General features: G+C 49.5%; 4 protein-coding genes and 2 long non-coding RNA genes across 11 annotated transcripts; 4 read left to right on the top strand and 2 right to left on the bottom strand.

Annotated features, from left to right (window-relative positions):
• Positions 1-11,705: 11,705 nt before the first annotated feature.
• Positions 11,706-27,550, bottom strand: LOC129406795 (uncharacterized). 4 transcript variants are annotated; one of them, XR_008631254.1, is made up of 4 exons: positions 26,236-27,550; positions 24,383-24,508; positions 12,924-13,103; positions 11,706-12,836 (listed from the first exon to the last, which is right to left on the bottom strand). It is a non-coding gene; the product is annotated as an uncharacterized LOC129406795 (long non-coding RNA). The 4 variants fall into 4 exon arrangements; XR_008631253.1 differs by lacking the exon at positions 26,236-27,550 and adding an exon at positions 24,837-25,165; XR_008631255.1 differs by lacking the exon at positions 26,236-27,550 and adding an exon at positions 24,837-25,165 and having other exon boundaries at positions 24,383-24,489.
• Positions 27,430-32,766, top strand: LOC129406796 (uncharacterized). 2 transcript variants are annotated; one of them, XR_008631257.1, is made up of 4 exons: positions 27,430-27,531; positions 27,998-28,425; positions 29,379-29,556; positions 31,416-32,766. It is a non-coding gene; the product is annotated as an uncharacterized LOC129406796 (long non-coding RNA). The 2 variants fall into 2 exon arrangements; XR_008631256.1 differs by lacking the exon at positions 27,430-27,531 and having other exon boundaries at positions 27,732-28,425.
• Positions 32,767-37,629: 4,863 nt separating this feature from the next.
• MZF1 (myeloid zinc finger 1) lies at positions 37,630-40,582 on the top strand. Its single transcript, XM_055146496.1, is given in 10 exon segments — positions 37,630-37,657; positions 37,770-37,845; positions 37,847-37,948; positions 37,950-38,255; positions 38,257-38,375; positions 38,378-38,587; positions 38,590-38,687; positions 38,689-38,888; positions 38,890-38,936; positions 38,939-40,582. Coding segments are annotated over 10 exon segments (1,467 nt in total). The 3' UTR covers positions 39,220-40,582.
• A 3,624-nt stretch (positions 40,583-44,206) lies between these two features.
• On the top strand, positions 44,207-47,521 carry UBE2M (ubiquitin conjugating enzyme E2 M). Its single transcript, XM_004616921.2, has 6 exons — positions 44,207-44,888; positions 46,090-46,184; positions 46,287-46,325; positions 46,435-46,538; positions 46,849-46,912; positions 46,995-47,521. The coding sequence occupies exons 1-6, from the start codon at positions 44,780-44,782 to the stop codon at positions 47,133-47,135; spliced, it is 552 nt and encodes a 183-aa protein (XP_004616978.1). The 5' UTR covers positions 44,207-44,779; the 3' UTR covers positions 47,136-47,521.
• A 151-nt stretch (positions 47,522-47,672) lies between these two features.
• CHMP2A (charged multivesicular body protein 2A) lies at positions 47,673-51,443 on the top strand. Of its 2 annotated transcripts, none has more exons than XM_004616922.2 (6): positions 47,673-48,442; positions 49,017-49,208; positions 50,623-50,802; positions 50,881-51,011; positions 51,100-51,161; positions 51,252-51,443. In XM_004616922.2, the coding sequence occupies exons 2-6, from the start codon at positions 49,041-49,043 to the stop codon at positions 51,377-51,379; spliced, it is 669 nt and encodes a 222-aa protein (XP_004616979.1). In that variant the 5' UTR covers positions 47,673-48,442; positions 49,017-49,040; the 3' UTR covers positions 51,380-51,443. The 2 variants fall into 2 exon arrangements, with proteins under 2 accessions (XP_004616979.1, XP_055001384.1); XM_055145409.1 differs by having other exon boundaries at positions 48,988-49,208.
• A 645-nt stretch (positions 51,444-52,088) lies between these two features.
• TRIM28 (tripartite motif containing 28) lies at positions 52,089-59,519 on the bottom strand. The gene is made up of 17 exons (XM_055145408.1): positions 58,866-59,519; positions 58,537-58,649; positions 58,205-58,337; positions 56,371-56,506; positions 56,177-56,293; positions 55,944-56,058; positions 54,940-55,086; positions 54,719-54,833; positions 54,531-54,637; positions 54,400-54,436; positions 54,259-54,304; positions 53,917-54,187; positions 53,517-53,836; positions 53,317-53,440; positions 52,778-52,864; positions 52,543-52,680; positions 52,089-52,446 (listed from the first exon to the last, which is right to left on the bottom strand). The coding sequence occupies exons 1-17, from the start codon at positions 59,230-59,232 to the stop codon at positions 52,270-52,272; spliced, it is 2,550 nt and encodes an 849-aa protein (XP_055001383.1). The 5' UTR covers positions 59,233-59,519; the 3' UTR covers positions 52,089-52,269.
• Between the last annotated feature and the right edge of the window lie 9,903 nt (positions 59,520-69,422).

Here is a 69,422-nt window from a genome sequence, read left to right as displayed (position 1 = left end):
CTGTGAAAACTATTCACAGAGCGGTGTAAACTCCTTCACTCGGGGATTACACATTAACAGATGTTCACGGGCTCTCCGGGCAGTTCTCTCTCACTGCCCGCGTTTGGTGCTCTCGAGCCGCTTCCCCACCCCAGGCCAGCTGTTGCCTTGGACTGACGAAGGAAGAACAAGGGCCAAGCTGGTTGCTGATTAGTTGCCATTTATTCAATCTCTTGTCTCTCCCAGCTCTCTCCAACCCTCTCTCTAACTCACTCTACAACACTCCCTGACTCCTGTCTCCTCTAACTCTGTCTTTCCTCAATCTCCTGTCCTCTTTCTGTCTGTCTCTCTATCTCCCTCAATCTACTCCTCCAATCTACTTATTTCTCTCCCCGCTATAACCATCTCCTCTCTTTCTTGTCCCTCTGTCACCGTCTCTCCTCTATCTCTGTCTCTGTCTCACTCCTCTGTCCTCTCCCCAGACGCTCTTTTTTTTTTTCTTTTTTTTTTTTTTTCTTTTTGGGTCACACCTGGCGATGCACAGGGGTTACTCCTGGCTATGCACTCAGGAATCACCCCTGGCCGTGCTCAGGGGACCATATGGGATGCTGGGATTTGAACCCGGGTCGGCCGCGTGCAAGGCAAATGCCCTACCCGCTGTGCTATCTCTCCAGCCCCCCCAGACGCTCTTTTTCTTCTCTCACCACACCTCCCCAAACACGCCTCCTCATGGGAAATGCAATCAACATGTTTTTCCAGTCTTCCCGATCACCTGCAACCCAAAAGGGCAAAACAGCCATTAAGGTGTGTTTCTCCTCTCCTTAGACCTGCAAGTTGATTAACATCTTTAATTCTACTTCCTAATATTTACCATTCTGTATGGACACAGTAATAGACACTTAGGTTTGTAGGGTAACGCTCCTGGGAACATCTCACCACAGACTCAGACTACAGTGCTCAGGCCGGATTAATCATTCTAACCCCAGCAGGGTCTAAATCTAGTTATTACTTTTGGATCATGACAGAATTTGTCCATGACTGAGCTCTTAACTTATAGTTAAGCATTATGGCACTTCGGCCAGGCCCATTTTGATGCCAGGGTAGCTAGCTCACCGCTTGCCCTGGGTCCATCCAGTCCCTCATCAGGATCCTGCTTTTGGGGATCTAGGAAGTAAGGGCAACCGAGGCTTAAGTCAAGAGAGCAGATGTCCGGGAGGTAATATTATCTGGAGTCAATCAACTCCCAAGCCACAGTCTTGTCTTTTTAACTGTCTTCCTGTATCCATACAAAAAGCAATTGCTCTAAAATAATTAACCATGCAAAGGACAGTAAGGAGAAGAGAAAGACAATATTTACAAGTCAGTCTGATCAAGAGACATAGGTAATTGACAGGTGGGGGGAGGGGTTGGCAATCAACAAACAAGCTCCCAGCGACCAGGGAGGAAGGGCAAACCAATGTTATCATACACAACAAAAAAAGCAGAAAATGACTGGACATGGCAGGGAAGTGATACACACACGAGACTCAACATAGCCTCATCTTGGCTGCACTTGTATTTGGGATGCAAGCCCACCCTCATTGTGACCTGCTTATCCAAAGACCGAGGAGGTTGCTGATGCCCCAGAAAATGTCAGAGGAAGTATCCTATACCAGCACTAGTTATGGAATCATAAGATCCAGCCAGTGAGCATTTTGGAGGAGTTGAGGAACTGGGTAAGGACTCTCCCTTTCAGCTCCAAGTGGGGAATCCCAGTGAGGGGCTGAGGAGGGGTTTGGGGGCATAGGACAAGCCATGCGTGCATGAGGCGCTAGTGCCTATGCCTTCAATGGGTGGGAACTAGGCTTCTGGAGAGAAATCAATCCCCCTTTTCAGCAATGACCCAGGTGGGAGCTCTCCTGCTCTGGCTGGTCTCCCCCCTCTCTGTACCCCACAAGACCCTTTCCCAAGGGAGGCTTCTATCCCTCCTACAGAGGGACACTTCAGTACCGCTTATGGTCCCAGCTAGCTCAGATTCTGCATGCCAGCTCTCTACTCATTTGGGAAATAAAGTCTCCATAGAGCCATTAACAGTTGGGCAGGACAACAGGTTTTATTTTGTTTTGTTTTGTTTTGTTTGTTTGTTTGTTTTTTGCAGAGCTGGGGTGGGAGTGAGGGGCTCCCTCAACTGCTGCCTCCAGCCTGGAGCAGCGGGAATGAGGGGGTAGCCAGCCAGCATCCCCCACCCCCTATATCTCAACATCCCAAAGCAAAGAGCAGTGAGGACATTCATTTTTTTTTTTTAAGAATTTTATTTTATTTGGGGCCGGAGCGATAGCACAGCGGGTAGGGCGTTTGCCTTGCACACGGCCGACCTGGATTCGGTCCCCGGCATCCCATATGGTCCCTCAAGCACTGCCAGGAGTAATTCCTAAGTGCAAAGCCAGGAGTAACCCCTGAGCATCTCTGGGTGTGACCCAAAAAGAAAAAAAAAAAAAAAAGAATTTTATTTTATTGAATCATTGTAATTTATGTGGAAAATTACAATGCTTTCAGGCTTAATTCTCAGTTATACAATGCTGAAACAACCATCCCTTCACCAGTGCCCATCTCCCACCACCAAAAAAAAAAAAAAAAGAAACACAGTACACCTCCCATCCCGCCCCCCGCACCCCCTCCCCTCCTTGTAACTGATAAATTTCACTTTACTTTCTATTTACTTTGGTTACATTCAATATTTCAACACAAACCTCACTATTATTGTTAGGAGTACCCCACTAGAGACAGACCTGTTGTGAAGAGATATGAGGTCTTGGATTTCTGTACTTTAGCAACTAAGTCCAGGGAGATTTCTTCCAGATATTGGATAATTGCAAGCTTGTAAACCCCATCTGTGGTCGTCACCACGCCCTTCACCCCCAGCAAGGAAGAGGCAAGAGAGAGAAATATCTTTCCCCTCCTGGGCGGGCATGGGGCCATGGCTTAGTTCTCAGTTTGGAGACATTCTGCGAGGAGCTGCCCATGCCGAAAAATTTAGCTGGCGTCTGGAGTCACACTCGTGCAGCTTTGGAGAGGCCGCACACACGTGCGGCCCCCGGGATCACATCTTGGCAGCAGGCAGGGCTGGTTCCACCCAAGTGAGGACATTCTTAAAGTCAGGGTGAGGAAGGCTCTTGTCCCCTCTTTGCACAGACACGGGAAGGAAATGGATGCAAACATTCTTCCAGTTGCTACCTTCTCTGATAGGGAGTCTCAGAAGAGAAGGGGATGTGGAACAGTGAGGGTAGGGGAGCCCCATGGGAAGAAACAAGAAAGGCAGGAGGAGGCTGAAGGGCCTTTGGGTGGGCTCCATTATTGGTGTTTCCTAGTGGAGCAGGTTAGAGCGAATCCTGCCACCAGAACCACAAGCAGGAGAAGCATGTCTCCTGGTCTGCTTTAGAAGCTGGTCCCTGCAACCCTCACTTGAAATCTGTAAGAACCTGGGGGAATAATGAGAGTCTGGCAGGGAGGGCACTTGCCTTGCAAGCGGGCAATCTGTGTTCAATCCCCAGCCTCCCATAAGGTACCCTGAACACCTCCAGGAGTGATCCCTGAGCACAGAGCCAGGAATAAGCTCTGAGTATTGCCAAGTGGGCCCTAAAACAAAACAAAAAAGCTGAAAGAGCCTGAGTCACTTTTATTTGTCCCCAGTGTTCTGACCCAAAGCAGTCTACACTCGAGCTCCAGGACGCTAAGGAATAGACAGGCCCAAACCCAAGGTGAATATTTAGGTTTGTGTTTTGTTTGAGGGGCAACACCTGGCAGTATTCTCGACTTACTCCTGGCTCTGTACTCAGGGATCATGCCCGGTGGGCTCAGGAGACCCTGTGGTTCATATGTTCCAGCCCTAAGTGTGATATCTGGATCACTCAAAGCATGAATGAGGGCTCAGAGCGATAGCACATTTGGCAGGGTGCATGCCTAGCACGTGGCTGACCTGGGATCAATCTCCAGCATCCTATAGGGTCCCTCAAGCCCTGCCAGGAGTGATCACTGAGCACAGAGCCAGGAGTCAGCCCTGAGAACAACTGGGTGTGCTCTACTCCCTCCAAAGCAAAATGAACAGCACAGGGAGATGGCTTAGCAGGCTGAGTTCAGGCTTAGCATACACAACCCCTGGTTCCAGCCCCAGCACCGCATGTACCCTGAGCACTACCAGCAGTGACCATCAAACACAGAGCAAGGAATAGTCATCTCCCCAGGCACCACAGGGGGTAGTCCCCAAAGCAAAACAAACAAAAAGGCTTAGAAGGTACAGAAAAGGACACTCCCTGGAAGATTTTACAGAAGCTTTGCAGACCAACCCTGGCTCTGTGTTGTGATAAACAATGTGTTAATAAACACATTGTTTGAAGTAAAGAAGAGTGGAAAATATTTTCCAGTATGTCCAGGTATTAACTGTGAAGAAAAGTGCAGTGTTTACTGGTTACTACTAATCCTGCTTAATGCAGTGAAAACTGCTGTGCAAATTGCTGTAAGCCAGGCTACCTTGAACCCAGTAAAATGTGCACTGAACAAGACCTACTTGTGAAAGCATAAGCTATCAGTGCACCCCACAAATAAAATGCAGTACTGAGAATCAAAGTCAAGCATTGACAAAATTAAGGATAAAGCAAATTTGCACACCCAATTGAGGAGTAAAGTTACTAATGCAAGCAAGTGCATATATGTTAGTATACCTGTGTGCGCGTTCCCCCGAAATTTCTCTCTGGCCCACGGAGAGACAACATGGAAAGTGCTCCTAATTGGGTGGGTTCTATGAGCGGTCCCGACCTGAAAATAAAACTGGTGAGGTTAGGAAGAAAGGGCTCAAGACAACACGTGCTGATCAAGAGCATCTTTATTATCAGTCATGCTGGTTTTATGCCTTTCTTAGCAGGGGGTTGGTACATGAGCTGTCAATCATCAGGGAAGTGTCTTCTCAGACCAAATAAGGAAAGGTTCGGGGTGTACTTTGGTGGACTTACAATATTCTCTAAGAGTCGGTTGAGAAATAGTGGGGAGGGGAAGACAAGGGTTTATCTGGCAGGAACATCTGTCAGGAGGAATGTACAAGGCTTTTAGTGTAAAGGAAGGTATTCTATTTTAGGGGCTCTTGGGGTCTCGTGGTTAACTGCCCTGGGCTACTTTTACTTCTAGAGGTTAGCTATTTCCTTTGTCACAAGGGCACCTGTGCCTCAGGTTATGCAAACGCTGGTAATGGAATTTTCCGGTTTGTCCAGAGTAAAGGTTGGGGGGGGGGGGGGGCCTCTTTTGTTCAGGGTCCTGAACAGTCCCCAACACCTATGCATGATTAGTTGAGCAATAAAATTTTTATGTTTAATGGACTGGTATATGCCTAAGACTGTGCATGTGTGTGTCTGAGTTTATTTGTGCACATGTCTGTGTATGAGACTGGCAGAGAGAAAGAAAAAGGAAGGAAAGAAGTGGGGGAGGAAAAGGAGAGAGCAAAAGGGAATGCCCTGCCACAGAGGCAGGGTGGGGTGGGGAGAAGACAGGGTGGGGTGGTGGGAGGGACACTGGGACCATTGGTGGTGGAAAATGGGCATTGGTGGAGGGATGGACACTCGACCACTGTATGACTGAAATGTAAGCACGAAAGTTTGTAAGTCTATAACTGTATCTCACCGTGATTCACTAAAAAAAAATTTTTTAATAAAGGCAGGGAGGGAAAGAAATTTGTCATAACGTCAGCATGCATGTTAAACTTGGGAAGACACTGTGTAAAAAGAAGACATTTAGTGGATGAGAACACACATGCACACACATTATACACACAGAGATGTGTCTGCCTACAGCAAGTATCATAAAATAAATGAAGCAGCAGCAACAGCACATGTCTGCTTAACAAACAAGAAAAAAAGCAGTTGCATGCTGGGATGGTGCAATAGACAAATGCATGCATATGACTATTGAGAAATGAAGCAACTTAATGTTCTGAGCAATGAGGAAATAATTGTGCTCAACACAAATATTACAGGAATACACACATGGGTGCATAAAAGTAGTCAAGGAAAGTATCTCTAAAGAAGGTACATACATTAGGGGCTGGAGCGATAGCACAGCGGGTAGGGCGTTTGCCTTGCACACGGCCGAGCCGGGTTCGATTCCCAGCATCCCATATGGTCTCCCAGCACCGCCTGGAGTAATTCCTGAGTGCAGAGCCAGGAGTAACCCCTGTGCACTGCTGGGTGTGACCCAAAAAGCAAAAGAAAAAAAAAAGAAGGTACATACATTAAATTGCACCAACCAAAACATCATGACCTTAATTTTAGAACTGGTTGAGAAACACTAGTTGAAATGTGCATGCTTTAACTGTTTGGCTGACTAATATTAATGCTGTACATCTGTGATCAAAAAACAAAGTCTTTGGGGCTGGAGCAACAGCACAGCGGGTAGGGCATTTGCCTTGTACTCGGCCAACCTGTGTTCTAATTCCAGCATCCCATATGGTCCCCTGAGCACCGCCAGGGGTCATTCCTGAGTGAAGAGCCAGGAGTAACCCCTGTGCATCGCCAGGTGTGACCCAAAACCAAAAAAAAAAAAAAAAGTCTTTATAACTTTGACATTCATGCTACAAAACAATGCCAACCTCAAAATATGGATGTTTGATAACAGAAAGCATGATTCCTGTTACAGTCTGTCCAGTGTCACATCAGAAGTACATAGCAGTATCAACACAGAAAGTAGTTCAAAGTGCTGCAGGTCAGACTATGGTCAAACCAATAAAATGTTCATGGAAACAAAAACCTGTTTTTGAGGGCTTAAGTATCAGTGCACTCCAAAAATTCCGTACCAAGAATCAAATGCAAGTATGTGATAAACTGAAGGGTAAATCAAATTTGCACACCCAAGTGAGAAGTAAAGAAACGCAAGCAGGTGTACGTCTTAGTATGCCTGTGCATGATTAGCTGAACAATAAAATTTAATTTGTAAAAAATAAACTGCCATGGTTTGAACATGTATATCCATGTGCGTGTGTGTGTGTGTATCTATGTATGTGTGACCTGGGCATGTGTAGACTGTGTCTGTGCACATGCAAAAGAGAGAAAAATAGGGAAAGATTTGGTTGACTGAATTTTGCATCTGTCAGTAACTTCCAAAGAATATGCACGATTAAACATTCAGTGAATGTGCACACACATGGATGGGATTATACAAGCGTGTGAATGACCACACATGCCCGAATCTTTATTTCCTGATTGAAGGACACTTCAATCAGGAAATAAAGCAATGACAACCATACATAGGTAATGCTATGCAGCTTACTTGCCAGCTTATACATGCAAGTAACTAATGCATGAAATAAAACTCCGTATCTTTGTGTGTTCATGTGTGATTAGTAAATCTTGATTAGTAAATCATGTGTGACACACAAAAACGTGGTTGACAAATGTACATACAAGAACACAGCACTAGACAAAAAATGAACTAACAGTACCTGAGACAGGGATGCAAGCACATCTCTGATCCTGCTAGAATGTCCAGACTCTATGTATAGAAGTGGGCTGTGTAACTGCAGTGAGAAAAGCACTAAAACTATACATCATATAGTAGTAATGTTCCATATGTGTCTGTCAGAAATCAAGCCATTAAAACTTTTGCATGTGGGCCACAAAAATCTAAATGGCACAGACAGCAAAACAATTCTAAACAGTAACAAGGCATATGGTTGCAGATATCCAACCAAGAGCCACCAAAGGGACACAGTTCCACAAACATGCAAAGTGTAACATGTAACTGAGAAGACCAGCTATGTGGAAATGAGGTAAAAAAAAGTTTGAGACAAGGTTAGAATAAAACAAACTGCTGCATGCATGATTATGTGATCTACAAAACAACTGGTGTAAGAACAGTAAAATCTGATATAAGGAGGATATAAGAAAATAGTTAGTATAAGTCTAAGCCAGAGCCTTTTAGGTAATGTATTTGTGAAAAATGCAGCATATGCAAGAATGAGTAATAACTTGAACTTGTTTTCAACAGTCTGCTAGATAAAAGGTGATTTCTGCAAATGCATTTTACTATGTGAGAATGAATTATTGAAAGCATCTGTTTTCACATGTACCCTATGATCCCAGTTTTAGCAAGTTTTTTTTGTTTGTTTTTTTTTTTTTTTTGCTTTTTTTGGGTCACACCCAGCAATGCTCAGGGGTTACTCCTGGCTTTGCACTCAGGAATTACTCCTGGCAGTGCTTGGGGGACCATATGGGATGCCGGGGATCGAACCCGGGTCGGCCGCGTGCAAGGCAAACGCCCTACCCGCTGTGCTATCGCTCCGGCCCCTTTAGCAAGTTTTTTAAGTAATTAAAACAAAAATCTTAACAGCAACACAATTAACAATACAGAATTAACAAGAGTGGAAACACAACTTTAATCTAATCATACCAATGTTCAGAAATTAATCAGTGACTAAAAACATAGCAGTAAAAGAATTAGCATCATGAAGCATAAATAAACACAGATGGTGCGTATCAGGAAACTCCCTATGGGAAAAGATGAACAATTTTCATAGCTGATAATTAGGTCAAATGCAGCTGTGTAACATATAGGAAACAGTCTCAATCCCTAAAACATCTTGTACCTACACCAAGTAAGTTCCCTACATACTGCACAGTGACTCTAGGCCACAAAGTAGGAAATATAAAAATAACTGAATTCTGGAGATAGCAATGTGGACCCAGCATTAGTATGAGTAGGAAACAAGTAGTATTAGCACCATAGTCTTTTTTTCTTTCTGGGTCACACCCATAATGCACAGGGGGTACTCCTGGCTCTGCACTCAAAATTACTCCTCGCGGTGCTCAGGGGACCATATGGGATGCTGGGAATCGAACCCGGGTCAGCCACGTGCAAGGCAAATGCCCTACCCGCTGTGCTATCACTCCAGCCCCAATACCATAGTCTTACAGGGTAAAATGTGCAAGTGTGTTTGAGAGCAGAAAGAAAGGGAGGGAAGATTAAGGAGCAAGAAAATGCCGGATGTGGGGCTGGAGTAATTCCTGAGTGCAGAGCCAGGAGTAACTCCTGTGCATCACTAGGTGCGACCCAAAAAGCAAAAGAAAAAAGAAAAAAAAAAAAGAAAATGCTGGATGTGACTAAAGTACAAAACTTTTACTCAATGAAAGAACAGGCTGAGGCACACCCTTTTTTTCAAATCTAGTCACAATTCCAAGTTAAAAAACATACTGTGTTAAGTAAAGAACAGTGGGCACATATGTGCCAGTATATTCCTAGCATTAATCCAGAAGAAAACTGCAGTGCTTACTAGCTGGAAAATGAACATGCCTAATTCTGTGCATATGTATGTGTATTAGTGTGTGTGCATAATCACACACTCCAGGATGTTGCAACCAATGAAATGTGAATTGAAGCCAAGACCTGTTTGTAAAAGCTTAAGCTATCAGTGCACCCCAAAAATCACAGTACTAAGAATCAAATGCAAACATGTGACAAGCTTACGAGTAAAGCAAGTTTGCACACCCAGGTGAGGAGTAAAGTAACACAGGCAGGTGCAATACCTGTTAGTATGCCAGTGCATGACTACTTGAGCTATAAAATACTCATAGGTTTAATGAGTGAAGAATAAACTGCCATGGTCTGAACATGTGTGTACCTGTGTACTGCTGTGCCTCTGATCAGACCCCAACAACTCAGGACCAAGGACCAAGTTTCCCAAGAAATGAAACTGCCAAAAATTAGATATGTGGGAGTTACGCCCACAAACCACCTCTGGCTCAGCTATACAAGCTCTACTATCAGCCTCCTTCAGAAACCCATAAATACATCTTGAGAGAGATCAAAAGCCGCAGATAATCTAAAACCAGCACAAGACTGAACAGATCAGGGTAAATCGAAGAGGGGCTGGTTAGCCTGGTGCCTGCCCAAGCAAAGCCCCTGGCAGCCTCTTGCTCCCACAGTTCAAAATCACCACCATGCCCCTGGATGGACTCCACCCTCTCAGGAGATCTTAGCCCTCACCAAGATCTGAGCCTGTTGAAAATTCTGATATACGGGTTTTGTGACTGAAATCTCCAGGCTTTTTCAGAGTTGGAATGGGCTAACTCCCCCACTTTCCTATAATCCTGGATGCATTGGCAGTGACCCCCACGATTCAATTCCAGTGCCACCATGTAAAGCTCTTTTACCAGCCTCTGTTCAGAGATCCATAATTAAATCTCAAAAGATATCAAAAGTGGCAAGTAGGGGCTGGAGAAATAGCACAGCAGGTAGGGCCTTGCACACGGCCGACCAGGTTCGATTCCCAACATCCCATATGGTCCCCTGAGCACCGCCAGGGGGTTATTCCTGAGTTCAGAGCCAGGAGTAACCCCTGTATATCGCCAGGTGTGACAAAATAAATAAATAAATAAAACCACCATGATGACCTCTTACTACTGTACTGCAAACCATAATACACAAAAGGAAAAAGAATGAGAGAGAAAGAAGAAAAGTTCCTCCCTTAGAGGCAGGCTAAGGGTCAGGGTTGGAGTGTTGGGGGGGTTGTGGGAGGGAAATTGGGACATTGGTGGTGGAAAATGTACACTGGTGGAGGGATGGATCATTGTATGACTGAAACCCAATCATGAACAGTTTTGTAATGGTGTATCTCACAGATATTCAATTTTTTAAAAAAAATTTTACAGTAATGTAAAGTTCAAACCTGCTTCAGTCAGCTTAATCAGTGACTGAATAAACAGTAGTATTCCTACATTCAAAAAAAAAAAGCATGAGCATTATTTCAGGGGTTTATAAATCCAAACAAGTGAAGTGAGTGTAGCACCTGACCACTTAGGAGATCCAAAGTAATCTGTAGGGAATGATTAAAGATGTATGTACATTTCTAGAGCAGGAACCAAAAAGACCAGGCTCTGAATATCAATGTAAACAGTTCCTACTAATTACAAAGAGCACATACTCCCCTCCCCACCCCATCCCCCAAAAAAGCCATCCTGTAATACAACTAAGGGGATACTGAATGACAAGTCGGCTTTTGAATCTAGTAGATAGATTCAAAATCTATTTTTAATCTAGTAAACAGCTCCAAAATAACAAAAGGAACCACCATGATATGCAAGCCTCCGCAAGAAATCTAAAAGTGAACCAACGCAAATATCCTTACTTTTTATCAGCAGTGCAAAAGAGACTCCCAGCATCGCTTAGGTGATACTCCTGGTTTTGTCAAGTTCTATCATACCCGGCAAAAATACTTGAAGTAAGATCTTATGGCAACAGGGGCCGGAGCGATAGCACAGCGGATAGGGCGTTTGCCTTGTACTCGGCCAACCTGGGTTCGATCCCCGGCATCCCATATGGTCCCCCAAGCACTGCCAGGAGTAATTCCTGAGTGCAAAGCCAGGAGTAACCCCTGAGCATCATTGGGTGTGACCCAAAAAGCAAAATAAATAAGTAAATAAATAAATAAATAAATAAATAAAATAAACTGGGACTAGTTTAAAAAAAAAACTAGTTGGCAATGTTGCTTAAGGAAATGTAGACAGACCCTAGACCTGCAATCATTTCACTGAGTCTCAAGAGCTCCACATTGTGAAGAATCAAACAGTGAGCAAAGAACTGTATGTGGTTATTCACAACATCAATGCTCAAAAGTGAGTAAATACAAAACAATGTGCATGTGGAGAAAGTGGGATCTAGGATTTGGAATCTACAACTCAGCAACATGAGAAGTAAACTGAAGTACTGCAGTACACGGTGGGAAATAGCCTTTAATAAAATTAAAAGGAAAAGAAATTTATTTTACTTCAGCTGGTTTTTAAACTAAAAACACACATACACACCTACCAGCACTCAGAGAAAACACCCGGATCTGAACTCAGGATCATGAAGTTAGCAATAGGAATGAAATCTGGACCTCCAGCAAGTTTCAGTGCCTCATTTATAATCAATGAACAGTAAAAGTACAAAGAAAACATTTCAGCCATGGGGATACAGTCCTTGCACACACAAGATCCAGAGCCAAGTAACTGGCACTTAGGTCCCAACTGAGGCAATGTAATGCGCAAGCCTGGTGGTCCCTGACCCAGCACCCTCTGTGCTCCCAGTGACCCAGTGATACAGCAAGCCAAGCATGCCCTGAGGGCTACCATGGGCTCATCTGCAGCATCTGAGGGGAAAAGAAATCCTATAATTATGCCTTAGGATGTATTTCTAGACCACACTCCAGGTGCTCAATGACTAGCTCTGTCTATATGCTCAGAATTGAAGCCCAATGCTGCTCAGAGGACATAGAGGATGAAACTGAATGAGATTTGGTGGCCTAAGAAACAAACATCAACCTTCTAATGTGTAGGCCTGATCCCATTGTATCAGGACTTTAAGAAAAAAATTAAGGGCCAGTAACTGGGACTCAACAACAATGCTGTTGCCTTGCTTATGTAAGGCCAGAGATCAATGATGTAGCAGCAGAAACTGTTTAGAAGACATGAAATACTCCTTAATGATGCAATGATGGATTTCTTAAAATCTAATCCCCTATCATATTTCATAGTCATGTAAATGAATACACCCAGGGAATAGCTGCAGGATATAAATGAACACACACAGAAAGTATGTAGCAAGGTTACTGTATGTTACATGTGTTACAACATATAAAAAGTGATAAGTTTAATTCATGAATCATAGAATTAGCCATTGAAAAACTGGTAAAGACTAAAAAACAGTTGAAGGGCTGGAGTGATAGCACAGTAATTAGGGCGTTTGCCTTGCACGTGGCCGACCCGGGTTCAATTCCCAGTGTCCCATATGGTCCCCTGAGCACCGCCAGGGGTAATTCCTGAGTGCAGAGCCAGGAGTGACCCCTGTGCATCGCCGGGTGTGACCTAAAAAAAAAAAAAAGTAAAAAACAGTTGAATGCAATGAAAACTTTTCCACATGATGTGAAAAAATGTGCATATGACATGACACACTTGCATTTATTGTGTGATCAGTGATGAATCACCTCTGCACAGCACCCCCACCTCAGTCACTCTGGAGCTGGAAATTAACAGTGTTGCAGCAGGAGTAGAAGCAGTCACCTGGGTCTCTGGTAGAACATGATGAGCACCAAGCCAATATGCATGTTGGGGTTCTGGACGCTGAAGTAAAACCTAGAAAACAGGCATGTAATGGTTGCTGAAAACCCATGAATATGGTCAGGGACACAATAAGAGTGAAAGAGCAGGTGATGTATGTAAGTGGTAACTGGCATGATGCCCAGCACACTCCATTTCTATGAATTTCTCTTTTATTTTTTTTTTGGGGGGTCACACCCGGCAATGCACAGAGGTTACTCCTGGCTCTGCACTCAGGAATTACCCCTGGCAGTGCTCAGGGGACCATATGGGATGCTGGGAATCGAACCCAGGTCAGCGTGTGCAAGGCAAACACCCTACTGCCCTGCTATTGCTCTAGCTCCCTGAATTTCTCTTTTAACCTTTCTGTCTGTGGTGGTCACCCAGTGCTCTCAATCTGTATGCTCCTATGACTTAGTCAATCACTGTGTGAAGGCAGAGTGGTGTGTGAGGACATGACACCCTCCTCTGACAATGAGCATTATTCATTGACTCATACAGGGGAAGCTAACCTGTAATACTATCCTAGCCTGTCACACTGGGCTCACAATGCTAAGCTTGTTACCTTCCCATGATCCTCATTGTAATGCTTTCTGGCACATGAGCAACTGTGAATTCTTGGCTCACTCAAAATGAATGCAGTCTTAGAAGCAGCGCTCCCTTCAAACACTACATGATCTCGGGGCTGGAGTGATAGCACAGAGGGTAGGGCGTTTGCCTTGCATGCGGCTAACCCGGGTTCAATTCCCAGCATCCCATATGGTCCCCTGAGCACCGCCAGGGGTAATTCCTGAGTACAGAGCCAGGAGTGACCCCTGTGCATCGTCGGGTGTGACCCAAAAAGCAAAAAAAACAAAAAAAACAAAAAACACTACATGATCTTTTAGAACTGTATAACTGAGACACTTATGCTACAAAAAGGCAGTAATGACCTACCTTATAGTAGCATTGGATACTACTCTAAAGGGGAAGAGCAGGCAAGCAAGGGCCCTGCCTCTAAAGCACTCTAAAGCACTCTAACATCTTCTAATGCCATCCACAACTCCAAAAAGAACCTAGCACAAAGAGAGTCAGGTAAGGGAAATTTCTAGTGTACATAGGGTACCCAGCACTGCATGGCATCCCTGGCCAGGACTGAGATGTCTCACACACATAGAAATCTGTATCCAAACTCTGGACTTCAGCCCCCTACCCAGCATGGATGCAACCCCGCTGTCTCCAAGTATCATGGGGCCTGAGTAGCATTCAGGCCACTGTCTGAACCAAGCACCACAACTCCCATCCAGTTTGGCAAATATCACATAGTGCAGCAGCCACTATGACCCCAAAGAACATTCAGAACACAAACAGTAAAACCAAAGACATAAAAACTCTGACACTGATCACAATTGGGAGGATCTGACAAGGCCCATTGCATGCTTTGCATATGATCACCAAATGTGACAAAAGGAAAGGCCCTTTATCCTGTACATACCAATACAAACATGACATTTGCCTGCTGCAAGCATCAGAGTACAATTCAACCCACAAGTACAAATCAAACCTCACCTCAGTAGAACGGGTGAGTATGTCCCAATACCAGCTGACCAAAGGAACATGACATGAATCACCAAGCCCAATCACTGAACTCCATAGGCATGTGAATAACCAGGAATGCCCGGCAAGTCCTAAGATCACCAGGTGAGAGAACAATATTAAAAGTGTAGTTTGGTCTGACCTCTGTCTAATGCCAGGCACAAAAGTCAGATCAAAGTGTTTGATTAAAGACCTCAATATCAGACATGAATCCATAAGGTACATGAAGGAAAATGTAGGCAGAACCCTCTACAACATTTAAGCTAAAAGCATCTTTGAGGATGAAACACCACTGACCAAGCAAGTGGAAACAAACATAAACAAATGGGACTACATTAAACTAAGAAGCTTCTGCACCTCAAAAGAAATGGTGACCAAAATACAGAGAGAGCCCACAGAATCCGAATGAATATTTACCCAATACCCATCTGAGAAGGGATTAATATCCAGGATATACAAGACCCTAATAGACTTGTACAAGAAAAAAATCTCCAACTCCATAAAAAAATGAGAAGAAATGAACAGAAGCTTCCTCAAAAACAAAATACAAATGGCCAAAAGGCACACAAAAAAATATTACACATTGCTAATCATCAGGGAGATGCAAGTTAAAACAATAATGAGATATCATCTCACACCATAGAGACTGGCACACATTCAAAAGAACAAAAGCAACCAGTGCTGGCACAGATGTGGGGAAAAAGGAACACTCTTTCACTATTGGTGGGAATGCCGACAGGTGCAGCCATTTTGGAAAACAATATGGACATTCCTTCAAAAACTAGGAATTGAGGGGGCTGGAGAGATAGCACAGCGGGTAGGGCATTTGCCTTGCACGCGGCCGACCCGGGTTCAAATCCCAGCATCCCATATGGTCCCCTGAGCTCGGCCAGGGGTAATTCCTGAGTGCAGAGCCAGGAATAACTCCTGTGCATTGCCAGGTGTGACCCAAAAAGAAAAAAAAAACAACTAGGAATTGAGCTTCCATATAACCTAGCAATACCACTTCTGGGAATATATCTTGAGGGTGCAAAAAAGCACAGTAGAGGGGCTGGAGTGATAGCACACTGGGTAGGGCATTTGCCTTGCACGCGGCCGACCCAGGTTCGATTCCCAGCATCCTATATGGTCCCGAGCACCACCAGGAGTAATTCTTGAGTGCAGAACCAGGAGTAACCCCTGTGCATTACTGCCGGGTGTGACCCAAAACGGAAAAAAAAAAAAAAGTAGAGGGCAGATAGCACAGCGGGCAGGGCGTTTGCCTTGCATGCAGCCAACCAGGGTTCAATTCCCAGCATCCCATTCGATACCCCAGCACCACCAGGAGTAATTCCTGAGTGCAGAGCCAGGAGTAACCCCTGTGCATCATTGGGTGTGACCTGAAAAGAAAAAAAAAAAAGCACAGTAGAAATGAAAATGACATCTGCACGTGCATATTCATTGCAGCACTATTCACAATAGCCAGATTCTGGAAACAACCTGAGTACCTGAGAACAGACGCTTGGGGATCACTCCTATCAGGGCTCAGGGAATGATACAGGGTGCTGGGATTGAACCTAGGTTGGCCACATGCAAGGTAAGCACCCTACCTACTGTAATATAGCTTCAGCCCTCATCCAGTATTTGGTTTTTTCCCTTGAAAAATATTTCTAATTTTCCATGATCAGTTACAATAGCAACTAAATTTCACCAAGTCCTAATAAGCAAACAGGATGGGGTGGAGGAAGATAAGTGAAAAAAACAAATCAACCTGTAAGCTGACACTCCCTAAATGATCTGCTCTGGGTTCCAACAGTGTCCTTCATCTCCCAAGTAATGGGGTTGCATTGGTGGTATAGTGGTGAGCATAGCTGCCTTCCAAGTAATGGGGTTAGCAGATCTTCAAACTTGAGCTTCACCTTTGTTCTTTTGGTTTTGTTTTTGGGCCTCACCAAGCAGTGCTCAGGGATTACTCCTGGCTCTGCACTCAGAGATCATTCCTGGCAGGCTCAGCAGGCTCAGAGAACAATTTTAGGAGGCTGACAATCGAACCCGGGTTGGTTGAGTTTAAGGCAAATACCCTCCTCTTTGTACTATCACTCTGGTCTACACTTCAACTTTGAACCCCACAGAACCACAAATTCAAAGCCCATTAGCTGGAAAGTGCCTCTAGGCTCTGCTGCTCTCTCCTGCCCCCTGGTGGCAGCTCTGTGCATGGTGCCAACTTTCCAGGTTTTAAGTGCCAGTGGCCTTTCCATGTCCAGCCCCAGGAAAACAGATTGCTTCGGAAAAATGGTGGGGTGCACACAGACCCCAAACCCAGGTGGTAGTCATGGGAAAGTGGTGTCCTTTGTTCTGTCCAGGGCTGCTCTGGACATCCTCCACTCTCCCGATCCATGGAGGTGCAGAGCCACATTCACCTCTTGGGTTTCCGGTCCTTCCCTGCCCAGCTGCATGGAGGAACAGACAAGACTCTGTTCCTGTTTCCTGTTGCTGCTGCTTTCAGCATGGCCCTGGATGCACCAGGTCCCTGTCATAAATGCTTCCCCTCTGGCACCACAAGAATGGCGGCTGGTGGTGCTCAGATGCCAGCTTGACTATGGCTTCCTGTTCTGCCCCATTCAAAACCAACCAGGGATAGATGTATGCCTTGCACCTGCAATTCCCTGAGCTCGATCTCTGGCACTGCACATCCCCCAAGCATTAAGTGATGTGCTGAGCATCTGAGGAAGGGGATGGTGCTCCACTCCAGCACCCCTATAAAAACAACCAGTCTATAGAGATGTACTTCTCACTTCTGTCCTAATGTTTCTTCAAATAACTCTCAGGTTGGGGGCGGAAGCAATAGTATATAGAGTTAAAGTGCTTGCCTTGCATGGGGCTGATCTGAGTTCAATTCCTGGTACCGCATAAGGGTCTCCTAAGAGAACACAGAGCCAGGAGTAAGCACTGAGCACCACTGGGTATGGCTCAAAGACAAATAAAAAGTAAGCAAGTAACTCTCAGGTGGCGCTTCAGAAGTGCCCACCTATGGGGGGCTGGAGTAATAACACAGTGGGTAGGGCGTTTGCCTTGCATGCAGCAGACCCGGGTTCGATTCCCAGCATCCCATATGGTTCTCCTGAGCATTGCCAGGAATAATTCCTGAGTACAAAGCCAGGAGTAACCCCTGTGCATCACCAGGTGTGACCCAAAAAGAAAAAAAAAAAAAGAAGTGCCCACCTGTGGCCACACATGCTGGGGTGCCTCCTCTGTGTCCTCCCTTTGGGACTTTGGCATTAGCTCTTCTCTGTTTGGGCAGGAATCCAGTCCTGATGGTATGGGCACCCCTGCCTGGCTCTCACAACCACTAGAGGGTGCTCAGGGTCCTGCCAACCCAGATGGCCCAGAGGAGTCCATTTGGACCCCCTCTTCCTTGTCATTCTCCAGACAGGCATGCACATGCATTCACGTGTACCCTGAAGCCATAGCCCAGCACAGAGAATACGTGCCACAAGCCTGACCTCCCTCCTGGGAACTGATGGATTATGAAATTAGAGGGAGACCAAGAGGAAGGTCTGTGAATATACTCTCAGTCTCGCTATTCTTTTCCCTATCCAAGTCCATGCTGCCACGATAGCACAGCGAGTAGGGCGTTTGCCTTGTACACAGCCAACCTGGGTTCGATTCCTCCATCCCTCTCGGACTGCCCGGCAAGCTACTAAGAGTATCTCACCTGCACGGCGGAGCCTGGCAAGCTACCCATGGCATATTCAATATGCCAAAAACAGTAACAACAAGTCTCACAATGGAAATGTTACTGGTGCCCACTTGAGCAAATCTATGAACAATGGAATGACAGTGATACAGTGATACAGTGATCCAAGTCCAGATCAGCGCCTCCACCATGGAGCCCTCAGGGTTGCAATTCAAGCACTAGGTCTAACTTAATCTTCACAGCAAGCTCTACCAAGGGAGATCCCCTACCTACCACCACATTTTATACACTGGGAAGCAAAGGCTCAGTAATTCTAGTAATTCTTTTTCTCTCCCTCTCTCCCCCTCAATCTCCCTCTCCCCCTACACCTCTTTCTCTCTCTCTCTCCCTCTCTCTCTCCCTCCCTCCCTCCTCTCTCTCTCTCTCTCTCTCTCTCTCTCTCTCTCTCTCTCTATCTCTCTTTCTCTCTCTCTCACACTCCTCTCCCTCTCCCTTTTGGAATGCTATCGGAACAGGTAACACATGCTGAAATGAACATGAATTGAGTGAACACACACAGCCACTGCACACACTGCCATCTCCTGCCAGATGCAGCATGTGGGGATGGCCCAGGGATCCCCAGCAGCAGGTGCCTGGGCAGTGTGACACCTCAGGCCTCTGCATTGAACTGCCAGCCTAGTTGGCCAAGAATCATAGATGGAGCTACTGAACTATTTGGATATTAACCCAAAGTGTTTTAGGTTTCATCAGTGAATTTCCCCTTTTTTCCTCCTCCCAGAGAAGCTTATTATGCCATCACTAGCATCCCTAATTTAGTTAAAGTTTATCTTTAAACTTTCCTTTGTATTTTATGTCTCATTGTCAGTTCCCCAAGTCAGTCTTGATTACAAATAAGCCAAAACTTTCTGGTAATTCTGAACTTTGTATTTGTACTGCTTTGTATTTGAACTGCTGTGTATTTGTACCTGGCTTTCTATTTCCCTATAACCTTTTTATATTTTACAACATAAAATATAAATGCTCTTTGTAAATTTTACAATGTAAATAGCAATGCTCTTTGGTTAAACACAGAAAGACCATTAATGCTATGCTCCTAATATTTGGGAGTTGATCAACTCTGAAATAAATCTACTCCTGGGCATCCACTATAATTACTTGACTCAGGCTTCAGTTGCTGTAGTTCCTAACACATAGAGGTCCTGCCATGGGACTGAGATGGATCCGGGGAGAATAGCAAAGCTACCCCGGCATCGAAATGGGACAGTCTAGAAAGCATAAATGCATGATCTTGATGAAAGCTGTTATGACTTAAGAGACAGGACCCCCATGGAGAAGGACAAGCTGAACTGGCCTGATGACTTAGTCTGGGATTTACAGTAAAAGCCTTGCTTGTTCTCAGAGCCCAGAGAACTAAGTGTTGGGATCTTTACCTCTTACTCTGTTTATCCAAACAACTGCAAGTATTGATAACATATACAACTAGAGGGAAAGATAAAAGCAATGTAGATGTCCTAGAAGACAGTGTCTCCTTGAGTTAGTCTCCCCAAGAGATTAACTGCCAAATGTTTATCTATGTAAATGATCAATCACACCTATGTTATTACCTCAAGCCCCTCAGATATTCTATAAGTATACTAGCAGCTCTGCATTAAATGGGCCATTTTCACCATCAGTCTGTGGTTCCCCATCTCCCTGTCTCTATCTCTCTGCTGGGGAAGCCTGGGGAGGTAGGAAGGCAGTTCTGGGCCACCAAACACACACGTATTGCAGCAGCAGCCTCCACATTTTACTTTGTGAACTCACACCTAACATCAAGTCTCTGTGGTCAGCCCTACATGTGTCCTCAAGATCTATGTTTCAAACTGAAATAGTGTAGCAGAAGAACCAGAACCCTGGCTTTCCTGGAAGTATTGTCTATTCCCAGTCAAAAGGAGCTGAGACCAGGCAATCTCTTCTTGACCCCTACACCTGTTTCTGGCTGCAACCTCACTCCTGTGCTCTTTGAGTGGGACCTAGGGTCCTGAAAACTATGACCAATTGAACCTCACCCAAGAGGGTACCGGCAGAAAAACCCAGGTATGAGGGAACTCATGACTGGGATCTCCAAACCCACTCGAATTGGGACTGGGCCTCCTCCCCCCAGGCTCCCCAGTTTTCCAGCAGCTTGGCAGTCCACACCCACAAACTGCCCCTGGAGCCATGTGATCTCATCAACAGCCAAGACCCAGAGACTATAAACTAAAGCTCCCAGAAGAGAGCACCACAGAATGTCCTGACCCCATGCCAGGCTGTCTTCCCCATGGGTACCTCGGAGAGGGGCAGACTGAGTTTCCCTCCCCGTCCCTGGCAGAATCCTGGCAGCCAAAAAGCTACAAAACCCAACTGCCGCCATGCTTAAGGCCACTCTCCACACGCTCAGATGAGCCTCACCCAAGAGGGGATGAACCTCACTCAAGAGAGGACCAGCAGAAAAATCCAGGTATGCGGGAACCCGTGACTGGGATCTCCAAGCCCACTCAGATGGGGACTAGGCCTCCTCCCCCAGCTCCCCGGTAGTTTTCCAGTAGCGTGGCAGTCACACCCACAAACTGCCCCTGGTACCATGTAATCTCATCAATGGCCAACAATTTCCCGGAGTGACCTCTTACACTCTATCTCACTTACTTATCAAAAGTAGCACACAATTTTTGGTTTTAACATACTTGCTTGTATTCTCTTATCTTTGGGCTTAAATGGCTCCAGAATGAAATATAGCAACCTTCACACACTTCCCTTTTATTGTGATGGGATTGGTGTTTGAAAATTATCTGTAATGAATTATTGTGAACTACTTTTATATAAAAAAGAAAAAATATATATATAAAAGAAAACTATGACCAATTACTTGTTCCACTATTCGGTCGTTAAGAGTTGGGGAAGGTACTGCTACCATACCCAAGAGTTAAGGGCAGCTACAGGGCGGGACCCAAGATCAAGTTAAGGATGAGGCAAGGCAGAGGGAAGCTGGGACCAGCTGCTGAACATGCCTCACCAATAGCCTGGGCTGAGAACAGAGAAGAGGCAGACAGTAGGATGTGGCATTTCTGATTTTGGAGAGCTAACAGCTTATCCGGGCTCCATCTATGATGGGCTTAGTGGACTCAGCCAAATCTCCAGTCTGCTGGCCCTCAAAAGGGCCTTGGGCTGTGCTAAAGGGAGAAGGGAGTGTCCACATCCTCAGAGCCACCTGAGGAAAGACACAGTGGTCAACCACCTGCCAATGAGTCAGGCAGTGAACAATATAGCAATGTACTCCAGTTTTCTTTGCACCAGGAGGGATCATGAAGGTTATGTCCTTCACGATCGTGAAGGTTATGTCCCAATCCATGGGGTCCAAAAATGGTCCTCCTGCACACAATGAGCTATAAGGGGGGGAGGGAAAGAAAGAGGCCAAATGCACCCTGGGAGGAGGACATGTCACACCTACCTAAGCTCACACCACTGGGAAGCTAAGGGACTAGAAAAGTCTCTGAATGTCCCCAACTTTCTGAGTCCTTGTGCAAGTCATAAAGACAATAAGTGCTTTGGCGACTGGGCCTCAGGAGGAGAGGTCGTTTGTGCATCTCTATGGCAACTGTCTACGCCAGGAAGGGAAAGCCATGACCAGGTGACTGCCAGAGCAGCTGGGAAACAGATAAGAAGCCCTCTCCCTTCCTGCAAGACTGCAGATTTCCCTCATGAGTAGAAAATCCTTTTTCCCAAGTTCCTCCTTTCTCTCCATTGTTGCTAACTTTGCCAGGATGACTTGCACAGAAACCTGGTACTGGCACTTGCTGAGGGTCTCACATCAGTCTGTGCTGCTGGACCACTACTGTGCAGCTCAACAAGGTTTGCACTCCTTTCAGATTAGTGACATTTTGAAATCACCAATATTCTGCCAGCAATGTCCCCAAAAGTTGGGTCACCAGCTCCCCAGAGTCTTCCCTATCCTGTCCTGACGTTTTGTCAAACAGAACACATCAACCTCTAGACGAGAGTCCAGAAGTCAGTCACACCATCCTGATTTCCCTAACATCGAACAGGTTCCAAGTGCTCCTAACTTTTGCAATTAATGCATTTAATCATCAGCGGCCCGGGGCTGGAGCGATAGCACACCGGGTAGGGCGTTTGCCTTGCACGCGGCTGACCCGGGTTCTAATCCCAGCATTCCATATGGTCCCCTGAGCACTGCCAGGGGTAATTCCTGAGTGAAGAGCCAGGAGTAACCCCTGTGCATTGCCAGGTGTGACCCATAAACCAAAAAAAAAAAAAAAATCATCAGTGGCCTAAGAATTACTTCCCTTCTGTCACCCTCTCTTGCTTCTCTCTTCAGGAAAGCAAGTAATGACTTTATCTGACCTTTCTCTCACTAAGGCTGGGTACTCAAGTCCCTTCCTGGCCTCTACCAGTGACATTTTGACAGGCAAGCACTTGCAGGTGTTATCTGGGACAGTCAGAAAGAATTCTTTCCTCCATCTTTATTTCCTGGTACTCAAGAACACATGTACAAACACACACAGGTACCTGTGTTGAAAGAAGTCCAGCTGAAAGTACAGAATAGTTTCCCTCTTGCAACAAGCTGAAATGAGGGAAGACTGTCCAGGAAGATTACCCATCCATCACAATCAGAGCTTTAAGTCCATGTCAAACAGAAATTGCAGTTGAGTCAACAACACAGTGGAAGCTGACCTTGAGATAGTGACCAAGCCCTCAGGAGTGTATGTTACAGGAAAGCAAGAAGTTAGGGATGGAAAATGGTAGAGGCTCTTCCAGTAGGAAGCCTACTCTACGAGCTATGCTAGCCAACTGTTCTCCCACTGGACGTGATTCTGTCCTGGACCCCACAGTTCATCTGTCACACAGGAAACATTCTCCTATTCCTCACTGTACAAAGGCAATGGAGCATGAGGGAAAAGTAGCAGAATCTACCCTCCAGAAATGAAACGTCAGATAGGGGTCATCTAATATCAGAGACAAGTCACACATAAGTAGGGCATTTACAGAAGTCTGTGCTTCATAGGCTCTGAGCTCAGCCACTTGCCCACTCTAAGTAGGCCCCTCTTGGGACAAATGTCGGCCCCCTGTCAACTCCCTCACTGCCATGATCACATGCCTTCCTGAAGATGCTGCCACCTGAGACTGTTGCCTCCTTTTTCGATGTAACTCTCAGAGTCAGGCAAGGGCACAACTGACACTGCAGGATACACAGGCTGCGCTCTCAGTTAGGATCATTAGGATCATGCAGGCCAGTGGCAAAGTGAGACTGAGCCTCAGTAAGGTGCTCAGAGGTCAGTGTCACCAAACCAGGGCCCAGTCCCTAAAATCTTGGGCTCTGTGAAATCTGGCTCCAGTTTTCGAGAAGCAAAGCCTTTTCCTGCCTCTCTGGGTAGCCCAGAGCCACAGGGGTCCCCACCTTCCACGTCCTGTACAGTGCCATGGGGTGGGGGGTTCCCCATGGGCGGCAGCAGATGGGAAACATCAGACTCAGAAAAGCAGACATGACCGGTCAGCGTCACAATACTTTGGTGACTGGGGCACAACAATGGCTCCAGGGGCATCAGTGATCACACATTCCGGGCAGAGCTTCCTCTAGGCACCATGCATGGTAACAGGCTGCAGCTCTGCCCAGGCCTCAGCACTGTGTCCGCAGCCGTCATGAGAGTGTAACTGTGCCAGAACTCCCTCACAGAGGGTTGGTCTTCACTGTATTAAAGGCAGCTGGGCGTGACGGGTCCCCGAATCCCGAACCACTCACGCTCCCGTCCTCTCTTCGACACTCATGACTTCGTTTACACAATTTTAAATTAATTCGTCCACCCCTCCCTTCATCCCGTCACACCTCTCCACAGTCTGTCGCCAAACCAGCCGCAAGGGCTCGTCCCCGAAGACTACACTTCCCAGAAGGCCGCGGAAAGGACAAGCGCTTCGATTGGCCCCTTGGCGCGAGGCTGAACGCGCGGCGCCCTCATTCCGTTTATTTCTCCACGGGCTGTGTCGCGGCCCCCGTGCCAGGCGCCTGAACCCTCACGCGTGCTGCTATTCTCACCTCAACCGGCTGTGGCCGGTTGCTTTTGTTTCACGGTGGCACTTCGCCGGTCAAGTCCTTCCTGAAGACAGCCGACACCGGCCTCCATCTTGCCGGCGAGGCGGGAGCTACAAACAACGGGCATGACTGGGAGAGAGCCGGGGAGACTGCGGTGACGACCAGGATTGGAGGACTCAAAAGCCCCGCCCCCAACGTGCTCAAGGACTGCCGGGAAGCGTGGCTCCGAGACGAGTCCGAGGGTGCCTTCCCCCCCTCCAGTCTTTTTTTTTTTTTTCTTTCTGGGTACACCCGGCGATGCACAGGGGTTACTCCTGGCTCTGCACTCAGGAATTACTCCTGGCGGTGCTCGGGGGACCATATGGGATGCTGGGAATTGAACCCGGGTCAGCCGCGTGCAAGGCAAACGCCCTACCCGCTGTGCTATCTCTCCAGGCCCCCCCCCAGTCCTTTTTACCGCTTCCCGCTTGTTTTTATCTTTATCCTTCACCGTCCCGAAGAACCGAGTTTCTTCAGACTCTACAACATAATTCTCAAAAAAGTTAACAAAACCCGGCCAGAGGTTGCCTTGCCTCCCGCAGATTCCAATTCCTTCTTCGACTGTACCACTAGGGGTCAGACCTGAGCACAGAGGCATAACTCCTAAGCACCTAGAGGGGAGGCGCCGAAATAAAGTTAACAATTCGGTGCCCACTAGTCCAAGACTGTTCGTTCACCTTGGGGAAAATGACAGATGTTTCCCAGAAAGGAATGGGAGAAAAAGGTGGACCTACATACTAGAACAGCACAAAGTCGTATCAACTCTAATCTTTGGGATACTTTTCCTACTAGACAGAAAGCTTTTTTTGGTTTGTTTTTGGGACACACTCGGCGCTGCACTCAGGAATTACCCCGGCGATGCTCGGGGAACCATACTGGGATGCCAGGAATCAAACTCGGGTCTGCTACGTATAAGGCAAGTTGCTCTACCAGATGTAATATCCTTCCGGCCCAGGACAGAAAATATTTGTAATCTTTCTTCTCACAGAACAGCGTCTTGCGACAGTATTGGGACTTCGTACAAAGGAGGCTGAGTACGCTTTACAGGCAGAGTTCCAGATTATAAATCCGGATTGTACAGTCCTCTGACAACTTGGGGAAGCATTTGTGTCCCACCTGCTATGTGTAGGAACTCGAACAAGCTCAGAAAGCCTTGGTAGAGATGCTGCATAACGCAGAAAGGGCTCCTGCTCATCAGTTAGTCTTCCTGGCTGGTTTGGGATATTTTCCTAACAAGTGCCCTATCTCTCTGACCCTTTCCAGACTCCTCCTGGATACCAATTTGTCACTTTCTTGAATCGCGAGGTCTTGCACGTCTGGTTATGGATTCTTGCTCTCCCCTTTCACCTCCATCACTTCCTCCCTTCCTCGAACGGTTCTGAACATATCTGCTGGCCCCAACTTGCCGTTTTCAAAAATCACGCCATCTAAAATCACGACTTTGAGCCGCAGCGACAGCACAGCAGGTAGGGCGCTTGCCTGGCACGTGGCCAACTAGGGTTGGATCCCTGGCATTCCATATGGTCCTCCCCCTCGCCAGGCATGGGTTGGGCACACAGACCTAGAGTAAGCCACGGGCACCGCCGGGTGTGGCCCAAAAACGGGGAAGTAAAACAACAAAACACTCTGTCTTCACTCTTCGAGTAGAAATCCCTGTCGGTGTCTTTTTTTCGGCCTCGGGTGTCTGATCACCGCCTCTCGGCACCTGTGTGCTGTGCCCTGCCCCCCCCCCCCCCAGCCTCGTTCAGCAACTCCGCCTTTCCGTTGCCCAGGAGCCGCCCACTGCCCTGAGCCTCCCGCCACCCTCACGTCCTCACCGCCGCTCAAGCGCGCCAAGCCCGGCCCACGCCCCCTGCTCCTGGGCTCCAGGCTGCGTCTCTAGGAAGGTGGAGGAGGGCCCAGGCCGCTGAGAATTGCCCTGAAGACGCGGTAGCGGCGCCGGGCCAGCGAAAGCCGGGATTGGTGCAGAAACCTGCTCGTTTCCGGGGCCCGCGGGAGTAGCGGGCACTGTGTGGGAGGCATGCGCGCTCGGCAAAGTGGTGGTGCTTCCCGCAGCCCCATGAAAAGCTGGCACACGTCGACGGAATCCTGGATGCCTGGATCAGAGGCGGGGAGCGTGATAAGAGGCGGCGGGTAGTGTGACCTGATTCTTGGGACCGAGGCTACAGAAGGGAACGGGGGCAGTAGGGTGGAACCTGGGGCGAGGGTAGGGGAAGGGAGGGATGCGGAGCACTCAGGGAGAGCATTCTCTGCGGGGCGAAGACGGGCGGTTGTTACGCATGCTCAGAACGCGGTGGGGAAGCCCGGGAGGGCACGGGGCTAATTCGGGAGCTCCTTTACAGAATGCTCAGCTTTGTCGCGCAAGGTTGGTCCGTCCCAGTGCACTGCCTTGGCAGGAAGTTCTGGGAGCCCCGTCCCGGTTGCTGTGACGGTGCCGGGATGGCCGGGGCCCCGGGGCAGAACTTGCTGCCGGGACTTGTGGTAATTGGAGTTCTGTTGTGAGAGGAACCCTCGGCGGCTGGTCGTTGGTCTAGGGTTTGAACCCTAGGTATCAAGCCCATGACTTCCACGTGTAAGGTCATCTCTTCAACTCGGAGCCATCTCCCCAACCCTGACCTGAAATCTGACAGATCTGGCAGGCATGGAATTGAACCCACCCTCTCAATAAATTTAAGATGGACTGATGTCCCTATTTGCAGCTGGAGAAATGAAGGTTCCCAGAGGCACAATAACCTGCCAGAGTTACTTCACAAATAGTTAGAATCTGAATTTCTGACCTTGGAACCAGAGAGATAGTACAGCGGATAGGGTGTTTGCCAGCTGACCCAGGTTTGATCCCGGGCATCCCATATGGTCCCCAAGCACCACCAGGAGTGATTCCCGAGTGCAGAGCCAGTCCGGGGCAACCCAGAAGGGGGCGGTGCAGAGCCAGGAGTAAGCCCTGAGCAACACCTGGTGAGCCAGAAAATTAAAAAAAAAAAAAAAATTAAAATTTCAGTTCTTGCTTGCATGCTCCAGGTGCAGTGATCTCCAGTTCTCTGTGGCCCTTCGAAGCATTCACCAGCCTGTAGTCTCATCCAAATAAGGAAGCTGAGTTGATGGGGCTTTGTGATGTAAGAATTTGGGCCCAGAGGATAGTACTGAATGGGGGGGGGGGGGTTGGGGGACAGGTACTGGACCACATAGGTGAAGCTTCCTGTGGAACACAGCTGGGAGAGGAATTTGAGAGAGTGAACCTGCAGTGATGTGCTGGACACTGAGTCCCAGGAAACAGGTTGTATGTGTGTCATCCAGTGGTAGAGGAAGAGCCCAGGGTAGGAACAGGTGCTGCCGTAAGAAGGGCAGCATTTAGAGGAGAGAAGAGGTAGTTTGGACCTGAGAAACAGCCTTTGCTTGCATCAGGGTGATAGTAGAGACTGCAGACTCAGAGAAGACAAGTCATTAAGGTCCTGGCATGTTACTGTCAGTTTCACCTGCTTCCACGTGAAGCAAGGTTCAAGTTCAAACAGCATCACACACTCTGGGCACTCAAGAAATTGTCACTTTCATTACCTCAGCCTCATCCTATTCTTCCTACAGGGGCAAACATTGGCCTCACAGTTCAGTCTTCCCAGTGAGACCTGAACACTGGGTTCCCCAGGACATGCATCCTCAGAAGATGAGGGAATTGTCATGGTGAAGCTGGAGGACTCTGAGGAGGAGGGCGGGGGCTGCCCCATGGGATCCTGGCCCAGAGGCTGCATGCCAGCGCTTCTGACCCTTCTGCTACGATGAGACCTTAGGTCCTCAGAAGGCCCTAGCCCAACTCATAAAGCTGTGCCATGAGTGGCTGCAACCCGACGTGCACTCCAAGGACCAAATGCTGGAGCTGCTAGTGCTGGAGCAGTTTCTGGGCATGCTACTCTGAGATCCAGGCCCGTGTTCAGGCACAGTGGCCAGGCAGTCCTGAGGAAGCTGCTGCCCTAGTTGAGGGTCTTCACCAGGAACCAGGAAGACCCCAGAGATGGGTGAGTCGATGACCTACACCAGGTTTGAGCTGGAGCAATGTCTAGTTCTGCCATACCCTGTGGGTACAGTAGATTCTTGGTGAGGGTAAATGGGGTCCAGTGGCCAGAATAACTGGCCCACCCCCATAGCCTGTGAAGGGATGCAAGGTGAGAGAGAGGTGCTGGGCACCATGGGTATCAGCTGCATGTGGTCCCTTCCCTCCTGCTTAGGCTCCAGGAAAGTCCTAGGAGGACTTTGTCAGTTAGGAACTGTGGGCATCCATGATGGGGAGATGTCAGTGAATCTCCTGCTTATGCCTAGCCTGGTGGGGGGGGCGGTCCATAGGTCACAGTCCAAGTACAGAACCAAGAGATGCTATCAGAGAAGATGGAGCCCTCCCACTTCCAGTCCTGCCCCTGAAACCAAGCCTCAGACTCCAGAGCCTGGGCCTGAAACACCCTGAAGCCACACAAGAGTCACTGATGGGCTTGCGGGTGAAAGAGGACCATGAGGTTACAGAGGATCTAGCTGAGAGAGAGCAAGGCATGAGGGCCAGGGCCTGGCTGGAAGAGCCTGGATCTGCAAGGCAGTCTCCCCTGGATGGAATAATTCCTGCTCTTCAGCAGCCCTCACCTCTTGCCCAGCCAAGTTGATGTCACTTCCCCACACACATCAAGCCTGTCAGTTGTGTTTCCACACACTCCCTTGGGATAAAGAACCCAGTTGGGGTTCTATGTATAAATGTGATGCATTTAGGGTTCAGTCCCTCAAAGTAATCCACTGAGGGACATCTGCTGGAGAGCAGACAGCAGGCCAGAATACGTGTGGGCCTAGTTGAAGGAGGACTTCAAAGGGCCATGTCCACCTCTCATGCTGCCACAGCGTGTGTGGCACAAACCTTAGCTGGCCTTTCCCTTCAGGGTATCTGCTCCACCACTGAGCTTGAGCCTTACGGTGCCCTTCCCTGCCCCAGGCCTGCACCCAGATGTCATCCCACCTGACCCCATCACCTGGCATACCACCACATGAGGGAATCAGTGTGGGAGCACCCCTACTGCGTGACCCCATCTTTCTTCTCCAGGACTTCCAGATTCTGAGCCACTAACCAATGCCTAGGACACTGTACCTACTGTCTGCCTGACATGGCCCAGGTGAGCCCTGTACAGACCATGCCCTTATCCCTGGGATCCTCAGTGGGTAGTAATCTGACTATTCCCTCTTGGACTGAGAATGGTATAGGCAAGCCTTGCTGACTGTTGTTTCAGAGCTGTGGGAGGGTGCTGGACCAGGCCTCTCCCCATAATGAGGTCAGGACTTCATGGAGGGAGCACCCCAGGGCCCTGTGGCAGAAGGCTGCTGGGGATATCTTCTCCACAGGGAAGATAAGACAGGATGTGGGACAAGCCCTACCCACATCTGCCATCCCATTGTTGTGGCTCAAGAATCCCAAAACTTGGGCTGGAGTGATAGCACAGCAGGTAGGGTATTTGATTTGCATGCGGCCAACCTGAGTTCTAATCCCTGGCATCCTATATGGTCCCCTAAGCATGGCCAGGAGTCATTCCTGAGTGCAGAGCCAGGAGTAATCCTTGAGCATCGCTGGGTGTGACCCAAAAAGAAAAAAATTCCCCAAACTCCCCCATTTTATGTTCCATCTTTTGTTCTCTGTTGAGAACAAAACCTCACCTCTTTCTGCTGTTCTTCAACACAGTAAAATCTTCCAAGGAAAAAACTTAAGTACCAAGCCAAAGCAATAGTACAGCGGTTAGTACATTTGCCTTGCACGCAGCCAACCTGATTTTGATCCCTGGCATTCCATATGATCCCCCAAGCACCACCAGGAGTGATTCCTGAGTGTAAATCCAGGAATAACTCCAGAGCATTTCCAGGTGTGACCTGAAATGAAAATTAAAAAAAAAAAAAAAGCCATTGAGTACCACATACCCGTGCCCTCTCTCAGCCATCCTAGATGGCACTCAAACTCTCACCTTCCCATTGACTTTGAGGGGCAGAGCAGAGAGGTTAGGATTTGTCTGTGATAGAAAGTTGGTAGGGTGGACAGGGAGGGATCCCTAGGGGCACCTGGAGGCCCAGCGGGACAAGGCGGGATCCTACCCATAATCCAAGTCGCAGCCAGAGGCCCCCTCCTGTCTTCTTTATCCGTACCGCATTTAGTCAGCCATAGTCCAGGCTTCCTGCCTCCTGATAGTCCTCTTTCCCGGATCCCTTCTCTTTCAGACTTCACACCCTGCTTCTGGGGGACTTTCCTATAAGCTCAATTTTGGGAGGTAAAGTTCTGAGGGTTACATATTTGTCTAACCCTCAACCTTAAACTTTCTGGCCCAGTAGATGGCTCTGAGGGATGGAGTGCAGCTTCACATGCAGGAGCCTTGATTTAATTCCTGACACTACAACCACCGCCCCCCTACCCCAAGAAAACTGAAAATTGGGGCCAGAGCCATAGTACAACAGGTAGACCCATAGTACAGTGGGAAAAGCCATGTTACAATAGGTAGGGTGTCTGCTTTGCATGTGGCTGACTGGGTTTCAATCTCCAACATCCTCCGAGCACCACCAGGAGTGCATTCCTGAGTGCAGAGCCAGAAGTAACCCTGAGCATCACTCGGTGTGACTCAAAAGGTCTAAAGAAAAAAGAAAACTGAAGATTGAGTGGACAATTTTGTTGTTGTTGTTTTGGTTTGGGGGTAATTTCTGACTCTCCACTTAGGAGGTAAGTCCTGGTGGTACTTGGGAGACCATATGGGATGCTGGAGATTGAACCCCAGGCCAGCTTTGTGCAAAGCAAGTGCCCTATCCTCTATACTATCACTCTGGCCCCAGTCTCCAACTTTTTAATTCAAAATTTACATTTCTTAGTTTTGACAAATTAGCTTTTTTCTTTGATCTCCTCTCCTAAAATGCCTATATTTGACTATCAGTCTCTGGGATAGGGTCTTGCATTGTATTTACTTTTTCATTTCATTTTCCCATTCTTTCTGCTCTCTTCCAGAAAAATTATTTTAATTAGAAGTTCCAGATGTTTCAGGAAAGATAGCTGAAAGGGCTGGAGTGCATGCCTTATATGTAGGAGTCTGGATTTATTTCCCAATACCTCTGGAAGCAATCCCCCAGCAGCACATTGTGGGTAGCCTCTGAGCACTGCCAGGTGTGGCCCAAAAACTAAAATTGAAAAAAAATCTAGATTTTTGCTAGCGTAGTCTTAGTATCTGATAGTGCACTTATTTCCTGACCATTTGTTTTATTAAGTCTTCCCCCTTTTTAAAAAAATCTGAGGATAGCAGTAACTTGTTTTATTAAAATTTTCTCAGCATGGGCTCTCTTTAGCTTCTCTTAAGTTGTTTGCTAATGTGTAAGACAGGGATCACAAATCACTGAGATGTGGATGAGGAGCATATTGGCCATGACAACAAACTAAGGATAGAAAATAATAGTATCACTTGCCCAAGACAGCCCACTTCTTAGGGGATATGATTGGCTGGGACATGAGTCTCTAAGGCAATGTGGCTAGGCTGGCTGGAGGCAGCCCTTTGCTGAGCATTTTCAGATCTTTTCTCTCAGTCCTCCCAAGAAAGCAGTTTCAGGGCTAGAACAATAGTACAGCACGTAGGGCACTTGCCTTGCATGCGGTCAACCCAGGTTCCATCCCCATCATCCCATCTGATCCCCCAAGCCGCACCAGAAATTATTCCTGAGCTAGAGCCAGGAGTAAGAGGAAGGTAGTGCTTCCACTTATTTTCTGGTGGTGCTCAGGGAAACCATATGTAATGCCAGGGATCAAACTAGTTTAAGGAGCTGGAGAGTAGAGAGGTTAAGGCACATGCCCTGCATGAGACTAACCCTGGCTCAGTCCCCAATACCTCATGTAGTCTTCCAAGAAGTGCCAGGAGCCATACCTGAGCACAGACCAAAAGTCCTGAGCACTCCCAGGTGAGCCTCCCCATCTCCCCAATCCCCCCACCCTGCCCTACCCCCCCAAAAAATTAAACAGGTTCTGCCATATTCAAGGCAAGCACCTTTAACCTCATGAAACTCCAGCTCTGGTTACCTTTTTTTTTAAAAAAAAAAGACCAGAGATAACTCTATTCATATGAGCATATCATCTGAGCATATGCTTTACATATAGAATGTCTGGGCTTTATCTCTGGCATCACAGGTTATCCTTAGCTTCTGGGAGCAATCTCTGAACATGGAACCAGGAGTAGCCCTAAGCACTGCTGGATGTGACCCATAATCCCCCAAAAAAGCATTTTAAAAAATGTTTAAAAATTTTTGCCTGAGGGGGCCAGAGCGATAGCACAGCGGGTAGGGCGTTTGCCTTGCATGCGGCCGACCCAGGTTCAATCCCCGGCATCCCATATGGTCCCCCAAGCACTGCCAGGAGTAATTCCTGAGTGCAAAGCCAGGAGTACCCCTGAGCGTCACTGGGTGTGACCCAAAAAGCAAAAAAAAAAAAAAAAAAAAAAAAATTTGCCTGAGCAAAATACAGCAGGATGTGACCCATAATCCCCCAAAACAGCATTTTAAAAAAATGTTTAAAAAATGTTTGCTTGAGCAAAAATACAGCAGGTAGACTGCTAACTTTGACCAGTTCAATCTCCATATGGTCCCGAGCTCACCAGGAGTAATCCCTGAGCTTAGAGCCAATAGTGAGCCTTGAGCACTCCCAGGTATGCCCCACCCCTCCCAAAAAAAGTTTGGGGCCACACTCAGAGGTAGGTTGCTCAAAAACTATTCCTAGATCTATGCTCAGAGCGGTCACCACTGGAAATGCTCAGGGAACCGTATGTGGTAAATAGGGCTGCAAGGTAAGTGCCTTAGTCCCTGTACTATCTCTCTGGCCCCCGATAAAAACAAAAGCTTAAAAAAAAAAATGATGGTCATGTCTAGCATGCCCCTGACCCAGATTCTAACCCAACACTGAATGGTTTTCTGAGTGTTGCTCGGTGTAACCCTGGAGACCCCCAGCATAGCCAGGGAAGCCCAGGTAGTCTCAACATAGCAGGATCTGGGCAACATTCATTGCATCCTCAGGCCCTTGGATTGAACTGCCAGCCAGCCTGGCCAAGGGTCACTGGAGGTCCCCTCGCCCCAGGTCTCCTTAAGCACTACTTGAAACACCCCAAATAAATAAGTAAATAATTGGAACCAGAGTAGTAGCTTGACAGGCTCAAGACCTGGATTTGATCTCCACAACACAGTCCCACAAGTACTGCCAGGAGCAACCTGAGCACTGGCAGGTATGACCCAAAATTGAAAGGGAAAAATAATTGTGCTTTTTTCTGAAAGTTTGCAAATACCTCAGTCATCTTTCCAGACTGGCCAGTTGTTTCGTTAGGTGTGCATCTTCCCTCTGGTTACCCTTTTGACAAGCTGCTATTCAAGTTCAAAGAGTTTCTTGTTTGTCTTTACCCTAAGTGTCACCCTAAGACTTGTGACCCTGATATGAAACGGTAATTTGGACCCCACGCCATTCAGTGAATGCAGCCTAGTCTAAAGCAACTTAGGCCTGGTCTGGTCTGTAGGCATACAAGGCATATTCAGTCCATGCCCTCAGCCCCCTACCTTTATGCCAGAGCCTAACTATCATTCCAGAGAGTATCAACCTTAGGACTTTATTTTATTTTTTATTTTTGCTTTTTGGGTCACACCCGGCGATGCACAGGGGTTACTCCTGGCTCTGCACTCAGGAATTAATCCTGGCGGTGCTCAGGGGACCATATGGGATGCTGGGAATCAAACCCAGGTTGGCCCCGTGCAAGGCAAATGCCCTACCTGCTGTGCTATCACTCCAGCCCCAACCTTAGGACTTTAGAGCGTACTGCATCAAGCTTTTTTGGGGATGAGAAGGACCAGGTTGAGGACAAAACCTCACAGTGCTCAGGGCTTATTCCTGGCTCTGCAATCCACAATCACTCCTGGGGAGTATTCAAATTCAAAATAAAAGTCACCCTGGCGGGGCTTAGGAAAATATATGGGGTACCAGAAATTGAACCCTGATTGGCTGCATCCAGACGGGAGCTCTCCCTGCCATGCTATCCCCACTGCACCAACCTCTTAATTCCTGGACCTCATCAACTGCCCTTTCTTATTTTGAAGTTGCCCAGGGTATTGTTCACTTCTTATATTCTATGTGTTATTTCTCTGTTGTGACTGAGAATAGGCTCTGGTACATACATACCCCTCTGGCTGTTTCGGTCTTTACCAGGCTGGCCAGGCCCAGCCCATCTGTTTTTTGACCAAAGGAACCACCGGGACCTTTATTAAAAACTCACATGGGGGGCTGGAGTGATAGCATAGCGGGTAGGGCGTTTGCCTTGCACGCGGCCGACCCGGGTTCAAATCCCAGCATCCCATATGGTCCCCTGAGCACCGCCAGGAGTAATTCCTGAGTGCAGAGCCAGGAGTAACCCCTGTGCATCACCAGGTGTGACCAAAAACCCAAAAAAAAACAAAAAAAACTCACATGACAGCATAGGGAAATGTGGTGAGGCCACTGTCTGTGGAAGGCAGGAACCAAGCCAGAGCTGCAACCAACTACTTGTAAGCTCCAATCCCTCTGTGATTTACCACTCTTTCTGGCCCGAATTTTTATTTTGGGTCACACCCAACAGTGCTCAGGGATTGTCTTTTTTCCACCTCCGTGTTCAGAAATCACTCCTGGTGGTGCCTAGGGGACTATATGGGGTGCTGGGGATTGAATCTGGGTGGGCTACTTGCAAGGCAAGTGCCCTAGCCATTGTATCACTGTAGCAGTTTCTTTCACAGTTCACTCCCCACCTAGATTTCAACCACACCAGTAGCACCACCCGAGGCTCCTTGGACAGTTCCCACTCTGTAGCTCCACAGACATAATCGTTTCCAACTTTAAACACCCATTCACCTTCTGTCACCTTGTTCTCCCATGAGGTTCCTCTGGATGCATTTCTGTTGTCTTTTTTGTTTCTGGGCCATATCCAGTGATGCTCAAGGCTTTGCACTCAGGACATCACTCCTGGTGGTGCTAGAGTACCTTATGAAATTCGGTGATCCAACCCAGGTTATTTGCATGCAAGACAAATGCCCTACACATGGTGTTTTCTCTGGCTCCACTGCATGCTTTTTTTTTCTTTTTGGGTCATACCCGGCAATGCACAGTTACTCCTGGTTCATGCACTCAGGAATTACTCCTGGCAGTGCTCAGGGGAATAATATGGGATGTGAATGCTGGGATGGGATGGGATGCTAGGAATCAAACCCGGGTCGGCCGAGTGCAAGGCAAACGCCCTAGCTGCTGTGCTGTTGCTTCAGCCCCTCACTGCATGCTTTTCTTGCTCTTCAACTGAATATCTTCTGTACTGCCATAAGCAGTTTCATCAGCAGAATGTTTTGAATTACTTATGTGTCCACAACTTAGAAAATTCAAAGTCACAGAAAGTACACAGTGGGGCTGGAGCCATAGCACAGCGGGTAGGGCGTTTGCCTTGCATGCAGCCGACCTGGGTTCGATTCCCAGCATCCCATATGGTCCCCTAAGCACCACCAGGGGTAATTCCTGAGTGCAGAGCCAGGAGTGACCCCTGTGCATCGCCAGGTGTGACCCAAAAAGCAAAAAAAAAAAAAAAAAAAAGAAAGAAAGTACACAGTGGAACACCCTCCTCTTCCTTGTCAGCATTACCAGTATCTTGTCTGTTCTTACAGAAAAGACCCATGCAAAAAAAGAACAAGTACATCTATGGGGCTGGAGCGAAAGCACAGAGGGTAGGGCGTTTACCTTGCACACGGCTGACCCAGGTTCGATTCCCAGCATTCCATATGGTCCCCTGAGCACCGCCAGGAGTAATTCCTGAGTGCAGAGCCAGGACTAACCCTGTGCATCGCCAGGTATGACCCAAAAAGAAAAAAAAAAAAACATAAAAATAAGAGCTAGTACATCTATAGATGCACATTCATTCCTGATGTGGATTTTTTTTTGAGGGGGGACACATCTGGCAATGTTCAGGGCTTACTCCTGGCTCTGTGCTTTGGGATCCACTCCTGGTGGTATTCATGGGTACCTGAATTCAAACCCAGTTTGGCTGCATGCAAGAATTTTATCTGCTGTTTCCTCTCTCCAGCCTCAAGTGTGGTTTTCTTATTGAGAGAAGTGAGCATATTTTATGGGCTTTTGTTGCATTTCCCTTAGTGTTCACGTTCTTGCCGGCTTGTTTGATTTTGGGCCACACCCAGCAATGCTCAGGTTTGCCAGATCATTGGTTTTAGTGATTAGAGATCATTATTTAGATGGTTAACTATCCCTTTGCCTCTGGATAACTTCTGTTTTTGCTGTCTGCAACTTCCTTTGGTGAAGTACAGTATATCTTAATTTGTTGGGAATTTTTTTATTTGCTTTTATTTTGGGGCCACACATGCCGTACTCAGGGTACTATATGAGCCAAGGATCAAACCTAGGTCGGCCACATACAACTCAAGCACCCTACCAACTATACTTATTCTCTAGGAGTTTTGTGTTTGTTTTCATTTCTTTAATTAGGAATGTTCTGTCACCCACCCAAGCCCTTGTCCTGATTCTATTTTTAAATTGGAGTCACTGTGAGATTATAGTTACAAGGCTGTTCATGATTGGGTTTCAGTCATACAGTGTTCCAACATCCATCCCTCCACCTACCACCAATGTGCCCCGTTTCCCTACCACCTGCATCTCCTCTCTTCCTCCTGATTTAACTGCCACTGAATTTCTTCCTTCTCTAGCCCTTTATTTTCAGTTACCTTTGCAACTTTTTCCTCACTGAGCATCTAATGGTGGATTGCTCACAACATAACTAGGACCAGCTTCTTTCCTGCATAATACTCACTCCAATTTAACTACACATAGACCTGGTACATGTAGTGGTACATGTACCACGGATATGCTACAGTGTCCATGTTCGTATTTCCCTGCAGACTGGACCCCTGACTTTAGCATGGTCTCTGTCCCCTGGCTGCTCTGTGGTAATCTCAAGCCAGACATATTAAAGTCCCAATATCTATGTTTTCTAATCCTCACCCCGATCCCCACCTCATTCTCTTCCTGTTGGCTACACTTCCAGTCTGCCTCAGACCCAACCACATCTACACTTTTCAAAACCATCATTACCCACCTGTTTTGCAAACTTAAGGCAGATCTGGAAAGGTGGCCAGCTCTCCTGTCTTCTCCATGCATGGTGTCATCAGGTTGGGAAGCCTGCATGAATAGAATCCTCGCCCTTGCCTTTGGTCAGTTTTAGGTCTCTAGTACCTGGAATGATCTCAGTGTGGCCCCAATGCTAGTGAGGGTCCAGGCATACAGGTTTTATGTCATGAATAAGTGGATCCTTGTGCAATGCAGGGTTTACCCTCCAGAAGGAAAGAGACTGTGCTGACCCAGACACTTTGAGTCCCCACTTCCACATGCCCTGCGATCTCTGTTGCAGGCCTACTCCACTCACACTCCCATGAAGGTGGTTTCTCACACATGCTCATGCTCCCCAGTGACAAGGGAGGTGAACAGGACCCCGAGGATGAGGATTTCCATGGGGGCTAGACCTAATCTTGGCCACTGCACACTAGCATGCGCCCAGGGGCTGGAGCCCTGACACCCCAGCACAGGTTCTAGGGCAGTACAAGGTGGCCACTGTGACTTGTGTGGGAAGGTGTTCAGCCAAGGCAGCAACCTGCTGAGGCACCCAAAGATACACACAGGTAGATGATCTTTTGTGTGTTGTGAATACGGTCGCAGCTTCAGCCGCAGTTCACACCTGCTATACCACCAGCTCACGCACACTGAGAAGCACCCATTTGTGTGCAGTGGCTATGGCCAGGGCTTTGTGCACAAAGGAGGAGCAACGGCTGCTGCACACTGGCGAACAGCCCTCCTGCTGCACGGACCGTGGCCAGTGCTTCCAGCAGCGCTCCAATCTTCTGCAGCACCAGCACATCCACAGAGCCACGCCCACATCTTGTCTCAGTGGGTCCCCGAGCCCCTAGTCCCCTCCCCGTGCACTGAGTGCCAGGAGAGCTTCAGATGGCACTCAGTGTTGCTGGAGCACCAAGCAGTGCACACTGATGAGCAGCGTTTCGGCTGTGTGGAGTGTGGCAAGTGCTTTGGCTGCCACTCTGTGCTGCTGCCGCACCGTTGGGCATACAGTGGGGAGCGGCCCTTCACCTGCCCCGGCAGCACTCCAACATCATGCAGCACCAGTGCATCCACCAGGGCAAGTTGCCCTTCTTCACCTGTGCTGAATGCAGCAAGTCGTTCCGCCAGCAGCCCCATGCTCATGTAGCACCTGTGGGTGCACACTAGTGAGAAACCTTTCTCCTGCCCCAAGTGTGGCCAGAGCTCCAGCCACTGCCTCAAGCACACACAGCACCAGTGAACCCACACAAGAGAGAAGCCCTACCACTGCACTAAGTGCAGCCTGGGCTACACACAGGTCTCCCACCTCAGGGAGCATCAGCACATCCACACGAGAGAGGCCCTTCACCTGCCCCAAATGTGACCAGACCTTCCGGTCACATACACCCTCACACAGCACCAGCATACCCACACTGGGGAGTGGCCCTCTGCCTGCGCCGAATGTGCCAAGGCCCACACTCATGCAGCACCTGCACACCCACAGCCCCCTGCCTGCCAGGACTGTGGCTGCAGCTTCCACCAGAGCACCAAGCTCATCCAGCAACAGCACATTCAGGGTAGGCAGCGCTCACCACTTGCTTTGTTCTTTGCATGTCCACCAGGTCCTGTGGGTAGGAAATGGGGCCACAAACTCCTGCCTCACAGGGTTGCTGTAAGGCTGTGATTGCAGACGCTCATCCAATAGGTGCTCAATAAACAGTGTCTGGAACCTGAGTCTCACCCACAGTGCCTCCCCACCTCTGTGGGTCCCTCTGACCCATCTGCACCAACATGGTTCCTCAAACAAACACACCCTGCAGAGGGGGCTCCTAATAGAGCCTCTCCATGTCTTGGGGTATTGCTGTACCATTTACTCCAGATACCTCAACCACAAATACCCACCACACTGAGACCTCACCTCCATAAGACTGGCTTCAGGAACAGTGAGATAATACAGCAGGTAGGGCACTTGCCTTGCATGTGACTAGCCCAGGTTCAATCCCTGGCACCCCACAGAGATCCCCAAGCCCACCTGGTGTGATCCTAGGGCACTGTTGAGTATGACCCAAGAACCCAAGGGAACCATAAAAAAAGACTGCCTTTAGGTAAAATGCCAGAAGTCAGAAAGATAGCTTAAATAGTTAGAGCACATGTGCAGACCAAGAAGATAACTCAAAAGGGCTGGAACACATGTTTCAGGTTCACAGCCTCTGGGTACCACTTAGCTACGGCACCAAAACAAAAAATATGTGTCAGCCCCATATTTTTTCTGGCCCTATTTCTTCCATCTCCCCACCAAACATCCTTAACCCTACCCAGAACCGGGGCATCCACCATATCTGATAATGTCAACAACTGATGTAGGGGGACATATATGCGAGGGGAGGGGAGGGGATAGTGTCCCTGATCCAGTGATAGCATTTGTCCTCTCCAACCATAAAAGGGACTCCAAGGCCCTGGTCTGAAATCCATAGAATCAGAGTGGTGAGGGGGACAACCAATGAACCCTAAGCACAGGCTAGGAGTCAGATCTAGGTACACAAAGCAATTAGTGGTCTCAAATTAGAGGGAGTCCCCAGAACTTCAAAAATTCTCTCATATGGATTTTAACAAGACTATTTGAGGGGCTGTTACTCAGGCTACTCCTGCTTAGCATTCAGGGCACTGAAGTCGGTGGTGCAAGGAATCAAACTGGGGTTTTCTACATGCAAGGCAAGTACCTTAACTTCTAAGCTATCTTTCTGAAATTCTGTGAGTTTTGTAATCAGAAACTGAAGACAGGGGCTGGAGCAATAGCACAGCAGGTAGGGCATTTGCCTTGCACGTGGCCAACCCGGGTTCAATTCCCAGCATCCCATGTGGTCCCCTGAGCACCGCTAGGAGTAATTCCTGAGTGCAGAACCAGGAGTAACCCCTGTGCATTGCCAGGTGTGACCCAAAAAGCACTGTCACTGTCACTGTCATCCCCAATTGCTCATCGATTTGCTTGAGCGGGCACCAATAACGTCTCCATTGTGAGACTTGTTAACTGTTTTTGGCATATTGAATATCCCACAGGTAGCTTGCCAGGCTCTGCCATGCGGGCAAGATACTTTCCCGCACGGCAGAGCCTGGCAAGCTACTCTCGGTAGCTTGCCGGGCTCTCTGAGAGGAACGGAGGAATCAAACCTCGGTCGGCCGTGTGCAAGGCAGTACTATCCTCCAGCCCGCCCAAAAAACAAAAACAAAAAGAAACTGAAGATAATAAGAAAGAAGTCAGAGAGACAGTACAAAGGGAAGGTACCTGCTTTTTGCACGTGGCTTACCCAGGTTCGATCCCTGGCACCCAAACCCCACTAGGAGTGATTTCATGAGTACATAGCTAAGAGTAAACCCTGGTCCTCTCACGAGGCGTGGCCTCCCAAACAACAAAGCTGCCATCTATTATCTTGGGATTAAGAACATGAAGGACATTTGCTTTGATCCCTGGCATCATTTACAGTTCCCTAAGCACTGCCAAGAGTGCTCTCTGAGCACAGTGCCAAGAGTAAGTCCTGAGCACCACCAGGTGGCCCAAAAACAACACAATGTAAGATTCTGAGGCCTGATAGTATAATGGGTAAGGCATCTGCCTTGCACACAGCCTACCTGGGTTAGATCCCCAGCAACCAGTATGGTCCTAAGCATCACCAGAAGTGATTCCTGATCACAGAACCAGGAACCAGCCCTGAGCACAAGTTGCCTTTAGCCAAAAAAAATTTTAAGTGAGATATGGGGCCAGAATTTACTGTGGGTAAGGCCTTTGCCATGCATGTAGCCAATCCAAACTCAATTCCCAGTACCCCATATGGTCCCCTGAGCACAGAACAAAAAGCCCCAAATACAGCCTAGTGTAGCCCAAAAAAACAATGTGAGATTCTAAATGTGAAAAACTGTAACATGAAAGGCATGGAGACAGCAGACCAGGGGCCCACACTAGAATTTTATGGACACACCTATGGGTTGAACTACCATCTTAAAAAACATGGGGAGGGGCCAGAGTGATAGTAAAGCGGGTAGGGGATTGCCTTGCATGCAACCAACCCAGGTTCAATCCTCGGCATCCCGTATGGTCCCTTGAGCACTGCCAGGAGTAATTCCGGAGTGCAAAGCCAGAAGTAACCCCTGAGCATCGTCAGATGTGACCCAAAAAGATTTAAATAAAAAAAAAAAAACACAAAGAATAATACGACATCTTTCTAAGTTAGTTAAAGACACTTTTGCAACCTGGCCTGGCATGTGACTGGGAGTTGAGAACGTAAGTGCTGCTATACTCTGAAGGCTTGGACAGGATGACCATTTGGGTACCCTTGGCAACATACATAGGAGGAAGCCCACGACCCTGGTCCAGCTGGGAAAGCTAAGCAGCTTGTGCCTGGATCAGCTGTACTTGACCCAATATTGTCTGCACCCAAGCCCAGCCTCCCCATACCATATTCATGTAATTTTTCATGCTCCAGCCCTTCTGCAGAATCTGTCCACCTATCAGCACTGTTCTCATCTCAACCACCAATGTGGTCTCCCTTTCCTGCCTGTTCCTGGACTCCCCTTTCAAAAATATCAGGGTTAGCACACAGATGCTCTCACTGACACCGCCAAGTACACTTACACCTTCACTCTTCACAAACTATTTGCAGTCCCTCCAAGAAACTGGTCCCCGTATGTGCCAAATCTTGTGCTGCCTTATAAGAGGTTACAGGCCCAAAAGCTGTAGATAACATCACAATCAGTGGTTATTTGTCACTTGATTGGTCATGAGGGTTACAAGGAAGAAAGTGCTAGTCCTTTTCCAGCCCAGTCTACTGCCTCAGTTCAACCAACCTCTCCCCCGTGACCCAGATAACACTGCCAAGCATTCTGCTGTGCTGCCAAGTATCTCATTAAATGAACTATAGGTGAGAGACCAAAAGTTCACCTTTGGTTAGTTCAACACTGGAGAACTAAGACCCCCCCCAATGTGATGGATCTCCACAACTGTCTTCTTAGGTGATGGGATAATTGGTGCTACCCCTGGACTGGTCATAAACCACCACCTGAAGATATTCTGTATAGACAAATATAATCATAAACAAGAATGGAAAGGGATAGAAGATGGAGACTGTGTTTGTGTCATCATGTTAAACAAGCTGGGATGTTGCAGTCATGTCAGCCCCTATTCTCAACAATTTTTTCTATTTTTGTTTTTGAGTCCACACCGGGCAGTGCTCTGGACTTATTCCTGGCTCTGCACTTAGGGATCACTCCTGGCCAGGCTGAGGAGACCATGAGGTGTTAAGGATTGAACCTACATTAACTGAGTAGCCCACTGTACTATCACTGACCCCCCCTACTCTGAACAATTTGGGGGGCTTTTTTTTAAGGGGGGGGAGGGCACACCTGGTGACGTTCACGGTTTACTCCTGGCTCCTGCACTGGGGGTTGTGGGGGAGGCTATGGGATACAGGGAAGCAAGGCAAATGCCCAACCCATGGCAGCCCAGCAAATGCCCTACTCGCTGTACTATTCCTCTCAGCCCCTTACCATGAACAATTTTGAGGCTTCTTAGCACCCATGCTCACCTGGGCACCTGTCCAGCACTCGGTTTTCAAAGATAAAAATTGGTAAGTAATGCTGGGATTAATAAAACCAGGACAAGAAGGCTGAAGGACACTGAGGGATGTGGCATTGCGGATCTAAGGGCCACAGTGGGTTAGCGACTGGGAGGATACCACTGGGATCTGTTCTTGAGCCCAAGGGCTCCAAGTGGACTCAGACCAGGACACAGCCTCTGGAGAGCTGGTACCTGTACGAGATCGGAAGCCACTGAGAGATTCCGAAAGGCGGATACAACATCCTGGGGGCCGCGGTACACAGTAATTCAGGGAGACAACGGACTTGAGAGGATACCATGGCACTCCAAGTGAGGCTTGGGGTCAGGGCCGGGTGATCTACCACAGGCCAACATCGTTCTTGCCGGGCCCAGGGCTGGAGAATGGCTCACTCCACCAACTCCACTAACTTTTCCCACAAAGGTCCGGCGCTAATAGAATGTCGCCGGTGGTGATAGGGGAGGCCCGGGGAGCTGCACTCAGGGAGGGGCTGGCCAGCCAGGCCACAACCTCCGCCTCCCGCCGAGCCGCCCGCGCGCTCCGCAGGGAGCTGCTCAGGGATTGGGCGAGAGGCTGGCCTCGGCCTGCTGGCCAGAAGCAACAACACGCGGCTGCAGGAGCTAGTGGTCCTTCCGGAGGGCGCCCAAGCCCCACGACCCATCCCTCAAGAATTCACTTGTGTAAAGTACCATAGTGCTCATCATTGCCTGGCCCAATACACGGTTTATTGGTTTACCTCGACCAGGATCTCAGCAAGCATGTGCTTTAGGTTTTAGATGGTTCACTGGAATGCTCGACCTCGTGCACTCAGGGTAACGGCCATGGACTTGCCTAAGCTCCGGCCCAACCTGCCGCGGTCCGCTCAAACCCTCGCGGCAATGTGGGATAGCGAGCGAGGGGCCAGGAAGCAATATCGCTCGGAGATGGCGGCGGTACCGCCCCCTTCCTCTGTCCACGAGCATGTCCGGAAGTGGCCACGGATGGGCCACCCCGAACGGAAATACCCGAATCCACTCGGAGGCGCCCGTGTGTCACTTGCCATCGCTCAGCCCGGCAGCAGCAGCTGCGCAAGCGCACAGCGCGGCCAGGCGGGCCGAGCCGAAGCGGCCGGCGGAAGTCTCCGAAGCGTGGGGCCCCGGGGCCGTTGCGGACCTCCACGCCGAAGCCGGTACTGCCGCGAAAGCCGGACCTCCTCCAGGGCACGGCCTCCACCGCCGCGGCCAACCCCCCCATCCACCTCGCGCCACAGCCCCCTCGCGGAGGGATCGAGCGAGCGGGAAAGCGACGCGGCCTAGGAGCCCCGCCGCCGCGACGGCGGCCCTGCCCGAGGAGACCTGAACGGGCGAAGGGGAGGGAGCGGCCGCTGGGGGCGGGGACGGGCGCGTCCGAGAAAAGCCGAGTCGGCCCGAGAACAGCCGAGCGAGTCCGAGGCGGCGGGCCAGGCCGGAGCCCGAGTACGGGAGCCGACGCGGGCCGCGCGCTGGGCGCGGAGCGGCACGACAGGCCGGGCGGACGGCTGTAGCAGCGGAGGAGGCCGCGGCTGCGGGTCCAAGTGGCGGAGGCGGTGCGGCCGGCAGCGGGGAACCGGGTGGCCGGGGTCCCGGGCCCCGCGGCGGCGGTAGCGGCGGCGGCGGCAGGATGATCAAGCTGTTCTCGCTGAAGCAGCAGAAGAAGGAGGAGGAGTCGGCCGGCGGCACCAAGGGCAGCAGCAAGAAGGCGTCGGCAGCTCAGCTGCGGATCCAGAAAGGTGGTGGGGGTCAGGATGGGGTGGGGTCGGAGGTCAAGGCCTGGGGCGTGATGTGGGTTCTGGAGTAGAGTGATGCGGTCACTGAGCCTTAGAGGTGGCGGTGCCGGGAATGTGGGGGTCGGAGGTCAAGGCCTGCGTGATGGAAAATCGAGGTTAGGTTAATGCAATAAAGGGACTGGTCAGAAATGGGGGGAGACAGGGTGTTCGGGGTATTTGGAAAACCTGTCGTCTCGTATTCGGTACTGGGAGTCTGAGAGTCGGACCGCGGGGATGGGGTTGAAGGGCCAGGGTCGGGCGTTCGCATAGGAGCGTGCTGACCTGGCAGAGGAGTAGATATTCAAGGTAGGGGTGGGAGAAGATTTGCTGTATTGTGCCGGATAGCTGGGAATCTGAGTTCGATGGGGTAGGGTGGGTTGTGGCCCTGGAGGTCCCATAGGAATTTGGGGTGTGATGACAGGTGGAGGAGGAAAGGATAATTGTGTGCTATGCACTGGAGATCGCAAAGGAGAGGCATATCTACTGTAGTTCCTATGGTGGGACTATTAGAGTCGGGGGTATAGGCTAGGAGGCCTGGAGATTCAGGTCTGGGATTAGATGGGAACCGGAGTTGGGAATGACAGGAATGGAGAAAAGAGAAGCAAGTCCCTGAGTTTGGGAGATGGTCTATATTGGAAGTGAAAGGTCATTGCTGCAGAACCAAGGATTGGGGTGGGGGAGGGGCTACTCCATTCTGGAGTTTCTCACATCCCTGCTCAAGGTGCTTAATTTCTCTTCCATTGTGGATCTGGACTATTCACACTCGTTTCCTAAATAAAATTATTTGCTTCACTAAGAAACAACGGGAAAAGAAGACCTAAAGGCCCACACTTTCAGAGTGCTGCCAGGGGATGCACTTGGAATCTGGGTTGGAGGGACACAGCTACTGGAGGCTGGGCTTAAGGCTGTGGGTCCAGAACAGTTGAAAATATCTAGGCCAAGAGCTAGGACACAGCCACATTTAATGTTTGTGGTGGTACACTATAGATCCAGAAGAGCCTAACACGAAGAACAGGAACAGGGTTGGGTTTGGGGGATGCACAGCTTAGGCTAGAGTCCTGGAGTGTCCTGGAGGAAGCCATGGGGACTCTATTGATAGCTTGCACTTACTCTGAATACTTTCTTTTCCTGTCCTTCCCTTCCCCTTTTCTGCTGCATTAATCAGACATAAACGAACTGAACCTGCCTAAGACGTGTGACATCAGCTTCTCAGACCCCGACGACCTCCTCAACTTCAAGCTGGTTATCTGTCCTGATGAGGTGGGGAATGGAAGGGGGTTGAAGGCAACCTGGCTCCATCCCAAGGAAGAAAACCTCGTTCATTTGCCAGACCTAATCCCTTCCTCTTCTCTCCCTTCCTAGGGCTTCTACAAGAGCGGGAAGTTTGTGTTCAGTTTTAAGGTGAGTTCCAGGTGGGTAGGGATGCCTTCATGGGGTGAGGAGGCAACAATTAAGACCCCAATGTGGCATGGGGGACCTGTCTACCTTCCCTCTCTTCTCCTGGAGCCAGGTGGGCCAGGGTTACCCGCATGACCCCCCCAAGGTGAAGTGTGAGACGATGGTCTATCACCCCAACATTGACCTAGAGGGCAACGTCTGCCTCAACATTCTCAGGTGAGGGCACCACACCTCCACCGCTCTGCATAGCCCTGCTTGCAAGGTTCCCACTATGGCCTTGTACTGCATTTCGTTTTCCTTGTGGTGGTGTTGTCATCATCATTGTATGTGTTCCCTGCCCCCCTCCATCCCCATTTTTTTTTCTCATGGATTGACCTTGGCATTCTCCCAGGCCTGTACAACAAACCTCCCGGTAACCTTTCACAACCACATTGTCCTGGACCCTGGGCCTGATATGTCCTGCCCCAGAAAGGTCTGTGGCCGCTGCCCACTCAGCAGCCTTGACCCTAATTCTCTCTGCCCACAGAGAGGATTGGAAGCCAGTCCTTACGATAAACTCCATAATTTATGGCCTGCAGTATCTCTTCTTGGTAAGTAGGAGTGAGTAGTGGGATTGGGGAAGGTTAACCCTCTGCCACTTGGGCCTGTTGACTCCACCCATCCTGGCCACAGGAGCCCAACCCTGAAGACCCGCTGAACAAAGAGGCCGCGGAGGTCCTGCAGAACAACCGGCGGCTGTTTGAGCAGAATGTGCAGCGCTCCATGCGGGGAGGCTATATTGGCTCCACCTACTTCGAGCGCTGCCTGAAATAAGGTTCGCGCACATCCGCCCCTGCCAGGGCCACCAGCCCCGGCGTCCCCTGAAAATATTTATTGGGGGCCACAGGTGGGGGCGTGGGGCAGCCTGTGGTGGAAGCCCATGCCCTGGCCTTGTCTCCTCTCCCTTCCACCCACTCCTAGTTACCTTTTTATTTTTAACCACCATGTGATTAAGGTCGGAGCAGCCTTCCCACGACTCACTCGGCAATGGGAAATGAATTGGCTTGCCTATCCCCCAGCTGCGTGCTGTCCAGCCCCCGCCCCCACTCTGGGCTCTGGGAGAGGTGGCCGAAAGGACTGGGCGGACAAGGTCTGGGCACCCCACCTACCCCTCCACCACTGGAGGTCCCACCAGGCTATTAAAGGGGAATGTTACTGCATGGCCTCCGCCTCTTCCTTCTGTTCGGTGGGATGGGCAGATGATGACCACCAGGTACCCTGCATCAAGAGTGGTGGAAGGTTTATGGTCAAGTGTGAAGTTAAGACACCATTCAGCAAACTGCCCGTGTCATGAGGCAGTCTTGGTGGTAGGAGAGGGGAACAAGCCTAGGCTTTAAGGTGGGTTGGGATCAATCCCATCTGGAATGATTGAGCAGGATCCCATAGCCTGCTTGATTCCTAGCTGACAAGACAGTATAGGGGAAAGACTGCTGTCTCCAGCTGCGCGCGATTCTGTCGTGGGGTACGCCCAGGACACCTGCCTAAGTCTACCAGGTGTGGAGTCTTGGCCCTTAGGGAAAAGTCGGGGTCCCTCCAGCTAGTCATAGCTGTGGGATACCAAGCCTGCTGAGAGCTGACCGATGGCATCCTTTAGAGACAATCCTCAGGGCCAGAGAAAACAGGAGACAGGGCGCTTTCCTTAACGGAGCAGACTGTAGTTCAGTCACCGGCGTCCCATATGGTCCCCAAAGCACCGCAAGGAGTGATCCCAGAGCACAGAGCCAGGAGTAATCCCTGACAACCAATGGGTGTGGCCCGAAAACAGAAAAATATAGAAACAACATCCTCTCGAGTACTGAGATTCAGCACCTGACTCAGCGTCTTTGGGCGAGGAAGTTGAACCTATCAAAAATAGGTGAGCCGCTGGGAAGCGAGTGCGCATGCGCGTGTCGTCTCAGCCTGCGCGTGCGCACTTGAGTGCCTCAATTCCCAGCATTCCGGGCGCTGGCGGGTGTGTGACGTTAGCTCGTTTAATCCGGAAACGGCGGCGATAGCCAGCCGCAGAACCGAGGGGCTATCGGTGGGATCCGCGGGGAAAGAGCGAGACCCGGAAGCGGAAGCGGAGCTGCATTCCAGCTCCGGTGAGTGGCCGCAGCAGGGCCGCGGGTCCCGGGTGGGCGTGCGGGCGGCGGCGTGTTAGGGTCCTTACACCGAAGTGCCTAGTGCCACGCCCTTTATTGGGTTCCCTGGCCTCATTTGGGGTCCCTCTGCATGGACACCCAGCAAACCTAGGCCCTGCCCTGTTACCCTGTGCTACCCCCCCAAATCCTGCTCCCCACAGCTTTGGGGGGCTCCATTTCGAAAACGATTCATCCATACACTTCCATCTTCCTTGTTTTGGGCACTCAGCTTCAATTTCCATTCCCTTCCCTACCACAACTGCGGTGCCTTGACTCAGGGATCCAGAGTTCGGTGTACACCCACACACGCCCACTTCATCTCAGTGCACCCACAATCTGAGGGGACAAGCTGCCTTGCACCAGTATGGGCACACTGGAAGCCCAGCCGCTCATCTCCATTGCTCTCCCACGGGTATTCCCATGGTATTCTTCCCTTTTCCAGAGCACTTTGTAAACCCCTCACACACTGTGACCCCCAAAGTGTGCCGCTTGTCGATTCATTCTAGGTTCCACCCAGGCTTCCCACTTGTCCTAGGTCCATTGGCAGGCTCCTGCCGCAATGGACCTATTGTTTGGGCGCCGGAAGACCCCAGAGGAGCTGCTTCGGCAAAACCAGCGGGCGTTGAATCGAGCTATGCGCGAGCTGGACCGTGAGCGACAGAAGCTGGAGACACAGGAGAAGAAAATCATTGCAGACATCAAGAAAATGGCCAAGCAGGGCCAGATGGTGAGCTGGGTTGGGGAGACTGGAGCACAGGGTTGGGTTCTGTTGCTTTGTCAGGCACTGCTAGTTTAAAATTCCAGAAAGGCCACTTCCAAGAGCATCATATCTCAGCCAAACTTTAACAAGCTTGTGATCATTGAGAACAAGTGTCTAGCAGAGAGCAAATGGAGTAGAAATTGAGTACTCTACTCAATTTCAGTAGAGTAACAGATGCTTAGAAAAATGAATAGACCAGCTCATTTGGTGTCCAGGGGAGCTGAGTTACAGGGTCACCTGCCAGATATATGACTGACAATTGGATCAGTGAGACCAAAAGATAAGGTTGAAACAGTGGGGAAACAGTGCCCATAATGGGGCCAGGAAAAGCTGCTATTTTGAGATTTATGACACAGGAGTAAAAGGTTTAGGCAGTAAACTAAGCCATGGATGTGATTCAGCATGGTGTGAGGTAAGTGCTTATGTGAGTGAAGGAGGTGGGTTCTTCTCCAATATGGAGATTCAGTACTAGGTTTTAAGGGAATTATTCTGGACTTTGATAGAATAGGCGAGAGCAAGCATGCTGCCTCGGTGTTTTGTATACAGATGCCTAGGTTCACTCCTGGCACCACATGGTTACCAGAGTACTACCCTAAGTAGTCCAAGAACCACCAGATCTAGCCAAAAATACAATTTTTGAAAATGAAAAATTTTGTAATCGGCTAGAGGGGCCACAGAAATAGTACAAGAGATAGTGCATTTCTCTTGCACGCAGCTGACCTGGGTTTAATCCCCAGCATCCCGTATGGTCGCCTTAGCACTGCCAGGTGTGGCCAAAAACTAAAAGTCAGATATAGGACATAAAAAGCACCTGCCTTGCATACTGCTGACCTGGGCTTGATCCCTGGCACCCCATAGGGTCTCCACATTCCTGCCAGGAATAAACACAGCCAGGTATCCGCCTCCCATAACTCCTCCCAAAAATAGTCAGGCCTGAGCAATAGTACAATGGATAGGGTATTTGTCATGCACACAGCTGACCCAGTTCAATCCCTGGCATCCCAGATGGTCCAAAGTTCTCCAAGTATGGCCCAAAATAGAAAAATTAATTTTAAATAGAACAAACCTGTAGAGTATGCAAGGGTGCCATCACCTCTAAGGGATGAACACATGCCAAACCCCAGGACCACAGGGTACACCAGAACAGTGGATGCTTCACACTACCAGATGTGATCCCAAAACCAGTGAGCAGAGACTTTTATTTCAGCACATGGGACAGAAAAGCAAGCATATTACAGCAGAGCCTATGTAGTGGTGGATCAATAGTGAGATTGGGAGGAACAGTTGATCACTGGTAACCAGAGATTCCTAAAAGCCCTAACAGGTATTGGAATAATGTGTGTTCAAACAGCAGTCCTCCTGCCTTTATCTGTTTCTGCAGGATGCAGTGCGCATCATGGCAAAGGACCTGGTTCGCACCCGTCGCTACGTGCGCAAGTTTGTATTGATGCGGGCCAATATCCAGGCTGTGTCCCTTAAGATCCAGACACTCAAATCAAACAATTCAATGGCACAAGCCATGAAAGGTGTCACCAAGGCCATGGGCACGATGAATAGACAGGTGTGTGTCTCCCTACTCCTCTGCCTACTAACCCACCCCCACCTCAAAAACAAGACCCTCACTCCCCCCCAATTCCAGCTCAAGTTGCCCCAAATTCAGAAGATCATGATGGAGTTTGAGCGGCAAGCAGAGATCATGGACATGAAAGAGGAGATGATGAATGATGCTATTGATGATGCTATGGGGGATGAAGAGGATGAAGAGGAGAGGTTTGGAGAAGGGAAAGGCAGGTGGGAATGCATGCCTAGCCCAGCAATTATAATCCTGGTCCTCCTGAGATTCTCTTTTCCTCCCTAGTGATGCTGTTGTGTCCCAGGTACTTGATGAGCTGGGGTTGAGCCTGTCAGATGAGTTGTCAAGTAAGCGGGCCCTAACCCACCACAGCCCACCCGACCCTCTTGCCCCAGTATTACTCTTTTCCATAATAATTCTTAACTTTCTCTTTGCAGATCTCCCATCCACTGGTGGCTCACTCAGTGTGGCTGCAGGTGGGAAAAAAGCAGAGGCTACAGCCTCTGCCCTCGTAGATGCCGACGCTGACCTGGAGGAGCGGCTCAAGAACCTACGGAGGGACTAACAGGAGAGGAAGTACAAATGTTTTCATTGTATGTCTTCTGTGGTAATAAAAACATCGGACACTATAGAGTTCCTGAGCTTTATCACTGGCGGACGCAAAGGCATTCAGGGAAGACATACTAACTTTTTTCACATCAGCATTTTTAAGTTGTCCATCAACACGCAGGTTGCATTATGTTGGCCTGAGACAGAGACTAGGTAAGCTCCTCTGAATGATTCTAATTTATCTCATAAAGTTTCCCAGGTTACCTGGTAGGGGTGGTGTTTGACCAGTTTCAGGCGCATCCATTCATCGCAGCATCCTGATTTTAAGCTAAGAGTACAGTCAGGTACTTGCTACAAATTGCAACTGGTTATATCCTTGGCCTTTACCAGCCTCCCCTTCCCCCACAGGATAGAATTTCCAGTGTGCCTGCTCCCCCCTCCAAACACACAAACTCAGCACAGGAAGTTATGTTCTTCACCAGTCAACTGGTAAACAAGGACACCCAACGACTAGGGTTTGGTGAGGTATTGAAACAGGATAAACCAGGTACAGGCTTGAGCAATATTACTCAAGCTGAGACGCTTGCCTTGCCCATGGCCAACCCAGGTCTGATCCCCATCACCTGTATGTCCCAGAGCTCAGAGCCAGGTTGCAGTAAACCATGAGAACTGCCTGGTGTGGCCCAAAAAAAGAGGCTCTGAGACCACTACCCACACCAACCAACTCTTGAAGAAGTGGTGAAGAGTTTTTATTAAATCCACAGAAGTAAAAACCATATTGTGAGAGGGCAGGGGATGGGACCACCAAGAAGTGGGAGCCAGACCACCAAGGGGAAAGGTTGTGAGGGGTATGTTGAAAGGATAGGTAACAGCCAAGATAAGGGGCCGGCTAGGGATACTGGAGCCTCAGGGTCCATCACCAGGGCCACTGGACAGCTCTTGGGAACTCAGACCAGCACCAGGCAGGCTCAGTGGTGGGGGCTCCACCAGCACAGCAGAGAACTTGGTATCACCAAAGGCCTCATTCATGCGAGTCTCGAAGAAGCGCTGCAGACCGATGATGGACTGCACATCTGCCTTGTCCTGGGTCAGGAAGACAGCATTGATGGGTCCTGGCTCTCCCAACCCCATTGGCATTCCACCCCACCCCCCCAACCCAGCTACTTTCTTTAGGCCTACCTCTGTTAGCTTGTTAAACTGCTTGAACATGCGGCCCACATCCTGCGCAAACTCTTGGGGAGAGCTGTAGGGAGGTGATAACTTCTCCTGCAGGCGAGCTCGGATAAGGGTTAGATCCAATGTGCCACCAGGCTGATCCTAAAGTAGAAACCACAGCCACAGGCAGAAGATAAAAAAAAAAAAAACATAGCCCCAGGCACTACCCTCCCCATTCCCTCAAGGCCTAGTAACTCACCAGAGAGAAGGTAGAGTCAGTAGCCAGCTGGTGCAAGGGCCGGCAGGGCTCATGACAGAACAGGGCCAGCAGGACGCGCTCACACTTCTATGGACAGGACATTAGAGGGAAATGTAGGGACTGGAGAGATAGTACAGTGGTAGATCATTCACCTTTTATGTGCAGACCTAGGTTCGGTCTCTGGCACCCTATGGTCCCTGAGTACCACCTGAGTGATCAGGCATGATCCCTAAATGCACAGCCAGGACTAAACCCAAGTGTGGCACCCCCCCCCCACCCAAATAAAACAGGTGGCGGGGGACCAGAGGATGGTGCAAAGAGCTAAAGCACAAGCTGTACAAGTGGAAGACTAGGGTTTAATCCAGTATAACTGAGTATGGCCCAGGTTCAATCCTAAATCATCCCTCCCCGCCCCCCTCCACCCTCTCCCCCAGTATAGATCTGGGAATTAGAACGAACTGTGCTTGGTAACCCAAAAACACAGAAACTGCAAGGTGGGTAGGGAATGTACACAAAAAGCTGCTGGACCCTCCCCTTACCCGCTGGTTGGCTGGTGAGAGTTTAGCCACTACTCCAGTGCTGTCACCAATATCAAGGCTCAGGCTGCCATCCTCCTCCTTCAAGTCAGGCAGCACATGGCAAAGTGAGCAACTCCACTCCTCCCTGACATGAAAATAATGTAAGGGGTTGCACAGGACCTCACAGAAGCCCTCCACCCTGCCCAGACCCAGTGGCACACCCTGGCACATCCTGGAGAACAGGCAAGTGGCAATCCAGGTGGAAGCAGAATTCACACTGGTTGCACATGACCAGGTCACCTGGCTTCTGGCAGACACGACAGATGGTAGCACTATCATCCAGGGCACCAGGGCCACCAGTTGGTGCTGAGGTGCCCTCTGGAGCCACAACCTCCAGGCCTGAACTAGTACTACCACTAGGTGAGGCCAGACGGGGGCCTTCAGCACCAGGCCCCTCTGCCATAGCCATCAACACTGGTTTGGTTTCAGGCCCCTCAGTGGCAGTCGATGGGGCTCCAATGGCAGCCTCCGTCTCTTCTTCCTGCATGGTGATGAGAAACATGTTAACACAGTTCAGGCTTCAGTGAAAGCATTTTCCCGTCATACCTTGAGTAAGCTTACCTTGACAATGGCCATACCAGGCAGAGGCGGGGCACCCGGAATGCCAGGAGGTGCAGTCACTGGCTGGCCTCCTCCAGCAGCAGCAGCAGCAGCAGCAGCAGCAGCACCACGCTCTATGACGATGAGGTTATAATCCTCAGTGGTGCTGCCTGGGAAAACCTTGAAAACTGGGGGCTGGCTATCAGCAGTGAGGTCCAGATCCAGGCGCTCTAGGCTCACCCGTGGCACCTTCCGCATGAGGCCACTCACCTCACCGTCACCTGAGCGGGACCTGTGGGTACAACTTCATTTAAACCCGGGTCTCCCCATTCCCACCTGGCTCCAGAGGATAGCCACACTCACCGCTTCATGCCTGAAACATGAGGCTCTGCACTAGAATAAGGGTCATCTGCTCAAAACAGATAAAGGGATAGTGAGCTAATTAATACGAAGCTAAAACATGGATGCTAGCACTCCTCCCACCTGCTAGGCATACCCACTCACCTGACCCAAAGCCATATCCTTCCTGCACTTCCATGGGCTGTGGGCAGAGTGGAGGTACTTCAGTGGGCAGGTGTCCCATGGGATCCCTACAACCCTATTCTCCCTCCACAGGTTCCCCACTTCCATCTCACCTGACTGCTGCCAGAACCCTGCTTACTTAGAGGCCCTGGAGCCCGGGGAGGGGCCATGGATGCAGGGCCTGTTGAATTGGTGCCAGGACGCTCTGCCACAATCTTGCCTATGGGAGAAAGAATGATAAAGCACAAACAAAAATACCTAGAATAGTGGCAACATGAAGCAGAAGTAAAGAAAGGCTTACCGAAGGCCTCTGCACTCTTGGTCCAGGCGTTGAGGTCCCACTGAAATTTCATCTCACCATGGGGTTCCACAGGGTCAACAATCATCTTGAGGGCCCGGTGCAGCTGGAAGTAGATCTGAGGATAGAGCACCGATGAGCACAAAAGCAGTGATTCAGAATCCATGGTACCAAGTGCTGCTTGGTACCTGGGGCCCACCACTTCAATGTACACTACCACATACCAGCTTCTTAGAGAGCAGGAGTGCGGTGTTGTTGTCACTCTCCAAGGCCCATGAAGCAAAGCGAAGAATGTGCTCCTGGTGCTTCTGGATCTTGGTCATGGTCCAATGCTGCCTCTCCAGGCGTTCTTGCTGCCCCTCAGTCACCTTCTGTGGGTGGAGAAAAAAAAAGCGGATAAAAGGGTAAGATGAACCAGACAGACAGTACTGCAGGTAGGGAATTTGCCTTGCAAATGGCTGACCCGGATTCAATCCCCAGCACTCTGTATGGTCCCAAGAGCCCGCATAGTGATTCCCGAACACAGTCAGAAATAACCGGAGCACCACCAGCTGTGACTAACGTAAATAAAAAAAGAACATGTAAAACAGCTGGAGAGAGAGAGTACAATAGGCAGGATGATCCTCCAGCCTACCTTAAAGCCTACCCAGACTCAATCCCCTCTACCCGATATAGTCACCAGACCACAGAGCTAAAACTGAGCCCTGAGCACTGCCAGGTGTGGCCCAAAACTCAAAATAAATTTAAAAAGCACTTTTCCAGGGCTGGAGCAATAGCACAGCAGGTAGGGCGCTTGCCTTGCACGTGGCTGACCCAGGCTGACCAAAGTTCGATTCCCAGCATCCCGTATGGTCCCCTGAGCACCACCAGGGGTAATTCCTGAGTGCAGAGCCAGGAGTAACCCCTGTGCATCGCCGGGTGTGACCCAAAAAGGAAAAAAAAAAAAAAAAAGCACTTTTCCAAGGGGGAGAAAATGAGGGATGAGTAAATAGGGCCTGAAGCCTAGTTCAGTGCCCACCTTGGACACATATGGTCCCCCAGGCCCACAAAGGGACCTGGGGTCTATATGAGGTCTGCCCCAAGCATATAGCCAAGAGTAAGCCCTGAGCAATGCCAGGTGTGAACCAGTAACAAAGCGAGAAAAAAAAAGAGGGTACTAGGATCTTTCCTCTCTCAGCCGCCAGCACAGAAGCCCAGGTATATTTCCTCCCACAAAGGGTAAACAAACCTGAGCATCGTTCACCAGCACACGGCCCCGCTTATTCAACTCCTTCATGATCTGCAGGATAGCCATCTTAACATCCACCTGCACGCGTTTCTGAACATCAGACACTTGGCGAATTCTGGTGTGTGTGTGTGGGGGGGGGGGGGAAATGTGGGAGGAAATAGGACAGGTTAAGTCAAACGAGGAAGATGCACAGCTGAGTACACCCTTCCCAAAGATATAGCATTCAAACTTACGAGCTGCGAACCTCCTTGGTATTCTTCTGCAGCGTTGCATGTTTGTCCCCAAGGCGCTTCACCAGCGAGGCCAGCAGTTTTCGCTGGTTCCTCACTGCATCCTCCAAGAACTGATACCTACAGACAGACACAATTTAGTTTGGCAACAGGGTAGGCGGATGAATAGGGCCCACTCACCCAAACCCAAGACTCACTGGTGGTCTTTGTGAGCATTAAGCTGGCAGTCCCGACAAGTGAGGGTGTCGCAGCTCTCACAGAACAGCACAAGGGGCTCATGCTTATGCACGCTGCAATACACTGTGCGCTCACCATCCCTTGATTTAGCAGGACCTGTGTAATAGAAACTATACAATGAAACTAAGCATTGACCCACATAAATCTGGTGGCGTCTGAATTTCACTTCCTACAGGTCCTAAAACCCTACTGGTCCTAAAACCCTACTGGAAGACCCAGAGGGTCCTGAGGTAGGACAGACAGACGTGTCAATTTAAGATCAAGATTCTGTTCTTCAAAAAGACCCACCACCCCCTCCTTCTACAGGTGCCAACACAACAGGTATGAAAGAGTCTCTGGCAGGAGACATTCCCCTCTGCAGTTCCCTTCACAGGAAAACTTTCTCCAGGGGGAGATGAAAGAGCTCTGCCTCCAAACCCCCTACTGGGCTCCCTTGCTTCTCCACTCACAGTAGATTCTGTCGAGCTGGGGAAGGGACTCTGACTACAGTGGCATCCCAGCAGGCAGGATATGCTTTCTAGCACAGGCAGAAAGTAATCACGGCCTAGAGACACCGTTCAAAGCCGTTTCTTCACGGAACCACACCATGACCTCCCTCTTCTCTGATAAGCGAAGGCCACAGACTCTGTACAACTCAAAGGCAGGCTTTCCTCTCTCAGCAGCCAGGCTTTTGCAGAGTCTTTTCAGGTAAAAAGAAGATCTCAAACAGGACCCTCAGAAAAGTGGTAAACCATCCCTCTGGGAGGAAGGTCCTAGTATTTAGAATACCACCCCCAAAAAATACCCAGTTGACACCCATCACCCCCACAGCAAATCGCCTATCAGAGAGCAACTTGTGAGTAAATGTTATTGTTTACCCACATGACATACCCAAATTAAGATACATTAGGACAGATCAACCAAGGCTGCTCCTTCAATTTCACCCTTCCTTCACGTTGGCCTGGCCTGGAATCCAGAACACCCCACCAAACAAGACCCCTGACCTTTACTCCTGGCTCCTCAGACCTCACCAAGTCCCTCTGTAACCACACAAGAGCCAGTAAACAAAAAAATAAAAACAAAGACTTGAGACTCAACTCCCTTTTCATACCACTGCCAGCATATAAAATAGGTTTCAGGGTAACAAGATAAATTCTTACAACGAACATCAATGGCACCAAAGCTAAAACACTTCCAAAACTCAAATGATCAGAGGTAGTCTGACAAGTATTGACCAATACTCAGCTTGAGACCTGTCTTAGAAAGCTATAGTCAAGTGTCAAGGAACCCCTGGAACTGGGAGACCCATTATAGCCTACCCAAATAGTCACTCACCTGTGTTCATATGCTTTTCCCTACACCACTGGAACCCATTTACTACCTGTAAATTCCTGGAAGACCTTCTTTAAACCTCTGTACACTACACACTGTAACAAAGAGATTCCCCTGAGCATCTTTGGCCACCTGCCTGTAATTAAGTTACACTACCAGCTGATTTTAGACTGTCCCTAGGGGGAAAACGGGTGGAAGCAGAATGATACATAAATGTAAGGCATTTGCTTTGCATGTAGCTGTGACCCTGGTTCAAATGCTGGCACTACACAGGGTGTTATAATCCATCATCAGTGGTGACAACCTGAGAACTGCAAGGTGTGGCCCAAGTACTTTCTTCCCACCAACTTGACCCTCAAGGAATTCCCTTCTGAATTCTTGACTCAGAACTCGACAAATGGCACCCCCTAAAAACTTCCCTTATAACTAGCTATCATGTACTGCAAAGCTGCAAACTGCTCAGGGCCCCTGCACCCAGCATACCGGTGGATCGCACAGTGTGGTCCTTGGTGTATTTCACCCGCTGGTGTGCCTCCACACACGTCTCACACAGAGGCTCAGAACATTCCACACAGTAGCTGGTAGCCGGAGCATTATCCTCACAACTCGTGCAGCACTAGTGGGCAACAACAGAGTCAGAGAAAAACAAACCGAGGCAAGAGAAGTGTGGTTGATTCAACCTTTATCAAACCTCATCTCCCCACCCTAAGCTCAGTAGTGTAGGAAAGAGCCCTGCAGGCAGTGCCGCTCTCACCTGGGAGGATGCCCTCCCCTCGGCCCACAGACCTCCAGCGGACAGTTATGCTCTAACATACCTGATTTGCATCCTGGGAGTCGGTAGCAGTTTTGCTGCCACTGTCGCGCATAAAATAATTCTCCACGATGTCTTTGGAGAAGCACTGCTGCTTACAGACAGGACAGTCCACCACTGCGAAGCAGACAAGGAACCTTTCAGATTGGAAAACCCGATTGTTAGCCGGGGCCCAGTTCGTTCCTAAACTCGAAGCAGGTTTCCCACTCCCCACACCCAATCCGGCGAATCTCTGCACGCTTCGCCAGCGCTAAGCAGGGGTACGACCCTGTGCCCGCAGGAGGTCTGGCTCAGAAACCAGGGTGGGAGAAGCGGTCGCCCGCCCGCACTCACCGGCGCCGTCCCCCGCCGCGCCCCCGTCCCCTGCACTGTTGGAGGCGGCAGGGGCCGCGGGCCCGAGACAGGCGCTGCAAGCCGAATGCAAGCAGGGCAGCAGCCGCGGCTCCCTCTCGGGCCTCAGGCGCTCCCGGCACACGCCGCAATGCTCCAGCAGCTCCAATGCCTCGCTGCCGCCGCCCCCTGCGGGCGACGAGGCGGAGGCCGCAGCCGAGGCCGAGCCTGCGGCCGAAGAGGCTGCAGAGCGCTTCTCGCCACCCGCTGAGCCCTCGCCCGGGCCAGGGCTAGCCGAGGCAGAGGCTGCGGCTGCGGCCGCCGCCGCCGCCGAGGCCGAGGCCGAGGCCGCCGCCGCTGAGGCCGCCATTCACCAGCCACCGGGGGCGCCCAGGGGGAGGAGGAGCACGGGGTCCGCTGCGCAGGCGCAGACGAGCGGGCCGCCAACGGCTGGGCCGCCGCCGCCGCGAGGCCGAGCGCCGCCACGCGCCGCCTGGGCCGTAGCCCCCCGCGCGCCGGGCGCTGCCGAGGCCCGACCGGCCACTGCCGGCCCGCCACCCGCCTCTGCGCCGCGCTGCCTGCCTCTCAGGCGGCCGCCTAAGCCCACGCCACAGTCCACGCGTACAACCGCTCGCCCGCGCGCCTGCTCGCAGAAAGAGCCGTGGCCGGGGGGCGGTACAGAAATAACTGGCGCCGACGCCAGCGCGCACGCGCACTGGGCGCCTTCAGCCCGGGGCGGAGCCAACGCCAAGGCCTGCCAGTACGCACGCGCCCAGCCCGGCCTAAAACCTCTGAGCGCGGCGCGTGTAGCAGGGGCAGAGCCCCTGTGACGTCACCGCCGCAACCTGGCTGAGGGCGCGGTGCGTGCACCGTTGCTTGAACGTGCTCTCCCCTCAGCCCAACTCCCCGCTGCTTTACTACGCACGCGCATCAGCGCCGCGCGCCGCCACTTTCTTCCCCGCCCCTCTGGATCGTCCGAAGTTGTCTCCAGTCTCTGCGTCACGCAGTGCCTGGAGAGGGGGCGGGATCCGGGCTGGTCCTAAGACGCTGGGGCATGGGTGGAGGGTCCTGCTGGAGGTGGAAATGCTCTTTTGAGCCCGGAAGCTAAGTTTTGGGTTTTAATTTTTCATTGTTTAACCTGAGAAGCACCAAAACCAAATGTTGATCCTAGGGTTCTAAGGGTTTCCCTGTGTCCCATTGGAGGCCCCTTCTCAATTTGCCTGCTTTTGTTTTGTGTTTTTGCTTTAAGGTCATGATGGTGCTTGAAGGGATACTCCAGACAGTAATTGGTGTTGAGGATCCAACCTCCCCATGCAAACCATGGACTCCAGTTTTCTGGCCCCTCACGATCCCTTTTTTGTTTCCATGAGGCCACAGCGCATAAACCTGGGGCTTACTCCTAGCTCTATGTTCAAGATCACTCCTGGCAGCACTCAGGGACGACATGCAGTGCCAGGGAGTAAACCAGGGTCTGCTGCATGCAAAGCAAGCAAGTACCTTACAACCTGTACTACTTCTTGGACCCATCCTTTCCAAGTTTCATTTAATGTATGCGCTGACTCTTTACACCTGGGAGAATTGAACCTCAGCAGTAGGGGCATTCTAAAGCGGGAAAATCGGTAAGAGTACATCTGATCTAGAGAGGAAGCAGGATCTGCAAAAGAAGAAACCTAACAAAATGCAGGAAACAAAATCTCTGGGTGGCGTGGCTCCAGTCTGACTGAGGGAGGAAACGGCATTTGGAAAGAATTCTATCAATGGAGGAAGGTCTAGCTATATGACGCTTAGAAGGTGAAGCAGGATCTGTAGCAAGAATCCTGGGAAGGCCAGAGTGGCAATACTGAGGCCTTGCACACAGCCCACCTGGGTTGGGTTTGTACCTCTGCATGTGATCCTCCAGGGTCTCCAAGGTATGATACCTGAGAATCAACAGTGTGACGCACTTTCCTCCACACCCCAAGAAAAAGCATCTGTGGATGGATCCTACGAGGGGAAGCAGGATCTGTGAAGGGGATCACCTCAGGGGAAGCAGGGTCTATAGAAAGAATTCTAATGCAAACAGAAACTGTGGAAAGAATCCTGTGTGATCAAGCAGGATCTGTGGAAGTAAAGCATGATCTGCACAGAATTCTTAAGGGGAAACAGGATCCGTGGAGAGAATCCTGTGTGAGAGAAAGGATCGGTGGAAAGAATCCTGTGTAAGAGGAGAGAAAGCAGGATCATTGAAGGGGGCCTTCTAGTGGAAGCAAAATCTGTAGGTGGGTCCTGTCTGAGGGTAAGCAGGATCTCTAGAGAATCCTGAAGAGAAGCAGGATCTGTGAAGATCTTGTCTTGAAGTAGGATGCAAGTGGGGGAGATCCAGTCTCTGGGAAAGCAGGATCTTTGGTGGGGATCTGAGGCAGACAACATAATCTCAGGATAAAAATCTTGTGGAAGGTCCTGTCAGAGATCAATAGGCTCTGAGAAAACAGGGACCGATACGTTGGAGCTGTTCCCTTGGTTTGGACTCGGGCCCCCAGGGCAGGACTCCTCCGTGCACAGTGCTCCAGCAACGGGGAAAGGCTAAGGCAGTTTTGAGAAGAAGAAGAGAGAGACACGTTCGTGCAGCCGCTGCACCCTCCAGCACCTGTTCCGGGCTCAAGCGGGCAAACGGGAGACAACTCCAGGTCCAGGCTCCCACGCGAGGCTGAAGCTCGCAGGCCCCGGGTGTGTCCTTTGTTCCCGGCAGGGGCTTTGTCTCGGCGCCTGCCTTTGTTCCAGTCTGGCGCGGTCCCCAAATCAGGGTCCCGCCCCCTCAGCTACATCATCGGGAGCCTCTGCGCGCTTTGCCAGGTCCGAGGGGCCCGCCCCCGCCTCGAGCTGCTCCACCCCTTACCTCCAGCTTCCTCAGGCCTTTGCCTCCTTCCTTTGATAATCGCCAAGGAAGGTCAGTGGCTGGCGGCGCCCCAAGGTGAGGGCGGCATTCTTCAGTATTTCAGTATCCACAACCGTCAAAACGACGGGCTTCCTGCCCTGGCCCCTGGGGTAGAGGCGGGAGGAGTAAGGGAGAAGACTGTGAAGGCTTGATGGCAGAAGGAGTGGACTGTGCCCCAGCACTTTCAGGAGGGACAGTTAAAGAAGAAACAAATGCAAATGCCCTAGGGTCACACAGCAGTGAGCAGAGGAGCAAGAGGAACCTAGAGGGTAGGAATCCCTGGAGTCCTCTAGTTGCCCCGGCGTGGGGCCCCTTCACCACCCTTTGGAAACTGTTCTGCAGCTAACAAAGCCGATGCTCTTCCTGCGGAAACCCTCCCCCCCCCCACCGCCCTTCTGAGCCCTGGGCATTCCTTCTAAGAGTGCTCCCCAGCTGCCAGTAGCAGCGTCCGAACCCCCTTTAACTACCGGGTGCTGGACAGCCCCATTTTCCAATTAAGCCAAGCTTTCTGGGGAGAGGAGTGAGAATCTACTGGGACCAGGCTCAGACCAACTCAGGGGAGGTCCTGCAGGAAAACAAGGGCAAGGAAGAACCCTCTCTGAGGAATCAGGCTATTCTGCAGTCCTGCTTTAGGACAGACATAGGTACAGATTGGGATCCCAATCAATTGAAGAATAATTTCTCAGTGTCTTTATTGCTTTACCTACCGTATCTCATTATTCCCAGTTCTGGACACTGGAAACCAGCTATAATCTGCCTTGATGTTAACAGGCATTTTGGAATCATTCTCCTTGCACCCAGGTCAACCTACTTCTGGTTCTAAGCCCTTTTGAGCTTCTAACTACAGGCAATCACACTCTCCCCCAAAATCCACACCTGCACTTAGCTCTCCTCTACACTTGCAAAACTACTTCCTGGGGAGTGATTGTGGCTACAAGGACATAATCTCTTTCTCCACTGCAAATTTCAGGCAGGAACTAAACCATTGTAATGGTAATACACATCATTAATGGTCTTAATGAATTATATGCTGCTTTTTTTAAACTTGATTCACTGCTGGCAGTGCTCAAAATTTACTCCTACCTCTACACTCCATGATCACTTCTGGTAGTACTCAAGGAACCTTATGGGGTACTCAAGGAAGCATAAATGCCTTGCCTGCTGTACTGTTTCTCAGGCCCTTGGATTATATACTTTAGAAAAATGAAAGAGTTTATCTGTTTTTTTTTTTTTTTGAGGCCATACCCAGCAATGCTCAGGAAATACTCTTAACTTAGTGCTCAGGGTTCATTCCTGGCTGGGCTCAGACCATATATGGGGTGCCAGGGGATTGAATCTGGGTTGGCCTACATGTGATATGGTCTACAGAGGAGCTCCAGAACAGCTGGGACCAAGCAGTGTCACATAAGCAGGTTTAAAATCACTGGTCCACTTGGCTAAGAATTTCTGGCAGTGGCCCCCAGAAACCCCTGAGTGCAATTCTCTTCTTTTTTTCCTTCTCAGGGGGTGGACTACACCCAGAGGTACATCAAATAATTTAACATAGTGCCTGGGCGGGCTGGAGGATAGCACAGCGGTAGGGCATTTGTCTTGCATGCAGGCAACCCGGGTTCGATTCCTCCGCCCCTCTCAGCCTTGCAAGCTACCAAGAGTATCCTGCCCACACGGCAGAGCCTGGCAAGCTGCCCGTGGCATATTCTATCTACCAAAAACAGTAACAACGAGTCTCAAAAAAAAAAAAATGGAGCCATTACTCAAGCAAATTGATGAGCAACGGGATGACGGCGATACAGTGCCTGGGCATTAGTAGAGCAGGTAGTGCATTTGCCTTGCATGCAGCCGATTCAGATTTGATCCCCAACATGTCCTGAGCACTGCCAGGAGTAATGAATGAGTATAGAACGAGGAGTAGCCTCTGAGCATCGCTGGTGTGTCACTCAAAAATAATATATAATATATATGTACTATATATGTATAAATTTATGGAAGCAGAGTGATAGTATAGTAGGATTGGATAACCAGGCACCCCACCTAAGCACATCAGGAGTGATCCTCGAACACAGAGCCAGGAGTAAGCCCTGAGCACTTCCAGGTGTGTCCCCCACCAAAAAAAAAAAAAAGGTATATATACATAAATTTATAGGCTAGAGAAATGAAATAGTGCAGGTGGTAAGCATAGCACTTGCCTGATATATAGCTAGCCCTGATTCTGTCCCTTGTACTACATATGATCACCTGAGCACTACTGGGAATGATTCCTGAGCACAGAGCTGGGAGTAAGACCAAAGCACCACCAGGTGTGGCCCCAAAACCCAAGAATAAAAATTTGGCCAGGGTGGGGCGGGAGCAATAGTACAGCGGGTAGGGCATTTGCCTTGCACATGGCCAACCCGGGTTTGATTCCCAGCATCACATATGGTCCCCTAAGCACCACCAGGCATGATTCCTGAGGGCAGAGCCAGGAGTCAGCCCTGAGCATCGCTGCTGGGTGTGACCCCAAAAAGAAAAAAAAAAAAATTGGCCAGGGTGGTGGCTGGAGAGATTGGTACAGCAGATAGGCTCTTGCCTTGCATATGATGACCCAGGTTCAATCCCCAGCATCCCACATCAGGAGAAATTTGTGAGTGCAGAGCTGGGACTAATCCCTGAGCATGACTGGGTTTGGGTCCCTTCCAATTTTTTTTTTCTTTAGCTTTACTGCGCCTAAAGAAGTACAGGGACTAAGGTGCTTGCCTTGCCTCTGAGCACCATCAGATGTGGGTCCCCTGTTCCTGCCCAAAACACAAAATTTTCAGTGCCAGAAACAGTACAGTGAGTAACCTTGTATGCAGTTGACCAGGTTCAATCTCCAGCATCCCATATAGTTCCTCAAGCTCTGTCAGGAGTTACTCCTGAGTGTAGACCCACGAATAACCCTTAAACACTCTCAATACAAAACAAAAGTTTTTTTTTTCTTTTTGGGTCACACCTGGCAATGCACAGGGGTTACTCCTGTCTCTGCACTCCTGGTGGTGCTCAGGGGACCATATGGGATGCTGGGAATCAAAGCCGGGTTGGTCACGTGCAAGGCAAATGCCCTACCCGCTGTGCTATTGCTCCAGCCCCCCCCAAAAAAAAATTAAATTTCTTTGTTATTATTTGGTTTTGGGGCCACGCCTTGATAATCTCAAGTGATCTCTCTTTTTTTTTAATCTAATTTTTTTTGTTTTGGAGCCACACATGGCAATGCTCAGGCCTTACTCCTGGCTTTACACTCAGGAATCACTCCTGGTGGTGCTTAGAGGACCATAATAAATGTCTGGAATTGAACCCAGGTCAGCCATGTACAAAGCAAACACCATACCTGCTGTACTAGAACTCTGGCCCTGGTCTTTCACTTTTTTTTTTTTTTTTAATCTTATCTCTTGCTTTTTTGGCCACACAGAGCAGTGCTCAGGATTTACTCCTGGCTCTGTGCTCATGGATCAATCACTTTGATTGCTCAGGGGACCCTAAGGTAAGCCCCTTATCTCTCCAATGTGCATCTCCCAGGTACATTTTCTCTGTCTCTCTCTCTGTGTCTCTCTCTCTCTTGCTCTTATTCCTCTCTCTCTCTCTCTCTCTTTCTCTCCTCTCTCTCTCTCTCTCTCTCTCTCTCTCTCTCTCTCTCTCTTTCTCCCACCCTTCTTTCTTTCTCCCACCCTTCTTTCTTTCTCCCACCCCACCCCCTCTCTCACAGAGTGATTCCTGAATGCATAGGCAGGCAAGCTACCCATGGTGCATTTGATATGCCAAAAACTGCAACAAGTCTCACAATGGAGACGTTACTGGTGCCTGCTCGAGCAAATCGATGAACAAAAGTGCTACAGTGCCACTACTGGGTGTGGCCCCCAAACAAAAGAAATTATCAGCCAACCAGACCACTAGATCAATGAATGAGTCCAAGACTATAGTGTTACTAATGCAGGGGATTACCTGGGCAACATCAGGAAAGGTCAGGGGCTTTCACAAATATATCTGGAGATGCTCAAGGGACAGTATGGTGCTGGAAATAGAAGTGGGCTGAACTGCATGCAAGGTATATCCTTTAACCTGTGTACTACCCTTTGATTCCACACTTTTTTGGTGTTGGAGTTGTTTTTTGTTTGTTTGGGGTTTTGTTTGTTTGTTTTTTGGTGATCAGTTTGCCCTTGACTCTGTGCCCAGGAATGTTTCCTGGCAGTGCTTGAAGGACAATCTGTGGTGCTAGGAATTTGAACCAATGTTTGCCATATACAAGCCAAATACCTTATCTCCTATTCTCTCTCTCTCCAGCCCCATCCCCATATTTGTGTTTATGTTTTTTTTTGTTTTTTGTTTTTTTTTGCTTTTTGGGTCACACCCGGCTATGCACAGGGGTTACTCCTGGCTCTGCACTTAGGAATCACCCCTGGTGGTGCTCAGGGGACCATATGGGATGCTGGAAATCGAACCCGGGTCAGCCGCATACAAGGCAAATGCCCTACCTGCTGTGCTATTGCTCCAGTCCCCCCCCATATTTGTGTTTAAAAGATGCATCTTGAGTCAGAGAGAAGACTGGAGTGCTTTGCATGTACGAGGCCCAGGTTCAATACCCAGAACACATAGTCCCATAAGCACCACTGGAGTGACCCCCTTCAAGCACTACTGGGAGCAATCCCTTGAGTACTAAATTGGGAGTAGCTCCTGAGCACTGCTGGGTATGGCTCACAGAAATAAATAATGTATCATGTACTATGGTAGAGCAGTAGAACATCCACCTTGCATATGTGAGGTCCTGGGTTCGATTCTTGGCACTATATGCATATACTGTCACTGTTACTGTCATTCCATTGCTCATCTATTTGCTCAAGCGGGCACCAGTAATGTCTCCATTGTGAGACTAGTTGTTACTGTTTTTGGCATATTGAATACGCCACAGGTAGCTTGCCAGGCTCTGCCTTGCAAGCGAGATACTCTCGGTAGCTTGCCAGGCTCTCCAAGAGAGGCGGAGGAATCGAACCCATGTTGGCTGCGTGCAAGGCAAAGGCCCTACCCACTGTGCTATTGCTCCAGTCCTAGCATATACAATAATTATAAAACAAGGACTGTAGCAATAATTTAAGGGACTGAAGGCAAGCTTTGGAAGAAAGCTGGTTTGAATTTCCATCACTGCATGGTCCCTAAACATTGTTGAGAGTGACCACTCTGAATAAAACTTGGAGTAACCCAAGAGCACTGTTAGGTATGACTGCAAAACAAAACAACAAAATGGTCTAGAAAGATAGTTCAGCAGTTAAAGAATTTGCTTTGCATGTGGCTGACCCTCAGCACCCCCAAATACCACCAGGAGTGATCCCTGAACATAGATAGAGCCAGGAGTAAGCCCTAAGAAACACAGGATGTGTGGTCTCATCCCCCACCAAATTAGGAGGGACAGGGAAGACAGTTCAAAGGGAGCCCTGGGTTTGATACCGGTGATGTAGGTAGGATAGGGAAGGCCCCCTCCCCAGGTGATAGCAGTAAACTAGGGAGTAAAAGCCTTGAAGTTGTGAAAACCAACCTTACGAAAAACAGGAACTGAGGCCTGATAAGACCCTCACCTTGCAGCAAACGCACCTCTCCCTTAATCCGATTAAATTTAGTGATTCAGCCCAGAGAAGACTTCAGAACATTCCAGACCAAGATATCCCAAGAAGATGCTCTATAAAAGACACCCCACCTAGAACAAAGTAAGGCATACATACGCTGTCCAACTCCATAAGCTGCTTGTGCTGACGTGGCCGAGCACCTGTGGCGCCCGCATCTCCCCTCTTTTTTCTTTTTCTTTTGGGGTCACACCCGGCATTGCACAGGGGGTTACTCCTGGCGGTGCTCAGGGGACCATATGGGATGCTGGGAATCGAACCCGGGTAGGCCGTGTGCAAGGCAAATGCCCTACCCGCTGTGCTATCGCTCCAGCCCCCCTCATCTCCCCTCTTGAGATGTGCAGTTTTATGCTTTCGTGTCTAATACTGGGATGTGTGTAGGGACTCTCTGCCCTTGGAGAAGCCGGTGTTTTCTCTTGAGTGTATTACTCGTTCTCTCTCTCTCTCACTCTCTCTCTTTCTCTCATTCTTTCTCTCTCCCCCCTCCCCCCTTCCACTCCCCCCACACCTTCAAAAAATCCTCCAAATAAAATTAAAATCTATTTGCTTCACTGCTTGTCTACTCCTGAAATTCCTTTCTGTGAGGTGAGACAAGAATCCTGTAAACCTGGGTCCCAGATGACAGAGGCGGATGTGGAGAAAGACAGTCTTTCTCTTTCTCGCTTAACATTAGTCACCCATGGGGCCCACCAACATCACCAGTACCATCAGGAGTGACCCAAGATCAAGCTAGATTTGCTCTGAGCACACTGGATGTGGGCCAAAACCAAAATAATTTTGTACCACCAAGGACTGAACCCAGGACCCCACACATGCAAATTAACTAAGCTATATATCTAGCACTAGATTTTTTTATGGGGGAGCCCACACCCATCAGTACTCAGGAACCATTCATGAAAATACTTGGGGGGTCATTTACAGTGCCAGGAATCAAACCAGAGTCGACTACATTCAAGGCAAGAACCCTAACACCTGTACTATTTCTCTGGCCCTAAAACTACATTTTTGTTTCTCTCATTTTTTTCTGACTTTTGGGGTCATACCCAATGATGCTCAGGGGTCACTCTTGGCTCTGCACTCAGGAATCCTGACGGTGCTTGGGGAACATATGAAATGCCATTGATCAAAATAAGGTCGGCCGTGTGTAAGGTAAATGCCCTACCTGCTGTACTATCGCTCTGGTTCTTCTTTTTCTTTTTCTTTTTGGGCAGGGAACTATAGCCAGTAGTACTCTTGGCTTCAGTGCTCAGAGGTAACTCCTAGTAGTGCTCAGAGGACTACTAAAATAGGGTTTCCCACATGCATTCACTCTGGCCCTTAAATTCTTTATTTTGGGTGGGGGGGTCACACCCAGCGATGGACAGGGGTTACTCCTGGATCATGCACTCAGGAATTACTCCTAGCAGTGCTCAGGGGACCATATGGGATGCTGGGAATCGAACCTGAGTCAGCTGCATGCAAGGCAAATGCCCTACCCATTGTGCTATCGCTCCAGCCCTGCCTAAATTCTTTTATTGTACTAAATATAAGATTTTTTGGGGGGGTGGGACTGGAGTGATAGCACAGCGGGTAGGGCATTTGCCTTGCACGTACCTGACCCAGGTTCGATTCCTCTGTCCCTCTCAGAGAACCTGGCAAGCTACCAAGAGTATCCCGCCTGCACGGCAGAGCCTGGCAAGCTACCGTGGCGTATTCAATATTCCAAAAACAGTAACAAGTCTCACAATGGAGACGTTACTGGTGCCCACTCGAGCAAATCGATGAACAGCGGGATGACAGTGCTACAGTGCTTTTTGGGTCACACCTGGTGATGCACAGGGGTTACTCCTGGCTCATGCACTCAAGAATTACTCCTGGCGGTGCTCAGGGGACCATATGGGATGCTGGGAATCAAACCCAGGTCTGCCATGAGCAAGGCAAATGCCCTACCCACTGTACTATCGCTCCAGCCCCTCTAAGATTTTTTTAAAAGAAAGGAATATATGCTAATTAGGAATCATTGAGAGGAGTAATACAGTTTTC

The sequence above is a fragment of the Sorex araneus genome, chromosome 8, assembly GCF_027595985.1.
Source record: "Sorex araneus isolate mSorAra2 chromosome 8, mSorAra2.pri, whole genome shotgun sequence".
Taxonomy (NCBI): Eukaryota; Metazoa; Chordata; class Mammalia; order Eulipotyphla; family Soricidae; genus Sorex; species Sorex araneus.
The sequence above is the reverse complement of the archived record's forward strand: the minus strand, read 5'-3'. Positions and strand labels throughout refer to the sequence as shown.

Coding starts and splice junctions, on each gene's coding strand:
- CHMP2A (XM_004616922.2), top strand. CDS start 49,041: ATGGACCTATTGTTTGGGCGCCGGAAGACCCCAGAGGAGCTGCTTCGG. Junction 49,209..50,622: donor TGGCCAAGCAGGGCCAGATG/GTGAGCTGGGTT, acceptor CTGTTTCTGCAG/GATGCAGTGCGCATCATGGC. Junction 51,162..51,251: donor CCTGTCAGATGAGTTGTCAA/GTAAGCGGGCCC, acceptor TTCTCTTTGCAG/ATCTCCCATCCACTGGTGGC.
- UBE2M (XM_004616921.2), top strand. CDS start 44,780: ATGATCAAGCTGTTCTCGCTGAAGCAGCAGAAGAAGGAGGAGGAGTCG. Junction 46,326..46,434: donor AGTTTGTGTTCAGTTTTAAG/GTGAGTTCCAGG, acceptor TCCTGGAGCCAG/GTGGGCCAGGGTTACCCGCA. Junction 46,539..46,848: donor GTCTGCCTCAACATTCTCAG/GTGAGGGCACCA, acceptor CTCTGCCCACAG/AGAGGATTGGAAGCCAGTCC.
- TRIM28 (XM_055145408.1), bottom strand. CDS start 59,232: ATGGCGGCCTCAGCGGCGGCGGCCTCGGCCTCGGCCTCGGCGGCGGCG. Junction 56,507..58,204: donor CCACACTGTGCGATCCACCG/GTATGCTGGGTG, acceptor TCTATTACACAG/GTCCTGCTAAATCAAGGGAT. Junction 52,447..52,542: donor AGTTTAACAAGCTAACAGAG/GTAGGCCTAAAG, acceptor TTCCTGACCCAG/GACAAGGCAGATGTGCAGTC.